This window comes from Giraffa tippelskirchi, chromosome X, assembly GCF_054371585.1.
Source record: "Giraffa tippelskirchi isolate mGirTip1 chromosome X, T2T-mGirTip1v1.2.pri, whole genome shotgun sequence".
In the NCBI taxonomy this organism is placed as follows: Eukaryota; Metazoa; Chordata; class Mammalia; order Artiodactyla; family Giraffidae; genus Giraffa; species Giraffa tippelskirchi.
The window spans coordinates 101582117-101654057 of record NC_137289.1 but is presented as its reverse complement, the minus strand read 5'-3'; the positions used below and the strand labels follow the sequence as shown (position 1 = coordinate 101654057).

The 71941-nt window shown below is 43.8% G+C and overlaps 1 protein-coding gene and 2 non-coding genes across 9 annotated transcripts; all 3 read right to left on the bottom strand.

Annotated features, from left to right (window-relative positions):
* Positions 1-26794: 26794 nt before the first annotated feature.
* Positions 26795-26866, bottom strand: TRNAC-GCA (transfer RNA cysteine (anticodon GCA)). Its single transcript has one exon. It is a non-coding gene; the product is annotated as a tRNA-Cys (tRNA).
* Positions 26867-36620: 9754 nt separating this feature from the next.
* Positions 36621-62736, bottom strand: MAGEH1 (MAGE family member H1). 7 transcript variants are annotated; one of them, XR_014075784.1, is made up of 6 exons: positions 61977-62736; positions 57423-57576; positions 57055-57184; positions 42359-42514; positions 36972-38796; positions 36621-36836 (listed from the first exon to the last, which is right to left on the bottom strand). XR_014075784.1 is itself a non-coding variant. In XM_081565511.1 (3 exons), exons 1-2 carry the CDS (start codon positions 62520-62522, stop codon positions 57458-57460), a joined length of 753 nt encoding a protein of 250 aa, XP_081421637.1. In that variant the 5' UTR covers positions 62523-62736; the 3' UTR covers positions 55728-57184; positions 57423-57457. The 7 variants fall into 7 exon arrangements, 2 of the variants coding, with proteins under 2 accessions (XP_081421637.1, XP_081421638.1); XR_014075781.1 differs by having other exon boundaries at positions 36621-38796; positions 61889-62736; XR_014075782.1 differs by lacking the exon at positions 42359-42514 and having other exon boundaries at positions 36621-38796; positions 61889-62736.
* Positions 39246-39318, bottom strand: TRNAR-ACG (transfer RNA arginine (anticodon ACG)). The gene has a single exon. It is a non-coding gene; the product is annotated as a tRNA-Arg (tRNA).
* Positions 62737-71941: the final 9205 nt, after the last annotated feature.

Below are 71941 nucleotides of genomic sequence, written 5' to 3'. Positions count from 1 at the left end.
TGATAAGGGGTTTGACTGGTGTTTGGGGGACTAGAGCCTGCCCTGGATATTGAAGAGCTCTTCCCCTTTGCTCTGTGGTTGTCACTGCTCTGTCAGGGGTGGGGTCTGCTCCCCAGTTGTTGGAGTAGATAGCCCCAGATCTATTACTTAGCCGTGTTTCTGATCTGTGGTGCAAGGTAAGTGGGATTGGAACACTCCCACTGGGAAAGAAGCCACTGAGCATTCCTCCTCTGGAGCTGTTCACCTGTGAATGTGCTTTGTTTTGTCCCCTTTTGCCCACTGTGTGGACTCACAAAACACACTGCTCTTGGTCCCACCTTAACTGTAGGTATGCTAGCAACTGGCCCTGGAGACTCTCAGGCATTGTCTTCACATTTACTAGTGCAGATCCACTGCTGTCAGGTTCCAGGGCTTCAGTAGTCATGCACCTGGACCCTCTCTGGGTGCTGTGGGGGCAGTTCAGACTCTGGCCTGGCCAAAATCCTGTTTATATGTGCCCATAAAGCCCACAGAAACTAGAACAAGATCCATCCCAGTGGCAGGAACCACTTACTGCCCTTTTGGATGTTTTGCAGGCACTGAATTTAGGAAGCCATCAGTGGAGGTGTAATTCCATGGGTTGTGCAGTTGCAAGGAGAGTTTTCAGCTCTTCTTCTCAGTCACATGGCCCCTGGGTTTCAGCTGTGGCTTCAGCCCCACCTCTGTATGTGTTCCTTCCACCAGAGTCTGCTCCAGAGTTTGGCATAGCACACGATCCCATCAAGCAGGAAGGAGCCAGGGCAGTCAGCGATTGGGGTGAGTAGGTTGCCCAGGCGGAAGGCGAGAAGAGTGTAGGAGAGCTGATAGTAGGGACACATGTTCTGGCTCTGGGGGGAGCCCTCCGTAGTGCCCATGGAGGCAGGGGCTGGCACATTAGGAGAGAGGCTGCAGTGGTGGCCCCGCCCCCTGCACATCACTGAACAATTGTGCTTCCCCTCTGCGGCGGTCTAGGTTTCCTCCATAAGCACTCCTGTTTGCACAGCTCCTCACTCCCAACCCCTCAGGCCATCTCTTCACAATCAGCAGCAGGCCCCTTTCTGGGTCCACCCTCCCAACCCCAAGTTCCAGCACCTTGTCCCCATGCTCACCAGCAGACACCCATCTCAGACTGAGGTGTGTAGGGCCATAGCACAGACCATCTGTGTACGTCTCACTGTGCTTGCCTGCAGCTAACCAGCCACTGGGCTCTCTTCCGAGCCTCCTGAAGCTCCCACTCTGTCCCAGTTGCTCTCTTCGCCAGTGAGGGGTGTCTCCCCAGATGTGAGAGCCTCTCCTTACACACAGCACCCCACCAGAGACACAGGTCCTGTCCTTCTTCCTCTCTCTTCCTTTTCCCTTATTCTTCCTTTGGTGCTATCTGGTTACCTGGGGACCCCGCTCATCCTTTCAGGTGTCCAAGTTCCTCTGCCACTGTTTAGCAGGTGTTTGATGAGAATTGCTCCATTCGTAGATATATTCTTGATGTGTTTGCAGGTGGAGATAAACTCCCCATCCTCCTACTTCTTCACCATCTTGGAAAGTCCTCCAGTATGGCCATTTTAATAATACAAAATATTCCAGTCCAAGAGCATAGGATATATTTCCACTTCGTTACATCATCTTCAACTTCCTTCATAGCAATTTAATAGCTTTCAGAGTATAGGTCATTCACGTCCCTGGATAAATTTATTCCTAGGTATTTTATTCTTTTTGATGCGATTTTAAATGGAATATTTTATGTTCTCTTTCTGATATTTTATTATTGTGTATCGAAATGCAACTGATTCCTACATATTATTAATCCCACATCCTCAATGCTACTGAATTCACATATCAGTCCTAATAGTTTGGGGTGGAGACTTTAGGGTTTTCCATAAAAAGTACCAGGCTTCCCAGGTGGTGCTAGTGGTAAAGAATCCGATGTAGGAGACATCGGAGACATGGGTTTGATCCCTGGGTCGAGAAGATTCCCTGGAATAGGAAATGACAACCCACTCCAGGATTCTTGCCTGTAAAACCCCATGGACAGAGGAGCCTGGAGGGCTACCGTCCATGGGGTTGCAAATAGTCAGACATGACTGAGCGACTGAGCCCCAGCATATGAAGTACCACAGTCCTGTGCTATGGTTTTTCCAGTAGTCATGTATGGATGTGAGAGTTGGAGCATAAACAAGGCTGAGTGCCGAAGAGTTGATGCTTTTGAACTGTGGTGTTGGAGAAGACTCTTGAGAGTCGCTTGGACTGCAAGGAGGTCAAGCCAGTCGATCCTAAAGGAAATCAGTCCTGAATATTCATCGGAAGGACTGATGCTGAAGCTGAAGCTCCAATACTTTGGCCACCTGATGTGAAGAGCTAACTCATTGGGAAAGGCCCTGATCTAGGGAAAGATAGAAGGCAAGAGGAGAAAGGGACGACAGAGGATGAGATGTTTGGATTGCATCACTGACTCAATGGACATGAGTTTGATTTGAGCAAGCTCTGCGAGATGGTGAAGGACAGGGAAGCCTGGCGTGCTGCAGTTCATGGGGTCGCAAAGGGTCGAACACGACTGAGCGACTGAACAAATGTGCAAATAATGACAGTTTTATTTCTTCCCTTCCAATTTGGATGTCTGTTATTTCTTTTCCTTTTCTGATCGCTATGACTAGGAAAATAGTAGTGGAGAGAGTGGATATTCTTGTCTTGCTCCTGAATTTATAAGAAAGACTTTCAGCTTTTCACCATTGAGTATGATGTTAGCTGTGGGTGTATATATATATATATATATATATATATATATGAATGACCTTTATTACCTTGAGCTATGTTCCATCTATACCCACGTTGGTAGAAGTTTTTATCATGAATGGATGTTGAATTTTTCTCAAATGCTTTTTCTGTACTTATGAGATGATTATGTGGTTTTTCTCCTTCCTTTTGTTAAGGTGGTGTATCACTTGATAGATTTGAGAATACTGAACCAGCCTTGCGTCTCTGGAATAAATCAACCTTTATCATGGTGTAATAGCAAGGAGAGATACAGCCTTCCTAAGTGAACAATGCAAAGAAATAGAAGAAAACAATAGAATGGGAAAGACTAGCGATCTCTTTACGAAAATTGGAGATACTAAGGGAGCACGGCAAGGACCTAACAAAAGCAGAAGAGATTAAGAAGAGGTGGAAAGAGTACACAGAAGAACTATACAAAAAAGCTCTTAATGACCCAGACAACCAAGATGGTGTGATCACTCACCTAAAGCCAGACATCCTAAAGTGTGAAGTACAGTGGGCCATAGCAAGCATTACTATGAGCAAAGCTAGTGGAGGAAGTGGAATTCCAGCTGAGCTATTTCAAATTCTAAAAGAGGATACTGATAAAGTGCTGCATTCAATATGCTAGCAAATTTGCAAAACTCAGCAGTGGCCACAGGACTGGAAAAAGTCAGTTTTCATTCCAATCTCAAAGAATGTCAATACCAAAGAATGTTCAAATTACTATACAATTGTACTCATCTCACATGCTAGCAAGATTATGCTTAAAATCCTTCAAGCTATGTTTTCCTCTAAGAGTTTTATAGTTTCTGGTCTTGCATTTAGGTCTTTAATCCATTTTGAGTTTATCTTCGTGTACGGTGTTAGGAAGTGTTCTAATTTCATTCTTTTACACGTAGCTGTCCAGTTTTCCCAGCACCACTTATTGAAGAGGCTGATACAGCCACCATGGAAGACGGTATGGAGATTCCTTAAAACACGAGGAGTAAAACCACCATATGACCCAGCAATCCCACTCCTAGGCACATACCCTGAGGAAACCAAAATTGAAAGAGACACATGTATCCCATTGTTCACTGCAGCACTATTTACAATAGCTAGAACATGGAAGCAACCTAGATGTCCATTGACAGATGAATGGATAAGGATGTTGTGGTATATATACACAATGGAATATTACTCAGCCATAAAAAGGAACACATTTGAGTCAGTTCTAATGAGGTGGATGAACCTAGAACCTATTATACAGAGTGAAGTGAGTCAGAAAGAGAAAGATAAATACCGTATTCTAACACATATATACGGAATCTAGAAAAATGGTACTGAAGAATTTATTTACGGGGCAACAATGGAGAAACAGACATGGAGAATAGACTTATGGACATGAGGAGAGGGGAGGAGAGGGTGAGATGTATGGAAAGAGTAACATGGAAACTTACATTCAGTTCAGTTCAGTCGCTCAGTCGTGTCCGACTCTGCGACCCCACGAACCGCAGCACTCCAGGCCTCCCTGTCCATCACCAACTCCCGGAGTCTACCCAAACCCATGTCCATCGAGTCGGTGATGCCATCCAGCCATCTCATCCTCTGTCGTCCCCTTCTCCTCCCGCCCCTAATCCTTCCCAACATCAGGGTCTTTTCCAATGAGTCAACTCTTCGCATGAGGTGGCCAAAGTATTGGAGTTTCAGCTTCAACATCAGTCCTTCCAATGAACACCCAGGACTGATCTCCTTTAGGATGGACTGGTTGGGTCTCCTTGCAGTCCAAGAGACTCTCAAGAGTCTTCTCCAACACCACAGTTCAAAAGCATCAATTCTTCAGCGCTCGGCTTTCTTCACCGTCCAACCCTCACATCCATACATGATTACTGGAAAAACCATAGCCTTGACTAGACTGCCATATGTTAAATAGCTAGCCAACGGGAATTTGCTGTATGGCTCAGGAAACTCAAAAAGGGGTTCTGTATCTATCTAGAGGGGTGGGATGGGGAGGGAGATGGGTACAGAATGAAGCAGGGCAAAGACTAATAGAGTTCCGCCAAGAGAACGCACTAGTCATAGCAAACACCCTCTTCCAACAACACAAGAGAAGTCCCTACACATGGACATCACCAGATGGTCGACACCGAAATCAGATTGATTATATTCTTTGCAGCCAAAGATGGAGAAGCTCTACACAGTCAGCAAAAACAAGACCGGGAGCTGACTGTGGCTCAGATCATGAACTCCTTATTGCCAAATTCAGACTGAAATTGAAGAAAGTGGAGAAAACCACTAGACCATGCAGGTATGACCTAAATCAAATCCCTTATGACTATACAGTAGAAGTGAGAAATAGATTTAAAGGACTAGATCTGGTAGACAGAATGCCTGTTGAACTATGGGTGGAGGTTTGTGACATTGTACAGGAGACAGGAATCAAGACCAGCCCCAAGAAAAAGAAATGCAGAAAAGCAAAATGGCTGTCTGACGAGGCCTTACAAATAGCTGTGAAAAGGCAGGGAGCCAAAAGCAAAGGAGAAAAGGAAAGATATACCCATTTGAATGCAGAGTTCCAAAGAATAGCAAGGAGAGATAAGAAAGCCTTCCTCACCGATCAATGCAAAGAAATAGATGAAAACCGTAGACTGGGAAAGACTAGAGATCTTTTCAAGAAAATTAGAGATACCAAGGGAACATTTCATGCAAAGATGGGCTCAATAAAGGACAGAAATGGTAGGGACCTAACAGAAGCGGAAGATATTAAGAAGAGGTGGCAAGAATACACAGAAGAATTGTACAAAAAAGTTCTTGACGACCCAGACAATCACGAAGGTGTGATCACTCACCTAGAGCCAGACATCCTGCAATGTGAAGTCAAGTGGGCCTTAGGAAGCATCACTACAAACAACGCTAGTGGAGGTGATGGAATTCCAGTTGAGCTGTTTCAAATCCTGAAAGATGACGCTGTGAAAGTGCTGCACTCAATATGCCAGCAAATTTGGAAAACTCAGCAGGGCCACAGGACTGGAAAAGGTCAGTTTTCATTCCAATCCCTAAGAAAGGCAAGGCCAAAGGATGCTCAAACTACTGCACAATTGCACTCATCTCGCACGCCAGTAAACTAATGCTCAAAATTCTCCAAGCAAGGCTTCAGCCTCATATTCCTTACTTGTCAGGCAGAGTCAACCGTAAGACAGACCCTATCGTGGTAACTGTAGCACAGGACAAGAAACATTTGGTGAAGTGAAGAGAGAGATGGCAGAGGAAAATTTATAGAAAGAAGTCTACTTAGGTGATACCTTGTGATATGCAGGGAAATGGGCTTCCAGAGAGCCCAAGCTTCCTAAGGATACCTTGGGGACCAGGAGAATATTTGGATACTGAAAAATGGGGTTAGATAGATAATTTTTTAGTTCCAACCATGTGCCTGCTCTGTACTAAATAAATTCTTTACGAATATCATTGCATTTAGCCCTCCCATCAGCCCTAGGAGAGCTATGCACAACACAAAATTCTGTTACTGGCCCAGTATTACATGTTAGTGAAACGTAGATTTGGGATGTGATTTCAGTTTAAGCCTCCTACCTAGGCCTGACACACCACATCTTGCTCATCACAAAGAAGTAGAAAATGCAGGGCAATCAGTTTAATTCTCCATCAGAGGTGGGGCAAGAAAGAAGCTTGGAATGATGTTTGCAAAGAGAATACAAATGTGTCTCTTTTTAAGCAGACCATTCCATATACAGATCAATTATGGCATGATTGAGCTCTTCACAAGGCCTCATTTATACACAAAGAGGATTTTTATACACTTATGTTAGAAATACCAACTCCTCTGGTGCATGTATAATACAATATACACCTATGATCAACTAATCTATGATGAAGGAGCCAAGAGTATTATACAATGGAGAAAAGATAGTCTCTTCAATAAATGGTGGTGGGGAAACTAGATAGCTACATATAATAGAGTGAAATTAGAATACTCCCTAACACCGTACACAAAAATAAACACAAAATAGATTAAAGACCTAAATGTAAGGCTGGATACTATAAAACTCATAGAGGAAAATATAAGAAATTCACTCTTTGACATAAATTGCATCAAGATCTTTTTTGACACACCTCCTAGAGTAGTGAAAATAAAAACAAAAATTAAAAAAAATTGAACCAAATTAAACTTAAAAGCATTTTTTGCATAACAAAGGAAACAATAAACAAATCAAAAGGAAAATTCACAGAATGGGAGGGAATATTTGCAAATGAAGTCATTGACAAGGGATTAACCTCCAAAATATACAAACAGCTCATGCAGCACAATATCAACAACAACAAAAACAATCAAAAAATGGGTGTAAGATCTAAATAGACATTTCTCCGAAGAAGGCATACAAACACATGAAGATGATGAACAAACACATGAAAAAAATGGTCAACATCACTAATTATTTGTTGTTCAGTCGCTAAGTTGTGTCTGACTCTTTGTGACCCCATGAACTGCAGCACAACAGGCTTCCCTGTCCATCACCAACTCCCAGAGCTTGCTCATGTCCATTGAGTCAGTGATGCCATCCAACCATCTCATCCTCTGTCGTCCCCTTCTTTATAGTCCAACTCTCACATCCATACATGACGACTGGAAAAACCATAGCTTTGACTAGATGGACCTTTGTTGGCAAAGTAATGTCTCTGCTTTTTAATATGCTGTCTAGGTTGGTCATAACTTTTCTTCCAAGGAGCAAGCATCTTTTCATTTCATGGCTGCAGTCACCATTTGCAGTGATTTTGGAGCCCAAGAAAATGAAGTCTGTCACTGTTGCCATTGTTTCCCCATCTATTTCCCAAGAAGTGATGGGACCAGATGCCATGATCTTCATTTTGTTAATGTTGAGTTTTAAGCCAGCTTTGTCACTCTTCTCTTTCACTTTCATCAAGAAGCCTTTTTAGTTCCTCCTTGTTTTCTGCCATTCAGTTCAGTTCAGTTCAGTTGCACAGCCGTGTCTGACTCTTTGTGAGCCCATGGGTCTACCATTAGGGTGATATTATCTGCATATCTAAGGCTGTTGTTATTTCTCCCAGAAATCTTGATTTCAGCTTGTCAGTCATCCAGCCCAGCATTTCGTATGATGTACACTGCAAGTAAGTTAAATAAGCAGGATGACAACACACAGCCTTCACGTGCTCCTTTCCCAATTTTGAACCAGTCCATTGTTCTGTGTCCAATTCTAACTGTTGCTTTTCTCATGCATACAGGTTTCTGAGGAGGCAGGTAAGGTGGTCTGGTATTCCCATCTCTTTAAGAATATTGACAGTTTATTGTGATCCACACAGTCAAATGAAGCAGAAGTAGATTTATTTTTTTTTATTCTCTTGCTTTTTTTTATGATCGAAATGATGTTTGAAATTTGATCTCTGGTTCCTCTGCCTTTTCTAAAACCAGCTTGAACATCTGGAAGTTCACGGTTCACGTATTGCTGAAGCCTTGCTTGGAGAATTTTGAGCATTAGTTTACTGGCGTGCGAGATGAGTGCAATTGTGCAGTAGTTTGAGCATCCTTTGGCCTTGCCTTTCTTAGGGATTGGAATGAAAACTGACCTTTTCCAGTCCTGTGGCCCTGCTGAGTTTTCCAAATTTGCTGGCATATTGAGTGCAGCACTTTCACAGCGTCATCTTTCAGGATTTGAAACAGCTCAACTGGAATTCCATCACCTCCACTAGCGTTGTTTGTAGTGATGCTTCCTAAGGCCCACTTGACTTCACATTGCAGGATGTCTGGCTCTAGGTGAGTGATCACACCTTCGTGATTGTCTGGGTCGTCAAGAACTTTTTTGTACAATTCTTCTGTGTATTCTTGCCACCTCTTCTTAATATCTTCCGCTTCTGTTAGGTCCCTACCATTTCTGTCCTTTATTGAGCCCATCTTTGCATGAAATGTTCCCTTGGTATCTCTAATTTTCTTGAAAAGATCTCTAGTCTTTCCCAGTCTACGGTTTTCATCTATTTCTTTGCATTGATCGGTGAGGAAGGCTTTCTTATCTCTCCTTGCTATTCTTTGGAACTCTGCATTCAAATGGGTATATCTTTCCTTTTCTCCTTTGCTTTTGGCTCCCTGTCTTTTCACAGCTATTTGTAAGGCCTCGTCAGACAGCCATTTTGCTTTTCTGCATTTCTTTTTCTTGGGGCTGGTCTTGATTCCTGTCTCCTGTACAATGTCACAAACCTCCACCCATAGTTCAACAGGCATTCTGTCTACCAGATCTAGTCCTTTAAATCTATTTCTCACTTCTACTGTATAGTCATAAGGGATTTGATTTAGGTCATACCTGCATGGTCTAGTGGTTTTCTCCACTTTCTTCAATTTCAGTCTGAATTTGGCAATAAGGAGTTCATGATCTGAGCCACAGTCAGCTCCCGGTCTTGTTTTTGCTGACTGTGTAGAGCTTCTCCATCTTTGGCTGCAAAGAATATAATCAATCTGATTTCGGTGTCGACCATCTGGTGATGTCCATGTGTAGGGACTTCTCTTGTGTTGTTGGAAGAGGGTGTTTGCTATGACTAGTGCGTTCTCTTGGCGGAACTCTATTAGTCTTTGCCCTGCTTCATTCTGTACCCATCTCCCTCCCCATCCCACCCCTCTAGATAGATACAGAACCCCTTTTTGAGTTTCCTGAGCCATACAGCAAATTCCCGTTGGCTAGCTATTTAACATATGGCAGTCTAGTCAAGGCTATGGTTTTTCCAGTAATCATGTATGGATGTGAGGGTTGGACGGTGAAGAAAGCCGAGCGCTGAAGAATTGATGCTTTTGAACTGTGGTGTTGGAGAAGACTCTTGAGAGTCTCTTGGACTGCAAGGAGACCCAACCAGTCCATCCTAAAGGAGATCAGTCCTGGGTGTTCATTGGAAGGACTGATGTTGAAGCTGAAACTCCAATACTTTGGCCACCTCATGCGAAGAGTTGACTCATTGGAAAAGACCCTGATGTTGGGAAGGATTAGGGGCGGGAGGAGAAGGGGACGACAGAGGATGAGATGGCTGGATGGCATCACCGACTCGATGGACATGGGTTTGGGTAGACTCCGGGAGTTGGTGATGGACAGGGAGGCCTGGAGTGCTGCGGTTCGTGGGGTCGCAGAGTCGGACACGACTGAGCGACTGAACTGAACTGAATGTAAGTTTCCATGTTACTCTTTCCATACATCTCACCCTCTCCTCCCCTCTCCTCATGTCCATAAGTCTATTCTCCATGTCTGTTTCTCCATTGTTGCCCCGTAAATAAATTCTTCAGTACCATTTTTCTAGATTCCGTATATATGTGTTAGAATACGGTATTTATCTTTCTCTTTCTGACTCACTTCACTCTGTATAATAGGTTCTAGGTTCATCCACCTCATTAGAACTGACTCAAATGTGTTCCTTTTTATGGCTGAGTAATATTCCATTGTGTATATATACCACAACATCCTTATCCATTCATCTGTCAATGGACATCTAGGTTGCTTCCATGTTCTAGCTATTGTAAATAGTGCTGCAGTGAACAATGGGATACATGTGTCTCTTTCAATTTTGGTTTCCTCAGGGTATGTGCCTAGGAGTGGGATTGCTGGGTCATATGGTGGTTTTACTCCTCGTGTTTTAAGGAATCTCCATACCGTCTTCCATGGTGGCTGTATCAGCCTCTTCAATAAGTGGTGCTGGGAAAACTGGACAGCTACGTGTAAAAGAATGAAATTAGAACACTTCCTAACACCGTACACGAAGATAAACTCAAAATGGATTAAAGACCTAAATGCAAGACCAGAAACTATAAAACTCTTAGAGGAAAACATAGCTTGAAGGATTTTAAGCATAATCTTGCTAGCATGTGAGATGAGTACAATTGTATAGTAATTTGAACATTCTTTGGTATTGACATTCTTTGAGATTGGAATGAAAACTGACTTTTTCCAGTCCTGTGGCCACTGCTGAGTTTTGCAAATTTGCTAGCATATTGAATGCAGCACTTTATCAGTATCCTCTTTTAGAATTTGAAATAGCTCAGCTGGAATTCCACTTCCTCCACTAGCTTTGCTCATAGTAATGCTTGCTATGGCCCACTGTACTTCACACTTTAGGATGTCTGGCTTTAGGTGAGTGATCACACCATCTTGGTTGTCTGGGTCATTAAGAGCTTTTTTGTATAGTTCTTCTGTGTACTCTTTCCACCTCTTCTTAATCTCTTCTGCTTTTGTTAGGTCCTTGCCGTGCTCCCTTAGTATCTCCAATTTTCGTAAAGAGATCGCTAGTCTTTCCCATTCTATTGTTTTCTTCTATTTCTTTGCATTGTTCACTTAGGAAGGCTGTATCTCTCCTTGCTATTACACCATGATAAAGGTTGATTTATTCCAGAGACGCAAGGCTGGTTCAGTATTCTCAAATCTATCAAGTGATACACCACCTTAACAAAAGGAAGGAGAAAAACCACATAATCATCTCATAAGTACAGAAAAAGCATTTGAGAAAAATTCAACATCCATTCATGATAAAAACTTCTACCAACGTGGGTATAGATGGAACATAGCTCAAGGTAATAAAGGTCATTCATATATATATATATATATATATATATATATACACCCACAGCTAACATCATACTCAATGGTGAAAAGCTGAAAGTCTTTCTTATAAATTCAGGAGCAAGACAAGAATATCCACTCTCTCCACTACTATTTTCCTAGTCATAGCGATCAGAAAAGGAAAAGAAATAACAGACATCCAAATTGGAAGGGAAGAAATAAAACTGTCATTATTTGCACATTTGTTCAGTCGCTCAGTCGTGTTCGACCCTTTGCGACCCCATGAACTGCAGCACGCCAGGCTTCCCTGTCCTTCACCATCTCGCAGAGCTTGCTCAAATCAAACTCATGTCCATTGAGTCAGTGATGCAATCCAAACATCTCATCCTCTGTCGTCCCTTTCTCCTCTTGCCTTCTATCTTTCCCTAGATCAGGGCCTTTCCCAATGAGTTAGCTCTTCACATCAGGTGGCCAAAGTATTGGAGCTTCAGCTTCAGCATCAGTCCTTCCGATGAATATTCAGGACTGATTTCCTTTAGGATCGACTGGCTTGACCTCCTTGCAGTCCAAGCGACTCTCAAGAGTCTTCTCCAACACCACAGTTCAAAAGCATCAACTCTTCGGCACTCAGCCTTGTTTATGCTCCAACTCTCACATCCATACATGACTACTGGAAAAACCATAGCACAGGACTGTGGTACTTCATATGCTGGGGCTCAGTCGCTCAGTCATGTCTGACTATTTGCAACCCCATGGACGGTAGCCCTCCAGGCTCCTCTGTCCATGGGGTTTTACAGGCAAGAATCCTGGAGTGGGTTGTCATTTCCTATTCCAGGGAATCTTCTCGACCCAGGGATCAAACCCATGTCTCCGATGTCTCCTACATCGGATTCTTTACCACTAGCACCACCTGGGAAGCCTGGTACTTTTTATGGAAAACCCTAAAGTCTCCACCCCAAACTATTAGGACTGATATGTGAATTCAGTAGCATTGAGGATGTGGGATTAATAATATGTAGGAATCAGTTGCATTTCGATACACAATAATAAAATATCAGAAAGAGAACATAAAATATTCCATTTAAAATCGCATCAAAAAGAATAAAATACCTAGGAATAAATTTATCCAGGGACGTGAATGACCTATACTCTGAAAGCTATTAAATTGCTATGAAGGAAGTTGAAGATGATGTAACGAAGTGGAAATATATCCTATGCTCTTGGACTGGAATATTTTGTATTATTAAAATGGCCATACTGGAGGACTTTCCAAGATGGTGAAGAAGTAGGAGGATGGGGAGTTTATCTCCACCTGCAAACACATCAAGAATATATCTACGAATGGAGCAATTCTCATCAAACACCTGCTAAACAGTGGCAGAGGAACTTGGACACCTGAAAGGATGAGCGGGGTCCCCAGGTAACCAGATAGCACCAAAGGAAGAATAAGGGAAAAGGAAGAGAGAGGAAGAAGGACAGGACCTGTGTCTCTGGTGGGGTGCTGTGTGTAAGGAGAGGCTCTCACATCTGGGGAGACACCCCTCACTGGCGAAGAGAGCAACTGGGACAGAGTGGGAGCTTCAGGAGGCTCGGAAGAGAGCCCAGTGGCTGGTTAGCTGCAGGCAAGCACAGTGAGACGTACACAGATGGTCTGTGCTATGGCCCTACACACCTCAGTCTGAGATGGGTGTCTGCTGGTGAGCATGGGGACAAGGTGCTGGAACTTGGGGTTGGGAGGGTGGACCCAGAAAGGGGCCTGCTGCTGATTGTGAAGAGATGGCCTGAGGGGTTGGGAGTGAGGAGCTGTGCAAACAGGAGTGCTTATGGAGGAAACCTAGACCGCCGCAGAGGGGAAGCACAATTGTTCAGTGATGTGCAGGGGGCGGGGCCACCACTGCAGCCTCTCTCCTAATGTGCCAGCCCCTGCCTCCATGGGCACTACGGAGGGCTCCCCCCAGAGCCAGAACATGTGTCCCTACTATCAGCTCTCCTACACTCTTCTCGCCTTCCGCCTGGGCAACCTACTCACCCCAATCGCTGACTGCCCTGGCTCCTTCCTGCTTGATGGGATCGTGTGCTATGCCAAACTCTGGAGCAGACTCTGGTGGAAGGAACACATACAGAGGTGGGGCTGAAGCCACAGCTGAAACCCAGGGGCCATGTGACTGAGAAGAAGAGCTGAAAACTCTCCTTGCAACTGCACAACCCATGGAATTACACCTCCACTGATGGCTTCCTAAATTCAGTGCCTGCAAAACATCCAAAAGGGCAGTAAGTGGTTCCTGCCACTGGGATGGATCTTGTTCTAGTTTCTGTGGGCTTTATGGGCACATATAAACAGGATTTTGGCCAGGCCAGAGTCTGAACTGCCCCCACAGCACCCAGAGAGGGTCCAGGTGCATGACTACTGAAGCCCTGGAACCTGACAGCAGTGGATCTGCACTAGTAAATGTGAAGACAATGCCTGAGAGTCTCCAGGGCCAGTTGCTAGCATACCTACAGTTAAGGTGGGACCAAGAGCAGTGTGTTTTGTGAGTCCACACAGTGGGCAAAAGGGGACAAAACAAAGCACATTCACAGGTGAACAGCTCCAGAGGAGGAATGCTCAGTGGCTTCTTTCCCAGTGGGAGTGTTCCAATCCCACTTACCTTGCACCACAGATCAGAAACACGGCTAAGTAATAGATCTGGGGCTATCTACTCCAACAACTGGGGAGCAGACCCCACCCCTGACAGAGCAGTGACAACCACAGAGCAAAGGGGAAGAGCTCTTCAATATCCAGGGCAGGCTCTAGTCCCCCAAACACCAGTCAAACCCCTTATCAAGGGGATAACAGCACACGCTTCTGGACCAACCTTACCCACCAGGGGACAGACACTAGAAGCAAGAAGAACCATGATCTTTCAGTCTGTGGAAACGAGACCACAAACAAAGTAAGTTAGACAAAGTAAGATGAAAAGAAGTAAATTGCAGACCAAGCAGCAAGATAAAAACCTACAAGAACAACTGAATGAAGAGAAGATAAGCAATCTACCTGAAAAAGAATTCAGAACAATGATAGTACAGATGATCCAAGATCTCAGAAAAAGAATGGAGGCACAGATCGAGAAGATGCAAGATGTATTTAACAAAGACCTAGAAGAACTAAAGAATAAGCAAACAGAGATAAACAATACAGTAACTAAAATGAAAAATACACTAGAAGGAATCAATAACAGAATAACTGAGACAGATAAATGGACTGCTGAGCTGGAAGACAGAAAGGTGGAAATCACTGCCATGGAACAGAATAAAGAAAAAAGAATGAAAAGAAATGAGGACAGTCTCAGAGACCTATGGAACAACTTTAAACCCACAGACATTTGAATTACAGGAGCCCCAGAAGAAGAAGCGAAAGGGAAAGGGCCTGAGACAATATTTGAAGAGATTATAGTTGCAAACTTCCCTAACATGGGAAAAGGAATAGTCGCCCATGTCCAGGAGGCACATGGAGTCCCATACAGGATAAACCCAAGGAGGAACATGCTGAGAAATATATTAATCAAACTAATAAACATTAAATACAGATAAAAAATATTTAAAAGCAACAATAACAACAACAACAACAACAAAACATACAACAGACTCCCTATAAGGTTATCAGCTTATTTTTTCAGCAGAAACTCTGCAGGCCAGAAGGGAGTGGCAGGATATATTTGAAGTGATGAAGGGGGAAAACCTACAGCCAAGGATACTCTACCCAGCAAGGCTCTCACACAGATTTGACAGAGAAATCAAAAGCTTTACAGACAAGCTAAAGCTAAATGAATTCAGCACCAGATTCAAACTAGCTTTACAACAAATGCTAAAGGAACTTCTCTAGGCATGAGAAAAACTAAGGCCACAAATAGAAACAAGAAAATCACAAATGGGAAAGCTCACTGGTAAAGGCAAACATACACTAACAGCAGGAAATCATTCATACACAAATATGATATCAAAACCAACAACCATGAGAAGAGGAGAGTACAAATACAGGAAATGGGAATTGCATTTGAAATTAAGAGACCAGCAACTTAGAACAACCTTGTATATATAAAGCCTACAATATCAAAACATCATGGGAAATGCAAACCAAAAAATTACAATAAATACACTCACAAAAAGAGAAAAAGCAACCCAAGATCATCAGAACACAACAGAACAGAACAAAAGAGAAAGGGAAGAAAAAAGACCTATATAAATAACCCCCGAATAAGAAAATGGCAATAGGAACATGCATATCAGTAATTACCTGAAGTGCAAATAGATTAAATGCTCCAACCAAAAGACATAGACTGGCCGAATTGATACAAAAACAAGACTCACACATATACTGTCTACAAGAGAACCACCTCAGACCTAGGGAAACATACAGATTTAAAGTGAGGGGGTGGAAAAAGATTCTCTATGCAAATGGAAATCAAAAGGAAGCCACAGTAGCAATACTCATATCAGACAAAATAGATTTTAAAATAAAGGCTGTTACAAGAGATAAGGAAGGACACCACATAATGTTCAAGGGCTCAATCCAAGAAGATATAACAATTGTAAATATATATGCACCCAGCATAGGAGTACTTCAGTTCATAAGGCAAATACAATAACCATAAAACAGACACTGACACAATAAGAGTGGGGAACTTTAACACCTCACTAACACCAATGGACAGCTCTCCCAGACAGAAAATTAGTAAGGAAACACAAGCCTTACTTGACACATTAGCCTAGACAGATTTAATTGATACTGATAGGACATTCCATCTGAAGCAGCAGAATACACCTTTTTCTCAAGTGCACACAAAACATTCTTCAGGATAGAGAATCTTGGGCCACAAATCAAGCCTTGGTAAATTTAAGAAAATTAAAATAATATCAAATATCTGTTCTGACCACAGTGCTTTGAGATTAGAAATCAAGTATAGGGAAAAAACTATAAAAAACAGAAACACATGAAAGCTAAACAATGTGTTACTAAATAACCAATGGATCAGTGAAGAAATTGAAGAGGAAATCAAAAAGTACCTAGAGACAAATGACAATGAAAATACGATGATCCAAAACCTATGGGATATAGCAAAAGCAGTGCTGAGAAGGAAGTATGTAGCAATATAATCTACCTCAAGAAACAGAAAGTCTCAATAAGCACCTAACCTTACACTTAAAGCAACTAGAGAAAAAAGAACAAACAAAACCCAAAGTTGGTAGTAGGAAATAAATCATACAGATCAGAGCAGAAATAAATGAAGTATAGATGAGAATAGCCAAGATCAATGAAAGTAAAAGCAGACACCTTGAGAAGATAAACAAAATTGATACATCTTTAGCCAGACTCATCAAGAAAAAAAAAAAAAAAAGGGAGAGAGAGAGGACCCAAATCAATAAAATTAGAAATGAAAAAGGAGAAGTTAAAATGGACAGCACAGAAATAGAAAAGATCATAAGAGACCACCACAAGCAGCTATACACCAATAAAATGGACCTCCTAGAAGAAATTGACAAATTCGTACAAAGGTACAAACTTCCAAGGCTGAAACAGGAATAAATAGAAAATATGAACAGATTAACCATGAGTATTGAAATTGAAACTGCGATTAAAAGTCCTCCAACAAACCGAAGTCCAGGACCAGATGGCTTCACAGGTGAATTATATCAAACATTTAGAGAAGAGTTAACACCTACCCTTCTGAAACTCTTCCACAAAACTGCAGAGGAAGGAACACTACTATGCTCATTCTGTGAGGCCACTATCACTTTAATACCAAAAACAGAAAAAGATGATCATACACAAAATAATTACTGGCCAATGTCAATGATGAACATAAATGCAAAAATCGTCAATGAGCTGAATCCATCAATCGTAACTGAATCCGGCAACGCATTAAAAGGATCACACACCATGATCAAGTGGTATTCATCCCAGAGATGCAACAATTCTTCAATATGTGCAAATCAATTAATGTGACACACCATATTAGGAAACTGAAGAATAAAAAACATACTATCATCTCAATACAGGCTAAAAAAGCTTTTGATAAAGTTCAACACTGATTTACGATAAAAACTCTCCAGAAATGGGGCATAGAGGGAACCTATCTCAACATAATAATACCATATATGACAAACCCACAGCAAGCATTATTCTCAATGGTGAAAAAACTGAAAGCATTTCCTCTAGGATCAGGAGCAAGACATGGATGTCCACTCTGGCCGCTACTCTTCAGCATAGTTTTGGAAGTCCTGGCCACGACAATCAGAGAAGAAAAAGAAATAAAAGGAATCCAAATTCGAAAAGAAGAAGTAAAACAGTCACTGTTTCCAGATGACATGTTATGTAATACATAGAAAATCCTAAAGAGGCCACTAGAAAACTATTAGAGCTAATCAATGAATTTAGTAAAGTTGCAGAATACAAAGTTAATACACAGAAATCACTTGCATTCCCACACACTCACAACAAAACATCAGAAAGAGAAATTAAGGGGGAAAATCTCATATACCGTTGCAACAAAAAGAATAAAATACATAATATAAACCTACCTAAAGAAGTAAAGGATCTATATACAGAAAACTATAACATACTGATGAAAGAAACAAAAAACAACACAAACAGATGGAGACATATACCATGTTCTTGGATTGGAAAAATCAATATTGTAAAAATGACCCAAAGCAACCTAGAGATTCAATGCAACCCCTATCAAATAAGAAAGTTTTATAAAATCTTGGTAGGATTCAATAGGATTGTTTGAAACTACATTGTTCAAATCAAAGTTGCTGTGACTTGATGTATTTCTTGACATACTGTAAAAAGTACAATCGCTGGTAAGATGTGACAGAGTCAGCTCTACACCATAAGGAATCAACACATCTGTGAGCAGACTTTCACTTGTATTCATCTACCTTTTTGTCACAGTCTCTGAATCCGGATATGTAACTTTTCTCAGCTTCATAGAGAGATTAAGGTAAGGAAATGATAATATCTATTGGTTCAGTGTTATATGCCCTTGGTATTTCAGCAGCCTCAGTTTTCAAATGGACACCAGTGGCTTTTTTATAAGTCTTTGGATTCCTTTCACGTCCCCCTTTTCCACCATGCCTGACACGAAATTCTATTCTACATTTTGTGTACTATGTTCAGTTTTGGTCTTGTATTTCTGTAATCCAGCTTCCACATGTAATTAAAAAAAATACAATAAGCCTTCATTGGGGTCATGAAGGCATTAGTATTGTAATTAATGTCAACTTTGTTATTTGATTCTTAGAAAACATGATCCCCGTATATACAATACTAAAAATTAAACTAGCACACTCTCAATTCAAATAACAGTTGATGTACATTCAAGGTATAAACAGACTGTTAGTACTCAGGATTACAACATGGGCCACTTGCACAATTCCTTCATATAAGATATTTTAGTTATTTTCTTCTGTTTGTCATTACTATCAACAATGCAAAGAATATACGTGTACCAGATCATTTCCACCTCGGTGTGCCTAAAACTGGAACAAATACCTGGAAGTTTATTTGAAAGCTGCTCCCCGGGTGTCTACTGAATTCCAGGCTGGGGCCTCACGCCCACTCAAGTTGTCTCACACAGTGATGCAACAACCCATGACAACCCCAAATCATGGCTGTCAATATCAATAGTCAGGGGATAAAAGAGCCACAGCAACTGGTTCGGTACAGTTCAGTCATTCAGTCATGCTCAACTCTTTGCGACCCCATAGAATGCCGCACGCCAGGCTTCCCTGTCCATCACCAAATCCCAGAGCTTGTTCAATTTTTTCTATGGAAATATAAATTTAAACGTGTACGGTTTAGTTCATTTTACGGCAGCAATAAAATAAAAATTGAGCCTCCTAGAGTTTTTAAAACTAACAATGTATCTTAGAAAGCAATCCACAACACAACGTAAAGAACTACAAAGTTGCAGTCGCGCAGTTGTGTAGGATGAATAAGCGTCGAGACCTAATGCACAGGATGACTATAGTTAATGATGTACTGCATGGAATACTGAAAAATTTTAAGACAGTAGCTTTCATGTGCTCTCTTCATACAAACAAAAATGGTAAATGTGTGAGGGGATGATACGTTAATTAGTTTCGGTGTAGTAATCATTTCAATATGTATATACGCATTCCATATGTATTTCATATCTTTTTGCCTTTTCATACTGTTATTGGGTTCTCAAGGCAAGAATGCTGAAGCGGTTTGCCATTCCCTTCTCCAGTGGACCATGCTTTGTTAGAACTCTCCACCACGATGCGTGCATCTTGGGTGGCCCTGCACGACATGGCTCATAGTTTCTTTGAGCTACACAAGGCTGTGATCCATGTGATCACATTTTGGTTAGTTTTCTGTGAATGTGGTTTTCATTCTGCAGCCCATGAGACTGAAGTTGCTGATTCTTCTGTCTGCCCTCTGATGGATGAGGATAAGAGCTTGTACAAGCTTCCTGATGGGAGGGACTGACTGTGGGGAAAACTGAGTCTTAACTCTGGTGGGCAGGGCCATGCTCAGTAAATCTTTAGTTCAATTTTCCGCCGATGAGTGGGGCTGCGCTCCCTCCCTGTAGTTAGGCCTGAGGTGGCCCAGTCCTAGAGTCTGCACCCTCTATGGTAGGGCTATAGGCTCTGTGGTAGGGCTATGGCGACCTCCTTCAAGAGGACTTATCCCAACACACTGCGCCTCCCAGGACTGCTGCTGCCAGTGCCCCTGACCCCGCAGCAGGCCACTGTCGACCCACGCCTCCACTGGAGACTCCCAAACACTCCCAGGCAAGTCTGGCTCAGTCTCTTGTGGGGTCACTGATCCTTTCCCCTGGGTCCTGGTAATGCACAAGGTTTTGTTTGTACCCGCCAAGAGTCTGTTTCCCCAGTCCTCTGGAAGTTCTGTAATCAAATCCCTCTGACCTTCAAAGTCAGATTCCCTGGGGATTCTCAGTCCCATTGCCAGATCCCCAGGTAGGGAAGTCAATTGTGGGGCCTAGAATCTTCGCAACGGTATGAGAACTTCTTTGGTATAATTGTTCTCCAGTTTGAGGATCACCCACCTGGTGGCTCTATGGTAGGGCTCATGGTGACCTCCTCCAAGAGGACGTATGCCACATGTTGTGCCTCCCACGACTGCTGCTGCCAGTATCCTAGTCCCCGTGGCGGGCCACTGCTGACCTACACCTCCACAGGAGAAGCTCAAACACTCACAGGCAGGTCTGCCTCAGTCTCCTGTGTGGATCAGTGCTTCTTTCTCTGGGTCCTGGTGCACATAAGGTGTGTGTGTGTGTGTGTGTGTGTGTGTGTGTGTGTGTGTGTGTGTGTGTGTGTGTGTGTGTCTGTGTGTCTGTGTCTGTGTCTGTGTCTGTGTCTGTGTACGTGCCCTCTAAGAGTCTCTGGAAGTTATGGGGTTTGATAATAACATGATTGCGCCCCTCCTACCATCTTGATGCAGCTTCTCCTTTGTTCTTGGATGTGGGGTATCTTTTTCGGTGGGTACCAACATCCTCCTGCTGATGGTTGTTCAGCGGCTGTTTGCAAATTTGGTGTTCTCCCAGAAGAAGATGAGCACACATCCTTCTATTGCACCACCTTGGACATCTTAGACCACGAACAGGATAAAAAGACACAAAGATATGACACTGAAAGATGAGCCCCTCAGGTCCGTAGGTGTCCAATATGCTACTGGGAAGAGTGCAAAAATAGCTCCAGGAAGAATGAAGAGGCTGAGCCAAGGCAGAAATGACACCCAGTAGTAGATGTATATGGTGGTGAAAGTAAAGTCTGATGCTGTAAAGAGCAACATTGCACAGGAACCTGGAATGATAGGTCCATAAATCAAGGTAAATTGGAAGTGGTCAAACAGGAGATGGCAAGAGTGAACATCGACGTCTTAGGAATCAGTGAGCTAAAATGGACAGAAATCGGCGAATTTACTTCAGATGGCCATTATATCTACTACTGTGTGCGAGAATCCCATAGAAGAAATGGAGTAGCCCTCATAGTCACCAAAAGAGTCCAAAATGCAGTACTTTGGTGCAATCTCAAAAACAACAGAATGATCTCGGTTCATTTCCAAGGCAAGCCATTCAAAATCACAGTAATCCAAGTCTATGCCCCATCCACTAATGCAAAAAAGCTGAAGTCGAATGGTCCTGTGAAGATGTACAAGGCCTTCTAGAACTAACACCAAAAAAATATGTCCTCTTAATCATAGGGGCCTGGAATGCAAAAGTAGGAAGACAAGAGATACCAGTAATAACAGGCAAGTTTGGCCTTGGAGTACAAATTGCAAGTGGGAAAAGGCTAACAGAGTTTTGCTAAGAGAACGTGCTGATCATAACAAAGGCCGTCTCCCAACAACACAAGAGATGAATCTACACATGGACATCCCGGGATGGTCAATACCGAAATCAGAATGATTATATTCTTTGCAGCCGAAGATGGAGAGGCTCTATACAGTCAGCAAAAACAAGACCTGGAGCTGACTGTGGCTCAGATTACGAACTCTTTATTGCAAAATTCAGGCTCAAATTGCAGAAAGTAGGGAAAAACCACTAGACCATTCAAGCACGACCTAAATCAAATCCCTACTGATTACACAGTGGAGGTGACAAACACATTCAACAGTTAGATCTGGCCGAGAGAGTTTCTGAAGAACTATGGACAGAAGTTTGTAACACTGTACAGGAGGCAGTGACCAGAACCATCCCCACGAAAAAGAAATGCAAGAACAGTTGTCTGAACAGATAAGACAAATAGCTGAGAAAAGAAGATGAATGAAAGGCAGAGAGAAAGGGAAAGATATACTGAAGTGAATGCAGAGTTCCAAAGAAGAGCAAGAAGAGGTAAGAAAGCCTTCTTAAGTGAACAATGCAAAGAAATAGAGGAAAACGATAGAATGAAAAAGACTAGGGATCTTTTCAAGAAAATTGGAGATACCAAGGGAACATTGCATGCAAATTGGACACAATAAAGGGCAGAAATGGAATGGACCTAACAGAAGCAGAAGATATTAACAAGAGATGGCAAGAATACACAGAACAACTGTACAAAAAAGGTCTTAACGACCCGAATAGCCACGATGGTGTGGTCACTCACCTAGAGCCAGACATCCTGGAGTGTGAAGTCAAGTGGACCTTAGGAAGCATCAGTTCAGTTCAGATCAGTTCAGTTGCTAAGTCGTGTCCAACTCGTTGCAATCCCATGGGCTGCAGCATGCCAGGCTTCCCTGTCCATCACAAAATCCCTGAGGTTACTCAAACTCATGCCCATCGAGTCGGTGATGCCATCCAGCCATCTCATCCTCTGTCATCCCCTTCTCCTCCTGCCTTCAATCTTTCCCAGCATCAGGGTCCTTTCAAATGAGTCAGTTCTTCGCATCCAGACCTCCTTACCTGCAGCCCGAGAAACCTGTGTGCAGGTCAAGACGCAACAATTAGAACCGAGCATGGAACAAAGGACAGGTTCCAAATTGGGAAAGGAGTAGGTCAAGGCTGTATAATGTCACCTGGCTTATTTAAATTATGTACAGAGTACATCATGCAAAATGCCAGGCTGGATGGAACACAAGCTAGAATCAAGAAATAGGAGAAATATCCATAACCCCAGACAGGCAGGTGACATCACCCTGAGGGCAGAAGTTGAAGAGGAACTAAAGAGCCTCTTGATGAAGGTGAAAGAGGAGAGTGAAAAAGCTGGCTTAAAACTCAACATGCAGAAAAACAAAGATCATGGCATCCGGTCCCATCACTTCATGGCAAACAGAGGGGGAAAAAAATGGAAACAGTGACAGACTATTTTACTGGGAGCCAAAATCACGGCGGATGGTGACTGCATACATGAAATTAAATGACTGATTGCTCCTTGGAAGAAGAGCTATGACAAACCTAGACAGCATATTATAAAGCAGAAGCATCACTTTGCTGACAAAAGCCTGTATAGTCAAAGCTATGGTTTTTCCAGTAGTCACGTACAGTTGTGAGAGTTGGACCATACAGAAGACTGAGTCCAGAGAATTGATGCTTTCGAACTGTGGTGCGGAAGAAGACTCTTGAGAGTCCCTTGGACAGCAAGGAGATCAAACCAGCCAATCCTAAAGGAAATCAACCCTGAATATTCATTGGAAGGACTGTTGCTGGAGCTGAAGCTCCAATACTTTGGCCACCAGATGCAAAGAGCTGACTCATCGGAAAAGACCCTGATTCTGGGAAAGAATGAGGGCATGAAGTGAAGGGTGCTACTGAGGATGAGATGGTTGGATAGCATTGGCAACTCAATGAACATAAATTTTAGCAAACTCTGGGAGATAGTGAAGGACAGGGAAGCCTGGCGCAGCCTGCAGCCCCTGCTGCAGTCCATGGGGTCACAAAGAGTTGGGCATGACTGAGGTACTGAGCAACAAATATATAACCTCAAACCATCATGTACTACACTTCAAATACATTCAACACTTATTTAACAATCATTCTTTAAAAATTGCACTTTGCTGATTATTGTTTTAAAAATGAACATAAAAGGGTTGTCTTATATTTCAATGGTTGCATAATGTTAATGACTTGATTACTCTGAGTTGCTTTATGGAAAATATTTTGGTTATGTTCTTCTGTTTGTCATTACAATCAATGATGCAAAGAATATACCTGTACAAGATCTTTTCCACCTCTCTGTGCCTAACGCTGGAACAAATACCTGGAAGTTTATTTGTAAGTTGCTCCCTGGGTGTCTGCTGAATGTCAGGCTGGGGCCTCACACACACTCAAGTTGTCTCACACAGTGACGCAACAACACATGGCCCATTATTGTGGATCCCAAATCATGCTTGTCAATATCAACAGTCAGGGGATAAAAGAGCCACAGCGACTAGGGAAGGCTGTAATTCATTCGACAGTAAAAGCACTGTTGCTTTCAGCCACAATGGGGGGGGGGTGTCTCCATGCAAGTTCTGTACTTCTCCCCCAACCTTCTGTGTCCATCTGTGAAACCTGAGGTTTTCCGTGTCCCAGGGAGACGTTTTCCGGGACACAGGGATTTTGGCACTAAAACCGGGATAGTCCTGGGCCGATGGTCACTTCTCAACTGTCTCAACCAAAGAACTTTGTAAAATTTTACTTAAAATGTGAAATTCGGAAGGAACACCATCTGAATCAACTTACCAAACTATACTGTCTGTGCCTGAGAGAACAGAGTTAATGAGAAAATGCTCAGATGAACATGTATTGCAATTTGAAAAGGTGTTACCAGTGTAATGCCTGGAATTCTAGCCCACCTGACAGATAATGTCCCAGATATTTTCCTCTGGTGATAAGTCATCTCTGGCTGGTGCACAAAAAGATGTAAGTGTTCCCAATATTTTCCAATAAACTTCATGTTTACCACCTTACTTCACCTAGCCAGCAGAGTGAATTGACATTCTGAAACTCGACACTGAGATGCTGAAAAGAGGACGAATACTTGGACCTCGAGAGGCTACATATACGGTGATTGAGCTGCCCAAGAGTTTAGAAGTCATATCGAGTAACGTCTTCTATACACTTTAATAGATATTGGTTGTTAAGCTACAACTTCCATCATGTGTCAATGCTTTTATCATAAAGAGTTTATTGGGGGACAAAAATGAATATACTTATGGTTTTCACTTTTACAATGATGTATGCATTGGTGTAAATGACCATACCATTTGTACATTATTTTGAATATCATTTCTGCATGTAAGTGGTCTCAGGTTTCTTTCCCATGCAGGCCTTCCTTTAGAGAAAGAAGAGGTTCTGAAAATAAGGATGGATTCTCTTCAGCTGTCAGTCACTTCCCTGATTCTTCATTAGGATTTATCCTATTGCAGCTCTGTTTCCAACCATCTTGAGTACCCCAGAAGGAGGGGTTGGCCCACTGTGTATGAGCTGGATGGTAAAAAGGGAAAGTGACCTACAGTGGTAGGTGGTGACCCTAGACCACCTTCTTTTCCTCTTCTCCTGCCAACCCCCACCTCACACGTTGCCAGCGATCGAGAGACTTGAGGCTCCTTCCGTCTGCCACGAGTCAATCAGACCTATGGAGATCAAATGCTGTGGATTTTCAAGGTCAGGTCTGATTACATCTATTTTTGCTTCTTTGGAAACTGAAACTTGACTAATGCATGGGCAAATGTGATTGAATTTTCACATCTTTATGAGGACTGATATACCTATATTTGCAAAGCAAAATAAAGTCAAGTCAAAAAAAAAAACACACAACGAAACAAAACAGGTCATACTATACTGTAACGATCCTATTTATAATAGTATGATTTCAGTCGTCTAAAATACACACATGCACAGAATGTAAGAGGGGAGGAAATATATTACAATATAAACAGTGGGAATTTATGGTGATAGCATTCAACTCTCTTTCCTCTTTCTTTGTTTCCACAAGCTGTTGTCACGCATCTATATATATTGTCATGATGGAGAGATTGCAGCCCCCTGTCTCAGGGTAATGAACACCTGGGGACAGAGGATACCCTAGGCAGAAGTTCCTAAAGAGTGCAAGATTCCTTTGCTATATTGCAGCTGCTTTGCAGATGGTGCTGAGTTTGGTTAGGAAGTGTGCCCTTGGTTCTGACCCCTAGAAACCTCTTTGCACCTTAATTATTTTCTCTACCAAGCTTACATACTGTATATGAGAGAGTTAATAAGTCCTATCACCTGGTTTCTTTTAGGTAAGAAAGTTTCAAGCACACCACCCTCAGCATCCTTACCAAAGGCACATATTATTATGTACCTAATTTGTTTATATATCCTTCAACAAGAACAAAAAAAAAGTGATTTTTTAAAAATAAGGTACGCCTGAGAAATCAGGAAGACATCGCCTTTTATTCAAAGTTCTTTCTCTGGGTAAATAAACATTGTTTCAGATTGCAGAGCCATTTCCAGCACTGTTTGTTTGAGATTGGTTTATAATCTGCAAGAATCTACAGTTGGCATGACGGTCCATGAATTTTTGACTGGTATTTCACAGACGTTTTTCCTATTTCACTTGCTATGCTTCTCTTGAGTGTGAGTATTTGTTTCTTTCTTTTTTTTCCTGTTCCTCATCTCTTGCCCCCACATTACCCTCAGTAATTCAAGCATTTCACTTTTTAATTTTAGCTTTTTATTATAGAACATTTCAAACACATAAAAGCAGAAAGAATAGTACAATGCATTCCATGTGCCCATTAAGTTCATAGTCATCAATTTCAACAATCATTAACTTTCTTCAATCCTTTGTTTCATCTATTCCCCACCACACTTCAACATTTTTTTTTCTGGAGTACTGTGAAACAAAGTGTAGACATCAGTTCGTTTCATCCAGAAAAGTGAAAGTGAAAGTGAAGTCGCTCAGTCGTGTCCGACTCTTTGCGACCCCATGGACTGTAGGCTACCAGGGTCCTCCGTCCATGGGATTCTCCAGGCAAGAATACTGGAGTGGGTTGCCATTTCCTTCTCCAGGGGATCTTCCCAACCCAGGGATCGAACCCGGGTCTCCCGCTTTGCAGGCAGACGCTTTACCATCTGAGCCACCAGGGAAGCCCTATTTCATCCAGAAATCCACTTTAATAGGTAAGGGCCAGTTTTAACATAACCATGACACAATACCGTACCCAAGAAAATGACCAAGTTTGCCTTAACATCATCTACTACCTGATAGCTTTTCCATCTCCCTCGTTGTCTCACAAATGTATTTCTACAGTTTATTTGAGCAAATCGGAATCCCCAAAACTCCACACCTTACATGTGGTTGATATGTCACTTAGAGTCCTTTAATATACTACATTTCCCCTCATCTTTTCTATGCCATTTATTTGCAGAAGAAAACATAATCTGCTCATTTCTTGCCAGGGCTGGAAAAACAGAGGGGCCCTGATTTAGAAGCCTGGTTAGGGCACAATGACAGTCACGGTTTACCTGGTCCTTGTGTCAGAGGGTTGGGTCTGGACAGATCTTCCTTCTTTTTTCTATTTAAAAAAATTTTGCTTTTACAACGAAAATAGAAGCAAAGACCCTTTATCAGATTATGTGACTTGGTTTTTATTGTCATTGTGGAATGGCTAAATACTCTACATTCCATTCACAGGAATTAGGGCTCATCTCTCCATGTCAGTTTTTGACCCACATACAACACTCCAGTCCAGGGAACTGTGTCTAAGTTACATTCGCTCCCTCGTTTTAGTGTACCTGAAGAACTGCAGTGAATCTTGGCAGGATTCCTTGGAAAGTTTGTTCTCCTCTTCCCAAGAGGAAAGAATCTTAAACATGTCCCCACATATTCCCAGGAAACAAAGGCCCCTTGGACCCAGTCCATTCAGATCTTACTAGGTTCTCCGGGGAACAGTAGTAGAAATTGGACACTAGTGTGTCAACTACCGTCTTCACCTTTGGGGCCCCCTGCCATCTCCTCTTTGTTTTCTATTCAAGAGAGCAGCAGTCCCACCTGACACTTCTCATCTAAATAGGCTCACTAGCGGTGGCAGAAGCCAAGAGTAGTCTGTGTGATGGTATCACCATCCGTCGCTTTCAGTACTGGCTGCTTTCCAAAAGCAAACCTGTATATGGGGATATATTTGAAATCATAAATGTAAGTATTTGCCATTATGTTTACAGTAAGTATTTTACCTAGTAGCAGTCACAATGGCCCTGGGATGGGGGAAAGTGTCTATGTCCCCTTGAGAAGAAGGATGCCATGATATGAGAGTTAGGTCAGTGACTCTTGAATAGAAGAAATAAAAAATAGTGTTTCCTACTCAGAAGTGTGGGAAGGGGAGAGAGAGAGATTGGGTGGGAGGAGGGGAGAGGAGAGAGAGAGAAGAAAATCAGTTAGATGTGCGTGTCCTGACACGTTCCGAAAAATCCTGTAAGTAATGACGTTAGATAGATGGGAAAGCTGGGTACAGAGGTGGCATGTGCCAACAGCACTGGGCGCATTACGATGATCGGCAGATGAAAGATTTTCCGCAGCCTGTGAAGACACTTCATTCAGAGTGGATAGCGAGAGAACAGACCTATGTCTGCACTCCTGAACCTTCCTCGGCTCCCATTTGCTTTAGAAGAGATCAAGAATATCTCACCAGTGTCATGGAAGGGTGCAGGAGGCAGTTGCATGTTTGTTGCTGAGCACAGCAGAGTCCCTCTCATGGGGAAGAAGGGATATCAGAGCACGTTGGTCTACAAAGTGGGGTGTGTGCACACATACGAGGTGGCTAAGAAGAGCTATTGAGGTGTCCAGAAGGAAACGTTAGAAAATCTAAGCATATAAAAATCACGTATTTTTCAATTTATAATATTAGTGTATGTTTTATGATGAGTGTTGCGTACTAATATGGTGTCAACGGTATGTAACTTGTAAATTGATATACACATATTGGAGGTATGTGCTCAAAATCTTTTATTACTGGTGCGTGTATTAGATTCTCAGGCTACTGTAGCAAGTTACCGTGAACGGTTGGTGAGAACATCAGGAATATGCATTTTCTCACATTTCTGGAGGCTAGAAGTCTGAAGCAAGGTATTGGCAGGGCCAAGCTCCCTCTGAAGGTTCCAGGGCAGGGTCCTTCCTTGCCCCTCTCTACCCTCTGGTGGTTGCAGCAATCCTTGGTGTTCCTTGGCTAGTGGACATTTCACTTCACTCCAGTCTCTGCCTTTGTCTCCACATGGCATGCTCCTCCATGTGAGTCTCTATTTTTTATGAAGACAAGAGTCATACTCAATTTAGGGTCCACCCTAATCCAGTATGGCTTCAGTTTAACTAGTTACATCTGCAAAGGCCCTTCTTCTAAGTAGAGTCACGTTCTTAGGCTCTGGATAGACATAAATCTTTGGGGGCACACTATTCATCTGAGTCAGTGTGAAATGAAAAATGATTAGAGACTATTGTTTCAGCAATTATTACACTGGGCACCCTCACTGGAGGCACAACTTTAAGTTGACACCAAATCTCAGGGGGATCCATATGTCTAGCAAGAGAGAAGTCCAACAAGAAACCAGTGTTCATGTTGCATAGGCACGTAAACGGAATCCAAAAGCAGCACTCAAACTCTGGGTAACTCTGTACTGCCCCATGACACAGCTTAAGTGGAATCATTTCCACCAGTCGCCAGATATCATTTTATAGAGGAGATAAGTAGAATTTAGTCTTGACTCAGTAAGTGCTGAAATGAAGCAGCCAAACTGGAAGAGACTGAAGAATCTTTAATCGTGAAATGTAAGTGGCCATCCCACTGGAGTGTGTACTCAAAAAGCAGGATTATTTGTGGGAAACAAAGCTGTCATTTTGTCTTTGCACAACGGAGCATACCGTATTAAAATTTTTTTATTCTTTTAACAGATAGCCCGCGAAAATGGGCCTCCCTCTTAATTTATGGTGTCTATATCCCTCTAGCGGTTTCACGCTTCACCTAAAAATTGGCACCTCCCATATTATATGCATTTTGAACCAGTGCACAGGTGCCATTTAATAGGGACCTTGCATGGCTCTGCATAAGCTACCTAGCTTCTCTGAGTCCCAGTCATCTCATCTGGAAAATGGGGGATTATAAACCCTATTCCAGAGGGTTGTCCTGAGGGTGAAAATTATATAATACAAATATAAATACATACCTAGAACATAAGAGATTCTCACTTACTATAAGCTGTAGCTATGGATTACATTCCTTTCCCATTCAGGAATCTGTCCCAGGATCAGGGAGAGAATCCTGTACCACCTTCGGGGCATCCTAGCAACTCTCCTGGCTGTGCTACTGCACAATTTACCCTTAGCTTAATGTTTCATCACACGTGCCCCCTAAACTTTGGTGATCTTCATACTTTAAAATAATACCTCACTCGTCTTCATTTAAAGACGAGTGAGGCAATATTCTGCCGTTGACTGATTTCCCTGTGGGAGCACTTCATTAACTTAAACATTTGCATCATCACTATCATTGACATCTTTTTCACTAGCTGTTCAAGAATATCCATTCACTCACATATCTAATATTTTTTGACCATTTATTATGCCTGAGGTACTGTTCTAAGAACCTGGGATACAGCAGTGAACTAAGCAAGCAAACAAACAAACAAACAAAATCCTGATCCCATCCTAGTAAAATAATGATGAGAGGATTGACCTGTGGACAGTCCCTCTGGTCATAGACTCTGCAGTGATTTCCAGAGAAATCAGATAGGAAAGATGCTGTGGCCAGCGCAGAAGGTTGGGATTGAAAGTGGTCAACGCACAGTTTGGGAAAAAGGAAGTAGAGACAGAATTAAAAGTTTTAAAAATGGGACCGGGGAACTCAAGACCTCCTGGATCAAGAGCGCTGTTCCTCGGAGCCACATCACTTTTACTTAGTGTCTTGGCACACAGAAAGTATCTGTTGTGCTATGATAAAATCAGCCTCCTGTGTCCCCGGTCATGTTTCTCATTTTACTGATTACTTTCAGCTATCTTTGTTATTTTCTTGTACAAGAGGTACAAGAAAGCTATCTTTGTTATTTTCTTGTACAAGTGGTACCACCCAGCTGGAGGTCATAGACCTGCATACACTTCACGAAAACATCTTGGTGTGTGAACAAGCAGCATTCTGAACTTGCGCTGACCTGACGTTGCAAGGTCCGTACTATGCTTTTCCTTAGCTTAGCAGGGCATGACGACCCCAACTAATCAACCCGATGTACTTTTGTTTCGATTATGCTGTATTGCTATATCTTGCTTTTATTCTTTTCCCATGGTGTTTTTCTCACGGCTTAGCCAGAGCAACAGGTGGCTGATTATTAACCCCTGCATTTCCCCCTTTTTGTTTTTGTAGCAGACAATATGTCAATCTCGTGACTTCTTTCTTCTTTAGTTCTCAGAGGGCTTTTCGTGTGCATCTGAGGACTAAACAGAAGATTATAGTGAAACAACAGCAAAACATAGCTAGTGTTCCAATGAGACCACCTCCCACACCTTTGATCCACTCGAGAGGATTCAGTGAGTTAAGGCCCTCTGCTATCCCTTGAAGTGTATCTGTACCTGGTAATAGTCTAAGAGAAGCATGCTTCATGTCAATGATTCTTGCTTGTAGCTTTTTAATATCCAGAGTAAGGTTATCAGCCATATGGCCCTGCAAGTGCCGTCTAACATCTTCCCAGGTGTGTTCAGATTGGTTATATTCCTGGGGGGTTACACAGAAAGTAGTAATATTCCAGTCACAGTTTAAATGTATTTGTAATTTAAGATTTTGTACTTCTCCTCAGAGTAGCACTGTGTTTTCTAAATCCGCCAACCTGTTGTTAATCTCCTCATCTATATGGGTTTGGGCTCCCCAAGCGGAACTGGCATTTTTATGCCACTCCTGCACAAAAGTGGTGGTTTGTACCACCTGTTGGAGAGCTACTCCTGCCCCTGCCGCTGTGGTGGTGATGGCAATAATGCCCATTATGGCGGCAATAAGGAGCCCAATAAAACATTTGGATCTTTTCAAAATAGAACTTAGTAGCGTGAGCAAAGTATGCATGTCCGGGGAGAGTTCCCAAGGCCTATTTTGAGTTACTGGCAGCCAAACTCCTAAACGTCTGCGTAAAATCACATGGGAATGGTTAGAGTTGAATAATGAACTGTTCAAGCAGGTATATAGTTTGCAATCCTGGCAAGTTACGTTCCTTTCTGTCTCATTAATAGTTATAGTGCCAATCATAATCACATATGGATGCCTAACACAAGCTTGAGTATAAAATGTCCAATTTGTTGATGTATTGAATGACAGAGTATAATTTGTGGAATGAGAATAATTTCCATCCCAAATTTGATATTTTTTCAGGCTTTAGGCCAACTTCCGTGTTTCTGTTTGAGCCCCACCTAATTTGACCTGTGGCTGTGGCAGAGACATGCCACTGCCTTGCCAGATAATGGGATATTCTGAATGTGCAGTAATATTAGTGTGATTGTATACAGACACATGCCAGTGCAACTTCTTATAAGGATTGCAGGATGAGTTATGGTGTGAGCAATTAGAGACTGCATACCCCTTAGGGGACCAGTTCCAGACAATTCCATAGGAACCATTAGGTAAGATAATCCCTCAATCCCGCGACAATTATCCCAGTGTATTTGATCTTGTCGGTCGGCCCATATGCGTCTGCTCTCACACAAGGGTCTATCTGGCTTGATTAGATTATTTTGATCAGTCTCTTGATATACAAAGCTCAATCCAGAAAGTAAATGCAGCTGAGACTTAGTGTGATTTCTATTCAAAGAATTTACAGAAAGTCAAGCCTGCATTGACAGATTAAAACAGCCCTGGTCAGCACCCAGGCAAACAGGCCAAGTGTCAAAACCCAAAGTGCTATTGAAGGGGATCCTCTCTTCCTTTTTATGAATGGGCAAACGCTTGTCTTCTGGACCAGGGATCCAGGAGGCGTCATTAACATAAACAGGGATAGACACGTCACCCTAATTAACAGGTCTTAGCAGTGGGGGATTAGGTACAAAAGCCTAATAGGTATAATTCTTTGCTTCTGCCGGGCCAGGGGTATACTCACTGCAATGGTTATCATGGCAAACATAGCCATGGTCAGGTTCCCTGGAGTCACTGTTTCTGCTCGGTTTTACTCTACGAGCTGGAATCCACACAGGTTCTAGACCTTCTCCTGGAGAGAGACAAGCAAACCCTCTTCCCCATGTAATTAACTCCCCCGGTGACCAAGCATTTGTTGGTGGATCTTGCCACCACATCACAGGCTTAGTTGTATTTGTGGATGTATCCTGAAAATGTCACTCAGCTACAGTGTCCATAGTTTGTGCCAAAATATTCAAAAAAATTGAGAGTAAATAAAGCTTTATTCAATATTGTTTGTTGTCCTATGGCATCTCCCCCTTTTTGTTTTTGTATCATATGTTTAAGTGATTGATTAGCCCTCTCCATTATGGCCTGTCCTTGTGGATTATAGGGAATGCCAGTAGAATGTTTTATAGACCGAATTTTAAGAAATTGTTGGAATGCTTTACTGGTATAAGCAAGGTCGTTATCAGTCTTTATAGCTTTGGGTAGTTTTATAACAGCAAAACAAGCATATAAATGTCTTTGTACATGTTTTGTAATCTCACCGGATTCAGTAGTGGTCCATATAAATTGAGAGAATGTATCAATAGTCACAGGTACATAAGAGAGCTTACCAAAGGAAGATATATGAGTTACATCCACTATAACTATGGATTTTATGTGGAACTGTATATCATCAGTGTCTCAGTCACACATTTGGTAATGAAGGGGACAACATCTTTTGAAGCAGGCAATATAGAAAACAATATAGCTAGCAGTAATAGTAAAATCATAAGTAAGAACTTAAGTCAAGAACTTCCATTAGGTATAGCCCAGTAACATCTCCAGGTCATCTGACTCAGTTTGTTAAATGACTATAGCCTGTTGTTAATCTCCTGGTTGTAGATCTTGAAGCATCTGATCTTCATTCAAAGACTGTTGACTGAGATAAGCTTTAGAAAAAAACTCAGAGTGTCCTTTTTAATGAGGGACCTTTCTAATTTAACTTAATGAATGTCCTTTTTAATTTAACTTAATAGAGCCTCTTAGCAATGTAACATAACCACAAGGAACTATCTAAGAAGTGAGTCTTAGTAAATCCATGCCTTAATTAACAAAACTAGAACTAAAGATTCAGTGAAACATATTAGATGTCATAGGCCTGACATCAGTTGGGTGGATATTTCTTTTAGAGCTCCCCCGTATACTCTGAGATTTCTGTCTATGTCTGGAGACAGTCTTTTTTACCTCGATGAGGCTTTCAGAACCCAAACGTCTCCAATTTTTGGAGGGACGAGGCAGAGAGAAAAGAAAAATGTTTTAATTTTACCCACAGGGGTAAATCACTAAATTGTTTTAAACCATCAGTGACTTGAGGAGAAGAGCTTTTTTATATCTGAAAACAAAGATTGGAAGCCAGTAATATGTCAGACAAAAAGTCATGAAAATTGTAGTCATATTTAGCAGTCTGTTCAATCTCATGTAACCAATCCCTTTGTTTTGTGGTCCTTGCCTGACAACAAAGGACATCAGTGAAAGTGATAGTCTCCAAGAAGCTCATGAAGTTTTGCCAGTGTCTGTGTGACCTGTCCATCAAAGTGGGTGCCCTGATCACTGGAGATCACAGAAAATGCATTTTAAGCATTTATTTTTCACTGTGAGATATTAACCCTGCAGCCAGGAAAGGCTTTATCCTATCAAATAAAAGTGAGGTTTGTCAGGGAGCCGGGAAAAGACAAGCGGCCGTCTTGGATTTCCCATAGCCCTGACTGTTTGGTTTATAGCCATTATTTATCCATTTTAAATTTCCCGATGAGGGGTTAATTTTGCAGAAGCAGAATGAGCTTTGTCTATGTGTGTCATAGTCTCCATAGATCATTGTGAAATACCACTCATTCGTTTCATCAAATTAACAAAAGATTTTAAAAGCAAGTATGAATCACCTAAAGACAAATTTACATAGTCTGTTATCAAAAGCCATATTCCAAGAAAACTGTTCTTTTAACAGGAAGAGAAAACCAAATTCCAGATTGGTACCAGCTTATATTCACTGTGAAACAACAGCTATTTACTTAGTCAAAGCAACGATAAGACTTCAAAGGCAGTTTAATGTCTTAAGAAACTTGTACCACGCACAAAGCTCTTTTTTCACTTGTCATAAACCTTTGTTTTACATTTTCTGTAGTCATCACTTCATTTATCTATTTAGAAAATAGCCACCAATAAGTTTAGATTTACTTTCTTTTTTTCTTAATACACTGTAATTTCATTTCTCATATCTTTTTTATTAAAAACATAAATCTTACTTTCCTTAAGCAACCATGAACTGTCTTTTATATTAACGTTTTGTAGATTGGTGAACATAAGTACCAGTTTTAATTTTTAAAAACTTTTTTTTTATATATATAGAGAGAGAACATCTCAGGATGGCACCAAATATATTTATTAATAGTCCAAAATCTCTTTAATTTCTCTGTTAGTGTTCAGTAATTAATGTTTCAAAATCTTATTTTATTTGGAAATGACCTAGCTATTTAATAAGCTTTTATCATTTAGTTTAGTACATCCCTAGAAATTTAAGTTACCCCAATCCTCAGAGATTATTTTAGATAGACATTTCTAAAATATAATTATTTTTAATAGAGTTTATCTAAAAGTCTTCATCTCATTTATATATGTATATATATATATATGTATATATTTTTTAAAGTTCTTTCACTCAAGTTACTTTCCTTGTTGACAAATTTAGCTTACATTAAATCTAGGTACAATAAAAGTATTACACAATGTTGATGACTGAAGACATGTCTTAATTAGATTAGCAAACACACATTAATGTTAGATATTTAATGTTGGATATTTTTCAGTTCATGTGAACCTGAAACTAAATAGAGCTCATTTATAAATTAAGCTCATATTATCCAAAAACAAAGACACACACTGAGACACAGATAAATTTAGACAGACAGAGATCTCATAGTTTTCCGCTTGAAATTTAAAGTGTCTCTTTGCCCCTTCTTTTTCTTCCTTGGTTTGAGTTCTACCAATTTGTTCATGGCTGGAGTCCCAGATAGAGTGGGCTGTGTATTCCAAGGACATGATAAGAGTTAACCTCAGGCTTTTTTTCCCCAGGCCTGTTTTGGTTTCTCAGGCAGAATTAGAGCTCCCAAAAAGTATTTTAACAAGCTAAATTTTTCTTAATTGCATGTGCAAGAAGAACCGGTTTTGCAATTTGAAAAAAGATTTTATTTTAACCAGTTTTCTCTGCAGTCTAAAGAATATCATGGCCATTCAGTGTCAAAAATGTCATCTCTCTTTTTTGTAGTCATAGTTTCATAGCTAAAAATTAAACCAGGAAATGTTCTAATTGGCTCTGATGACAGGGGTAGCCAGACTGTTCAGATGTTGTCCCAGCAGGGATTGTCTCTCTGGGGAGCTGAGGTCTTCTCTTGAAGTAAAGAAAGCCTGTCCTTTAACCTCTATTTTCTCCCAGGCTCTTACGCAGTATCGCCTCACCTGTTTTATAGCCTGATCTTCCATAAGCACTCCATCTTGAATTCTCCCCCAATTTCCACTGCCTCGCAATTGATCTAAAGAGGTGGGGATCTGCCTGGCTTGGTTATGGGCCACCAAAATCAAATGGGAACCCTCAGCTAGTCCCTGCACTATTCCCAAGTTAAAAGGAGAATTTACTCCATAGTTCTCAACAGCTTGCTTAAGTTCCTTTAGTATTTTGAAGGGAATCTCGTAAGGCGAGTGCAGAGAAAAAGAGAGCAAGCCGGGCAGTCAGGCAAGAAAAGGGAAATTTATTAGAGGGAACAGAGGGGATGACTGGCCCTTAAGGAGAGCCAGCATCCTCCCTTTCTGGGGTATCTTTCTTATACCCCACCAATGAAAAGTTCTCTGAAGGGATGGTTCGTTTTTAGCCTGTAGTTGAGTCCTGTGGTCACATAGCCGGAGGTCTGGAATCTAGTGGTCTTGCAGCTTTGAGAAGATAGGCGCTAGTAAGAAGACAGAATGTTATTTGGGCAATTTGGTCAGTCTCAAGGATCACTGTGATTTTATTCTTTGTTTGCAAGGTCAACATAATGAGTCGTCTTAACAATGAGACCCCATGTGAGCCCTATCATTCCAACCTTTTTGATTTAGGATAAGGGCTGAAGGTCAATCTTCTGTAACTGCTTCCCGTGGGACAAGGGCACTGTGGGGGTAAGAAGAAAAGTCTGGAACGTGGGTCGAGGGGATTTGTGTGGGGTCGAAGATTTTGATAATCTGAGTGAGTTAGAGGTAGCTCGTGGATAGTTCGGTTGGTGAAGGCTTGTAAGGGTCCCGAAGAAATTTTGAAAAAAGACGCATGAAACATGGGCCAAAAGTTAGAATGAGGGTACGTAGAACGAGAGGGCCTGGAAAAGATAGGACCCAGGGCATCCAATTCCAATTGCTTAACCAGTTTTCCCATGAATTACTGAGGTGTTGACGTAGTCTCGAGGCCCTGTTTGTCAGATTTCTTGCTGCTTCCTTTACAACGCCCGATTTATTGGTGTAGAAGCAGCAGGCTTCCTCCAAAAATAGGGATAGGCCTCCTTTTTCTGCTGTGAGGAGGTCTAATCCTCTTCTGTTTTGGAGGACCACGGCTGCCAGGGAATCTAGCTGGTTTTGGATAGTGATAAGGCTGTTAGCTATTTCTTCTAGGCTGCCAGTGAGGTCTTTAGAAAGGCTTTGATGGTAATTTAAAGAGGTTGTGAGTCCTGCAGTCCCTGTCCCAATCCCAGCCACTATTCCTAAACTGATTAACAGAGGAATGAATTGAATTGCCTGTCTGGGTCGGTTATGAGTTAGTGGGATAGGAAGGGTCTGATCGTTAGGAGCAGTACAAATATCTGAGGCCAGATACCTGGGGGCAGACATATCTGGGGCCAGGTATGGGGGAATAGTTCCTAGTTGAGGGTAAGAATTGCTCATAGAGTTTTGTCTGGAAAAACAGAAAGGAGCCTGTTGTAGACGAACGTCAGAGGTGGTGCGTCCTCCTATAGCTGGTCTTTTATGAGTAGAAGTGAGATCTGTAAGGAGGGAGGTCAGTATCTTGTCGGGATTGTGAATTTGATTAACTGAATATAAATAATGCATGATAAAAAGAGAGATTCTCCTCTATATGTGTGATAAAGAGAAGTGTTTATGTGAGTCCATTTATCTGTGGAAATGGGGAGTGCCGATCCTCCAGGCGAGGGGATGGATAAGCAAATCCAACAATCACTGGCCAAGGTCAGGTTTGAGGTATTGAGTAAATGATGGGTCAAATTTAGAGTTCCGAATAGGTAGGCGAGTTTGGGGGCAGGATGAGTTATAGGCAGGATATTAATGTGAAGTTTGGACTGTAAAAGAAGAGGGAGTAAGAGTAAAATCACGATGTGACGTCTCATGTCTAAGGGGAGAAAATGATAAAAATAAGAATCCAGATGTAGAAATCAGTCTGGGTTGGTGTGAACTCTATGAAATCTCCCTGGAGTCAAAGATTGGTTATAAAGTCAAGGAGTGAAGGGAGATCAATAACAGTGTTGTTTCCAGGAAAGGTAAGGGCTTGTGTTACTGTGTGAAGGAAAGTAGATAATGAATTCATCTAGATGATCACAGTAAGAGGAGGGCCACGCCCCCCAAAACAAGAACTATGGAGAAGTAGGTAAAACAGAGGGAAAGCTTTTGAATGATAGTCCACTCAGGGGGAGACACAGAGTAAAGTCCTATTGTGAATAGGGTAAGTAGGGGAAATCCCAGTCCAATTAGTAACCAATACATCTGTTTTTGTTTTACTTATCAATATTTGTTTTTGGCTGTTCTGTTTCTTCAGGAATTCAATCCAGTCGAAGCCTGGAGGGTCCCAGAACAGTGCTGGTGTAGCGAGGAGCGTCTGAGTGGGGAATGTTTCTTGGCAGAGATGAAGAGTCTCCTCAGGCCCGCTTTAATCTAGAGACATGAAACCAAGAGGAATGACCTGCTAGTTTAGCATCTGTTGTTATGGTTAGAATGACCTCAAACGGACCAGTCCACTGAGGCTGGAGATCCTTATGGTGTAAGGTTTTAAGCAGGACTCGATCCCCAGGTTATGAGTGTTAAGTCAGCTGAATTCGTTTGATGAGGCTTCGGGAGAGAGAGCGATCTGTATGTTCTCTCATGAGGTGTCTAATAAGGTTAAGGGTGGGAAGATAATCTCCCAGCAAGGGGCTGGCAGTAGGGAACTGACCCAAGAGCAAAGGGCGTCCATACGTGAGTTCAAAGGTGAAAGTGAAGTGAAGTCGCTCAGTCGCGTCCGACTCTTTGCGACCCCGTGGACTGTAGCCTACTAGGCTCCTCCGTCCGTGGGATTTTCGAGGCAAGAATGCTGGAGTGGGTTGCCATTTCCTTCTCCAGGGGATCTTCCCGGCCCAGGGATCGAACCCAGGTCTCCTGCATCGTAGGCAGACGCTTTACCGTCTGAGCCACCGGGGAAATGTTCAAAAGGACTGAGGAAAGACGGGGCCCCTGGAGTAGCCCTAATGTGAGCCAAAGCCATGGGAAGGAGTTCGGTCCACGGCCTTTGCAGTTCTAGAGAGAGTTTGGTTAGGTGTGTTTTGAGAATACAGTTTGCCTTTTCTACTTTTCCCAAGGATTGGGGTCTGTATGGAATATGTAGTTTCCAGGTTATGCCAAGGGATGGGCTACCTGTTAAGTGATTTGGGAGATAAAAGCTGGCCCATTGTCCATTATCGGATTGGAGAGAGAGTGGGAGGGCAAAGCGAGGGATGATTTCTCCTGTGAGAAACTGTGTTACCTCTGAGGCAATTTCTGATCTCATAGGGAAAGCCTCAATCCACCCTGAAAAAGTGTCTACTAGAGTGAGCATGAGTTTTATTTTTCGTGTTGGAGGCATGTGAGTGAAGTCAATTTGCCAGTACTCTCATGGGATATGTCCTCGAGCCTGACGTGTTGGGAATGAGGGGATAGGCTTTAGGGCTCCCTGCGGTGAGACTGAGGAGCAGATAATGCAAGAGTGAGTGGTTTGTTGTAGGAGGGAAAGAAGGTTAGGATAGGTGATATGAGGTCTTAAGAGATGATAAAGAGGTTTAGTGCCTACGTGTAGGGCTTAATGAATGTCTGTAAGAATCTGTGTGGCCTGAGATTGGGGAAGGACATGGTGGCCCTGTTTTTGTAACCAGTCTCCTTGTGGTTGTGCTCCCTCTTGTAGCAATCGTGTTTTTTCTTTGGGGAGGTAAAGCGGCTTTATGTTGGGGATTACTATAAGTTGTTGAGCTGGTGATCAGAGCGAGGCTTGTTTTGCTTCTGTCTGCGGCATCATTGCCCCGTGAAATGGGGTCTGAGGCCACCTGGTGACCTCGGCAATGTATGATGTCTACTTCAATTGGCATGTTAGCCGCTTTTAAAAGTTGGAGTATAAGTGGGGCATTAGTTATGGGAGAGCCTTTAGTAGATAGGAGCCCTCGTTCCTTCCAAATGGCAGCATGTGAGTGGACGATGTGAAAAGTATATTTAGAATCAGTGTATATGTTTGCTCTCTTGTTAGCTGCGAGGGTAAGGGCTCTAGTTAGTGCAATAAGGTCTGCCTTTTGGGAAGAGGTTCCCGAGGGGCGAGGTTGGGATTCAATAATTTCAGTGTCAGAGACAATTGCATATCCAGCTACGTTTTTTCCTTCTGATGTCATGGAGGAGCCGCCATCAATATACCAAGTAAAGTCAGGATTATTTAAAGGGGTTGAGGAAATGTGGGAGAAATGGGGCATCAGGTCTTCTAATGCCTCTTTGCAAGTATGGATGGGGGGCTCAGAAGAATTAGGGATAAGGGTGGCAGGGTTGAGAGTAGGACAGCATTCAAAGAAGAACTCGGGAGATTTGAGAAGGGTGACATGAATTAGTTGGATGCGTGAAGGAGATAGAAGGGTCATGGATTTGTGAGAAAGTAAGTCCTTAAAGTCGTGTGGTGAACAAATGACAGTGGGTGCTCCAAAAGTAAGTTTTTTACTTTCCTAAGCGAGGAGTACAGCTGCTGCCAGAGCACGTAGGCAGGCTGGCAACCCTTAAATTGTGGTGTCTAATTGCTTTGATGGATAAGCGACAGGGGTGAAGGAGGGGCCCTGATTTTGTCCCAAAACTCCTAGGGCAATTTTGTGTCTCTCAGTGATGTAGAGTACAAAGGGGCGAGAAAGGTCAGGAAGTGTTAGAGCTGGGGCTGAGAGAATGGCTTGCTTAAGGGTGTTAAAGGCTGAACAGATATTTGATTTTAGCTCTAGGGGTTCTGAAAGATCTCCTGGGGTGGCTTGATATAGGGGTTGCACCAAGAGAGCAAAATTAGGAATCCAGAGGCATGGATATCCAGCTAACCCCAAGAAGGACAGGATCTCTGTTTTTGATGTAGGGTGTGGTCGGGTGGGTATAAAGGACTTTCTCCCAGTAGTAATATACCCTTTTGTTGGTGTTAAAAGGACTCTGAGATAGGTGACTCTAGGAAGAGAGAGCTGAACTTTGGTGGGAGATACTTGTTAGCCTCGATCAGCTAGAAAATTGAGTTGTTTAGCGTGCTGTTGAGAGTGTGTAAGCGAAGGACTACACAAAGAAGGAGATCATCCACATATTGGAGGACAGTACTCAGAGTAAGGTCAAGAGAGGTTAGGTCTGATGCTAGAGCTTGGCCAGAGACATGAGGGCTATCACGAAAGCCTTGTGGGAGGACTGTCCATGTCAGCTCTTGGGAGTGATGGTTGTCTGGATCAGTCCAGGTAAAGGCAAAGGGGTCTTGAGAGTCTGGGTGTAAAGGATAGCAAAGAAGGCGTTTTTGAGGTCTGGAACAGTGAAGTGGGTAGTGGAAGAGGGAATGAGAGAGAGAAGAGTATAGGGATTTGGAACTACTGGGTGTATGGGGATAACAGCCGCATCGATAAGTCTCAGGTCCTGGACCAGGCGATAGGAGCCATTTGGGTTTTTGACAGGTAGGATAGGGGTGTTATAGGAGAGTGAGTTGGGCACAAGAGGCCCTGACATAGGAGTTTAGTGACGATAGGCTTTAACCCTTGTTGATGTTTTTGGGAGATGGGGTATTGTGGTTGACTGGGAAATTTAGAGGGGTCTTTGAGATGGATATGAATTGGAGCATGGTGAGAGGCAACAAATGGGTTCTCTGTATCCCAAACTATGGGGTTTATGGATGAGGAGGGCAATGGGGTGGGGGAAGAGGAGGTGGGGTTGAGGAGCAGTAGCCAGGCTAGATCAGAGGGTGGGCTTGGGATAGTAATAGAGGCTTTGAATTTTGAGAGAAGGTCTCTCCCAAGGATAGGAGTGGGGCATTTGGGGAGTATGAGAAAAGAATGGGAGAATGGGGTATTTTGAAGTGTGCAAGGCAGAGGCTCGGTTATTCGTGGTGTAGATATTAAACCGTCAACCCCCATAACAGAGACCCGAGAGACCTTGGTTTTTCCAGAGTAGGCAGGAATAGCAGAGTAAGTAGCCCCCGTGTACATGAGAAAGGAGATCGGCTTACCTGCCACTGTAAGAGTTACCCCAGTCTCCGTAGAGGTGATGAGAGTGGGGGCCTGGGGCCCCACCTTCAGTCTTCAGCGGCAGGTCCAAGGAGGCTGGGCAGAGCTGGGTCAGAGGACTCCTGCTCAGGACCAGGAGGGGATGTCCGTCCGGATCCCTAGAGGGGGATTTGGGCAGTCGACCTTCCAATGTCCCTTTATGCCACAGGTGGAACATGGACCTGGAGGGGGCCTTGACTTTAAGCATGAGCGGGCCCAGTGGCCTTCTTTGCTGCATTTGAAGCAGGGCCCAGGAGGCTTCCTTTCTTTGTTGGTTGATGGAGGCTTGGAGCCAGGTAAGGCAGTGGCTAAAAGGTGGTATTTGGCCTGATCTCGTTGGGCCTTCTCTAGCTTTGCCTCTTCTTCCCGATTATTGAAAATCTTAAAGGCTATGTGTAAAAGGTCTCATTGAGGGGTTTGAGGGTCTTCTTCTGCCTTTTTTGGTTTCTTTCAGATATCTGGGGATGACTGGGAGATAAAATTGGTGTTAAAGACAATGGTGCCCTCTGCTGAAGCGGGGTCTAATTTTGTCTAATTTTGTAGGGCTTCCGTTAACCTGGCTAGAAATTGTGCCGGGTTTTCGTCTAGTCTTTGAGTTATTTCCCAGAGCTCATCGAAGTTGACAGCTTTATGCCCTGCCTTTTGAAGGCAAGCAACCATATGATTATGGGCTGCTTGTCCAGGTCTCTCTGCCTGATAATCCCAGCTGGGATCACGTGGGGGGACAGCCATTGCCCCTAGGGGCTTAGTGTTCTCTGTCCTGTGTATCTCATCAGCATGCATCTGAGAGGCTTGCCATACTCGAGTGGAGGAAAGTATGATGTAAATATCATGCCAGGTTAAGTCATAAGACTGGGTAAGGTGCTTGAATTCTTTTAGATAATTATCAGGGTCTGAGGAGAAGGAGCCAAGATGCTTTTCAGCCTGAGACAGATCGGTGAGGGAGAATGGGACATGAACCCGAATAATGCCTTCTGCTCCAGCTACTGCCCATAAAGGGAGGAGTGGAGCAGGGAAAGGAGCAGGGTCCTGCGGTGAAGTTTCCTGTTTTAAAGTTGTTGGGGACTGGGTACGGGGAGGGGATCTAGGGAGGCCGGGGTAAAGCCTTGGGACCCTCGGGGTAGAGGGTGGGTCTGAGGTCTCAGATCTTGCCTCTGGCACAGGCAGGGGAGAGGGGTTGGGAGCTGCGCGGTGGCAGTGGCCTGCACTTGAGAAGCGGGGGGGGGGGGGGGGGGGGGGACGTAAGGTGGAGGTTGTGGAACTGGATCTGGAGCGGCTGCAATGGGATTGGGAGCGATAGGGGGTGGGCTGTGCTCGGAAGGGTCAAAGGAAGAAGAAGAAAAGTCTGAGCAGGGATCAGGAGACATTGTATTAGGAGGATGTGGCCCAGAGGGGGCTAAGAGTATTTGAGAAGTAGAACAGGATTCACAGAGGGAGGGTCGAGAGCGAAGAGCGAAGAAAGCCTGAACATAAGGGATTTCTAACCACTTGCCCTTTAGGCAGCAGAAGTTACTGCGGTCCCGTAGAGTATTATAATTGAGAGTTCCGTTTTCTGGCCATCATGACCTATTATCAAGTCTGTATTGTGGCCAGACAGTGTTAGAATAGTAAATAAGTCTTTTTGGCCTTATCTCCCCTTGGAAGCTCAAGTCTTTTAGGTTTCAGAGAAGGCATCCTAGAGGAGTAGATTTTGAGGGCTGGGATTGAGAATTTCCCATTGCGGCCGAATAGGGAGGTTAGATAAGGGCGAGAGACAGTGAGGAGAAAGGTCCGAGAGAAAAGGCATCCCCGGTCTCAGGTCTTTCTCAGAGAGTAATAATAGTCTGCTTTGAAATGGGGGTCCCCTATTTCAAAGTCAGACGGGGCACAAGGCCGAGGGCCCGAGGGCTGTGGGGACGTGGGGATCTTCCTGCCTAGCGCTAGGACTTGGAAACTAGGAGAGAGAGAGAGAGAAAGAGAGAGAGAGAGAGAGAGAGGATCCGAGGGAATGGGATTTCACTCACCCTTGTAACCAATGGATAAAATGTGGGCCAGTGTGTGGATGTCAGTCCAGCAAGGCAAGTGGAGAGTCCCGTCCCGGAGCTCGCCTCAGTTTCTCAGCAAGATCCAAGGGAGGGGACCACTGGAGGTGGGCTCGTGAGAGGAGCCCACCCAGTTGCGGTGGATCTTCCCTCCCAGGTTTCAGCACCAGAATGTAAGGGGAGTGCAGAGAAAAAGAGAGCAAGCCGGGCAGTCAGGCAAGAAAAGGGAAATTTACTAGAGGGGAAAAGAGAGGGTGACTGGCCCTTGAGGAGAACCAGCGTCCTCCCTTTCTGACGGGGTCTTTCTTATACCCCGCCAATGAAAAATTCTCTGAAGGGATGGTTAATTTTTAGCCTGTAGTTGAGTCCTGTGGTCACATAGCCGGAGGTCTGAAATCTGGTGGTCTCACAGCTTTGAGAAGATAGGGTGCCAGTGAGAAAACAGAATGTCATTTGGGCAATTTGGTCAGTCTCAAGGATCACTGTGATTTTATTCTTTGTCTGCGAGGTCAACATAATGAGCCATCTTAACAGTGAGACCCCATGTAGGCCCTAGCAAATCTGTTTGTGTACAGCCTCATACACCCCATTAGGATTATTAGGATCTGCCCCAGGAGCTATCTGTTCATGTATTGTCACTGGAAATGTCATAGTCATAGCCTCCAAGTCACCCTCCTGTCCAGCCCGCCAAATACCTTTCTGGAGGGGTGACAGAACTGATGTCTCTCATAAGGAAGGAAAAGCTTGAGCCCCTCCAGTGGTTAAGACAGGAGGGAGAGGAAGAGGAGGCAGAGGAAATTCGTCTTTCCTAAACAAAGACGCACTTTAAGAGCCTCCTGCATTTTTTTGCTCTACCCCCTCGGGCTCTGCATAGTCAGGTCCTCCCTTTGATGGGGTTTCACATTCATCTTCACTCCCTTCTGAGTTTCCCGGGTCTAAAACGGATTTTATCAGTGCCCAAGTTGACCAGATAGATACAGGCAAAGAAGTTTCTCTAATTCACTATCTACCTTCTCCCATGTTCCTAAATCTCAAGTACCAAGAGAAGGGAACCATGAGCAACGTTTCTCAACGGTTTGTAAAAGCTCCAATAGGTGGCCCTCACTTATATTTGTTCCCCTCGCTTTTAAAAGCTGCCTTAAGAGGCATATATATGGCCGGTATTGTTCCGAGCTTTCTGAATCTCCCATGCTTAACCCCGGTTTCAGTGCCTGAGAGAGTGTTACTTACCGCAAAGGGGGATTTTCAGAGGCCTCACTCCACTCTACCTCAGGACCCTGTGCCAATATTTCAACTTCAGCTTCGCTCTCTCAGCGGTCCTTCACTTTCAAGCCCACTTTGGGCACCACTTGCTGAGACCAGCACAGCAGGTAGGGATCGAAAGTGGTTAACACACAGTTTGGGAAAAAGGAACTAGAGACAGAATTAAAGTTTTAAAAATGGGACCAGGGGACTCAAGATTTCTTGGATCAAGAGCCCTGTTCCTTGGAGCCACATCACTTTTATTTAGTGTCTCAGCACACAGAAAGTATCTGTTGTGCTACGATAAAATCAGCCTCCTGTGTCCCTGGTCACGTCTCCCATTTTACTGATTACTTTGAGCTATCTTTGTTATTTTCTTGTACAAGGGATATCACCCAGCTGCAGGTCAGAGACCCGCAGACACTTTGGGAAAACATCTTGGTGTGTGAACAAGCAGCGTTCTGAACTTGCGCTGACCTGGCGTTCCAAGGTCCACACTGTGCTTTTCCTTAGCTTAGCAGGGCGTGAGGATCCCAGCTAATCAACCCGATGTACTTTTGTTTCGATTATGCTGTATTGCTATATTTTGCTTTTATTCTTTTCCCATGGTGTTTTTCTCACGGCTTAGCCAGAGAAACAGGCGGCTGATTATTAACCCCTGCAGAAAGACAAGCTTTTTTCCCCTCCTTGGTGGGAATGTGACCAGCTTCCTAGTACACTCTCTTATCTATTCTTATATTTAGCAATGATAAGAATAATAATATCTGCTCAGCTCCCCCTCACCCCACACTTTACAGAGCAGTTGCACACGCTGCACCTCATTTACTGTACCTCATTTTGTTGAGTAGGTGTTATCTTTGTTACACCCATATTACAGTGGATGCAGTTGATGATGTTGAGACTCAAAGAAATGAAAGGCTTTGTGCACAGTTACACAGCTCAGTGAAAGTGAGGAAGCCAATCCTTCTGATTCCAAACCCCATTCTTCTCCCGTGGGTGGAAGTAGTACAAGCAGCCCCAACCCATAAGGATTGAGAAATTGGATGATCATAAACTGGAGTGCACAGGGCAAAGTGTGTGTGTGTGTGTGTGTGTGTGTGTGTGTGTGTATGTGTATGTGTTTTCACCGGAAGAGAGTGTTTATCAAGGGATGAAAGACAATTGCCTTAGTGCAATTAGTGATGTTTCTGTAGCCCTGTGGGTTGCTACCCACAGCCAAGCAATTAGCACCAAATCTGATGGCCTGCTGGTTGACTCTCATGTCCTCCACCACAATGTCTGACCCACCTGAGGCTTACTCTCGCTGTCCCGAGATCTCAGTGGCAGCAAGGTGCACACTCTTAATCACGTGGGACAGGAAAACATAGCCATTTCCTACCTATATCCTTATTAAGAGATGAACACCCTCTACAGAGCTGGGGTGGGGTTGGGCATAGATACGGAGAAGGAGCTCAGCCGGCAAAGCCAGTCCAGACTTCACTTCTCTGCCTTAAGAGAGAAACGACAGCACAGCAGCTGGCTTTGCATCCACCATTTGGTGTCCAAAAGCCACAAACATGACTTTTGGCTGGTGATTCGTCTTTACAGTACACAATGGTGGTACAGTGGAACGGGAAAGTTACCTGGCGTGGTAAAAACGATGCATCCCACCAGTTCTCCCATGGCTTTCTCATCTCCACTTTGGTGCCAACTGCACTTGTGGAACTGTGTCCAGCCCGCACGTGGCAGCACAGAAGCTGATGTGGATAGACTGTGGGCTACATTGACGAAAACTCTAGCACAGAGGTCTAATTGGGGTCCTGCCCAAGGTACAGCTTCTTCCACTCTCCTGGCATGTCCACTTCCGGCAATTCTCTTAAAACTGATAATTCAGAGGCATTTTTTTTTTCTGCCTCAGAATTAGAAGAGAAGGTTCTGATTGGAAGCCTGGCTGAAGAGTTTTTGGCATCATGGTTTTCCTGGTGCTTGGGACCTGGTGCTAGCGTCTGGCCCGCATGGCCTCACTCCCAGCTGCTGGAGTTCTGTACCTTGCCCTGTGAGATTCTTCCGAGAGATGGCAGTGGGCTTTGAGGGTATCAGCCACGTGGTGAGGAGAAGGAGGAGCCATTTCTCCTCTACAGGCAGTATGAGCTAGATGACCAGGGCCCTGTTTTGAGGCCCTCTGCTGTTGATGATCTTCAGAAGTTTTCACACAATGTATTTCTTAGCTATATGAAGCACAAGCTGGGGTCAAGATTGCCAGGAGAACTGTCAATAACCTCAGATAGGCAGATGACATCACCCTTATGGCAGAAAGCGAAGAGGAACTAAAGAGCTGCTTGACAAAAGTGAAAGAAGAGACTGAAAAAGCTGCCTTAAAACTCAACGTTCAAAAAACTAAGATCATGGCATCCAGTCCCATCACTTCATGGCAAATGGATGGGGAAACAATGGAAACAGTGACAGACTTTATTATTTGGGGCTCCAAAATCACTGCAGATGGTGACTGCAGCCATGAAATTAAAAGACACTTGCTCCTTGGAAGAAAAGCCATGACCAACCTAGACAGCATATTTAAAAGCAGAGACATTGCTTTGCTGACAAAGGTCCGTCTCGTCAAAGCTATGGTTTTTCCAGTAGACATGTATGTATGCAAGAGTTGGACCATAAAGAAAGCTTAGCACCGCAAAACTGATGATTTTGAACCGTGATGTTGGAGAAGACTCTTGAGAGACCCTTGGACTGCAAGGAGATCAAACCAGTCAGTCATAAAGAAAATCAACCCTGAATATCCATTGGAAGGACTGACGGCAAAGCTGAAGCTCCAATCCTTTGGCCACCTGATGCAAAGGGCCAACTCATTAGAAAAGACCCTGATGCTGGGAACGATTGAAGGCAGGAGGAGAAGGGGATGACAGAGGATGAGATGGTTGGATAGCATCAAGACTTGATGGACATGAGTTTGAGCAAGCTCTGGGCGTGGTGATGGACAGGGAAGCCTGGCGTGCTGCAGTCCACGAGAATCTAACACATAGATTCTCATAGATTCTCAGGCTACTGTAACAAGTTACCGCAAACAGTTGGTGAGAACATCAGGAATATGCTTATCCTCACATTTCTGGAGGCTAGAAGCCTGAAGCAAGGTATTGGCAGGGCCAAACTCCCTCTGAAGGCTCCAGGGCAGGGTCCTTCCTTGCCTCTTTCTACCCTCTGGTAGTTGCAGCAATCCTTGGTGTTCCTTGGCTAGTGGACATTTCACAGATGAGAATATAGTGTATAGAATTTGTAGCGACAGTTCTATAAATGTTTGAAAGTGGAAATCACAATAAAATATCTGGCCATAAGTGGAAAAAAATAAGACAAAATACTATATATATAGTCTTCCTACGGTCACTAAGCTTGTTGAAAAAACATTGACATTTTCAATGGTTTTGCTTCTTTACTGCCAACTATAGAAAAAAAGTAAAGGCTAAATAATGAGGACACCTTGTCCATTTATGGACCACCAGTTACGGGTGAGGCACCAACGTAGGATCTGGGGATCCACCCCGTCTTGTCAAAGCTAGGGTTTTCCAGTAGTCATATATGGATGTGAGAGTTGGACCATAAGGAAAGCTGAGTGCCAAAGAATTGATGCTTTTGAACTGTGGTGTTGGAGAAGACTCTTGAGAGTCCCTTGGACTGCAAGGAGATCAAACCAGTCAATCGTAAAGGAAATCAACCCTGAATATTCATTGGAAAGACTGATGCTGAAGCTGAAGCTCCAATACTTTGGCCACCGGATGTGAAGATCTGACTCATCGGAAAAGACCCTGATGCCGGGAAAGATGGAAGGCAGGAGGAGAAGGGGATGACAGAGGATGAGATGGCTGGATGGCATCACCGACTCGATGGACATGAGTTTGAGCAAGCTCTGGGAGTTGGTGATGGACAGGGAAGCCTGGCATGCTGCAGTCCACGGGGTCACAAAAAGTTGGACACGACTGACCGACTGAACTAACTGATTTCTTTCTTAGTTATAGATCCCAAGCCTCATACCAAAGGTCAGCATGCCTCAGTCCATGACTGAGGTTTTCTCAGGGACTCAGTCTGATTTTATGGAGCTAGAGGGAGGAAGGGGGGGTGCGGGTGATCCCTTGGGGGTTCTGAGGAAAACTTCACTGTGTTGGGAGCTCGGGGTCACGGGGTAAGATTGGCCAGCCTTCCCTCATCACTCTTCTTTTTCTTCCCAGACAACTATCTTTTGCATTGCCTGATGATCTCCCATTCCCTGATCTGACATATGGGTTGTTTGTACTCCTTCAGCACTCCTTGCACAGCGCACTCTGTCTTCTTTTAGGGGGCGGAATTCTTGAGATGAATATTTGAAGAGAACAGCAGATATACCTGCTTTCTGCTCACAGCTACGTTCCTAGAGGGTCATGCCAGAGGGAAGGGCAGCCTCACAGCAGGGAGAGGAAGGAAGCAGGGAAAAGGGAACAGAAGGAGCTGAGAAACAGGCTACCATGTCTCTGGCCTTTGAAGCTATCCAGGCTGGGTATCAGGAACTGGATTCTTCTGTGCCCCAGCGCTCCAGAGAGGGTGTAAGTGCCACCTCCTCATGGTAATGGATGCTCAGGGCCTGGAAAAGTGTCTCCCACCCTCAGCTTTCCCACCTTAACATTTTTGTGGGTGATGATGATGATAATGATGATGATGATGATGATGTGTGTGTGTGTGTGTAAGACAGAGAGCGAGAGGATGTTTGTGTGCATAAATGTGTTTGTAGCGTGAAAGAACATATGCCTGTGTGTGTGACTGAAGATCAGATGGTTGGATGGCATCATCGACTCAAAGGACGTGAGTTCGAGCAAACTCCGGGAGATAGTGAAGGACTTGGAAGTGCTGAAGCCCATGGGGTTGCAAAGTGTCGGACACGACTGAGCGACTGAAACAGCAACAGTGTGTGTGCTTGTGCGTGTTTGAGAGATAAAAAGAGAGACACACACAGAGAGAAAGACACACACACACACTCGCGTGCATGCTAAGTCACTTCAGTTGTGTCTGACTCTGTGGGACCTTATAGACTGTAGCCTGCCAGACTCCTCTGTCCATGGGGATTCTCCAGGCAAGAATACTGGAGTGGGTTGCCATGCCCTCCTCCAGGGGATCTTCCCCACCCACACAGAAACTGAAAGCCTGTTAGATCATTAGCTTCACATCTGTGTACTCTAGGCCTGGGGAGACTGAAGAACCAGACTTAGAAATGCATCTTTAACCTTTCTTCTTTGTCAAAGTTTGGGTACTTTTGGTATATATAACTTGCTTCTGCTTCGTGTGTGTGTGTGTGTGCGCATGCGCGCGTGCGCCCACATATGTGTGTGTTTGTCTTACTGAGTATACTTTCTTTTGGTAATGTGTGTTAGTTGCTAGGTATCTGCACATGTGTACATTTCTGGGTGTCATATCCCCCTGCCCAGAGATTTTCTCTCTCCCTGTGTGGATATATACATGCGAGGGAGGGAGATTGGGACTACAAGTTGCCTATGTATTTTTAGATAAACTTGTGGGCATTGAAGTGTATGCAGTTTGCTTCTGGACTGTACATATGGTGATTGGGCCATGTGTACCAGTGTGTACACCTGGGTGTGTGTTTGCCTGCCTGAGAATGTAAGCACACTCTCAGACGTGATGATTTGGTTGACGTCCCATCTAGGAGAGTGTGGACACATGTGAGGCCGCTGGCTGTGGGTATGGGGGTATGTGTGTGCACTTTTCAGGCGTGGTTGATGTCCTTATCTATGACTTGGGAGGCAAGGTGGAGTTGTCACCTGCTGAAAGGAAGAAATATTTACTTGATCAATTTTGGGGCTCAGAACATGCCTGTCAGAACCTGGTCAACGAGCAGAGGATGTGACCTGGGGCTGCTGAAACAGAAAGAGATAGCCGAAAGGTCGGGAGGGCCAGAGGAACATATAGAAATAGGAGTAGTCAGAGAGGCTACCAGTACTAGGAGCACAGAGCAATCGTGTCAGGAGCAAACTTGAGGGTACTAGAACAGCCCATGGTATGCTGGCTTCTGTGAGCTGCCTTGGGGAATGAGGTGAGAGGGACAGCCCAGGTGAAATATCATTCATGGGCAGTAGACAACAGGAAGATGTTCTGAAGCCAAGGTACAGAGGAGCATGGTGGGAGAGTGGGCCCTAACAGAGAGCAGAGAAGGAAACAGTTTCTGAGGAAAAGGAGAACGCCCCACCCCCATCCCCCTCCCCGCCTACCTCCAAAAGGCTGGGCTCTTCTGCCACCTTCCACTCACCTCAACCTGAGGGTCAAACCTTCATGGACTAGCCTAAGCCAAGCCCTGGAGTCTGTGTGACTGAGAGGTTCACCAGCCAATGGTGATATGTGTATCAACTTTGATGATCAGCCTTGGGACAAAGAGCAGTTCTATCTATCTAATGTTTGTACGGTCTTATTTTACTTATTGTTTTGTCTTTCCTTTTGCTCCTTAGTACAAGGCAAGGCAAAAGGAGGCAAATAATAACTCTGTCCCATATGACCTGAGAAGCGAGGTGATTCCTCCACAACAAGGGTGGGGAGACCAGAGTTCAGAAATGGCCAGCTCCTCTGAACTGCCCTGGGTGCACAGTGAGGGGCAGCTGTGATCAATGTCCTCCCCCGAACTAGGCAGCTCTTCTTCAGTAATGCTGAATATGTATATTCATGAGAATACAAGTCGTGTGTGTGTGTGTGCATGCGCACGTGCACGCGTGTGCACACGCATGCTGAAAACTGCCCAGATGAGGGTTTTAGAGCTTGCAACTGCCTGGCGCATTGTTTCAGAGACTGGGGACTTGTTTGCTGATGACCTTGCTTGATTGGCAGGAGGGAGATGAGGGGGACTGGTATTCTGAGAGGGGAAGTGTGGGTTTGGTAGAGTTGGTTCAGAGTCCACATTCACGTGCAGGGCTGGGGCTCAGGACACGTCATGCATCCCCACTCAGAATGCAGCTTGGCCCTGGCACCTGGGTCCTGGCAACTGGGTGAACTGCTTGAGGAAAATCTCAAGGATCATCATCTTACTTGGAGGCTTCTATGAAGCTCTCTCAGTGAACTTCAAGATTGCTCATTGGAGACTATAGTGAACAGATAGGTCTTGATAGCATCTTGCATCACCCTTTCAAGACTTCCAACACAACACCTGTGGGAATCTTCGCCATGGTGGCTGATGAGGTCACTAGTGATAACAGTGGGGGCTCTGCGTCACAGTAGTCATTTGTATCAATACACAGAAAACTTCATGTTTATAAATAAAACTTCATGTTTATACAAATGTGCATGTGTGTGTAACGTTAAGAATGTACACCTATATATAGCTGTTATTATAATTTTTATCATATTCACTATCATTATCAGCTTCCTGACTAATGCACTGAAAGGATACTCACAAATGTTAGCACAGGCAACGTCTGGATGGTAGAACTGAGGCTCAATATTTCCCCAAAGCTTCATACTCTTACGGCTTGCAGAAATGTGTGCAATGAGCATAAAGCTTTCCCACAATCATAAAATACAAAAGGCTACAAAGTAAGTTTGATCCTTCCTTGACCATCAAGGCCCATCAGAAGTCTTGACCACTGCGTTGTCTTCATTTTGAACTCCTGGGCTGCTTCTTGTGCACACTACACTCGTGACACTTCCATAAGCAATCGAATCCTTTGATTTTTTTTCTTCTTTTTACTTGCAGCTTCTTGTTATTTAATCTCTCTCATGGCAAGAACTGTATTTTTATTAATAATAATTCCTTTGCAGTAGAAACCACTGATTGAATGTCTCTGATGGGCCGGGCACTGTGCCAGAGCAGAAAGGATGAAACCGCAGCCGTGGACATTTGCTGCTTCGCCAAAGTGTGTTAATGATTTGCAGTAAGTATGTAATTTGACCGTACATGTTTAGAAAGTTCTATAGCATATGGTGAGAGTCTCTTTGATGTTTAAAATAAGTGGGGTTTGGTTTTTTGTGTGTCTTGGCCATTTTCCTTCTTTCTATTAATTCATTGTCCTTGTGTTATACAAACGTATTGATCCGAGAATTACTGACTTGGGAAAAGACAAATACTCATCCTGCATCACAGATAGTTTGAGAAGCAGCGGTCTGGGGACTTTGTGAAGATCAGCTGATTTATTTTCCACAGCATGTCTATGAAGCAGGAGGCATTATGCCTGGTATGGTGATGTACGTGGAGGCGGACACAAGTTAGATGACTTCAGCTAGGTCCCCAAGCTATTGTGTGAGACACCACAGGTTTGGGACCAGCATGTTTTCACTCAACTTGCATAGTTTATCTCAACTGCTGCTGCTCCATTGGTGCCTGACACTTATTTATCTTATCCGGACTTCAGAAGTACCGATCACACAATCCTGGCAGCTACCCTCCACCTTATAGCATCTTATGGACAATGCTGCTTCTGGACCAGCTCCACGTCAGCCTTTATTACAGTCGTTGCAGCAGGCCTGGGAGCATCTTGGAGGAGCTAGCCTCTGCAAAGAGGGACATAGTTTCAAGCATGTAAACTAAAGCACTGTTTGAAGGGAAAACAGAGTAGAAGGATACTAAATATCCATTTGCAGAAGAGCAGGCGCCTAAAGGCCTTGATCGCCTTTTCTGGGTCAGGGCTACTGGAGAGGGTAGAAAGTGGGTCTGTGCCTTAGAGGAGTACCTCAATAAAATAAGCCTCCCTCCGCATCTGTGTCCCCTGTGGCCCCAGTGCCCTCTCTTCTTCCATTGTTCCTTTCTTCTCATGGAATCTGAGCTCATTCTCACAGGCTCAGATTAGCCTTAAGAATATTCTCTTCCTGGGATAGGCCTGGACCGTGTGACCTGAGACCCAGTCCTGTGAAAGCTTTATCTAGCCTCAGGTTTACCCTGCAGATGGGGCTCCACCTCACAGAGAAGCTCATTCCCAGGGGCCATATCATATGGGATCTTTTGCCAGACAGATTTTGTAGGGAGTGGACATCAGAATGAAGCTGACTGGAGGAAGCCCCATGGAAAACAAAGAAACCGTGAGCCTGCACACGTGTGTGTGCGTGCATGCGTGCGTCCGTCCGTGTGTGTGTGTGTGTGTGTGTGTGTGTCTGTCTGCTTTCCAAGAGTCTAAAGTATAGTGTCCCAAATGGCACAGTGGACAGAGTATGATCAGAGTTGTTAATGTCCCCAGGAAGTTACTGTCCTGGCTTGGACTGACAACAGCTTTCAGGTCGTAAGGATGCACTAAGAGTCAAGGAGAGGGCAGCTCTGAGGTTCTGGGATGTCTGTTCCACTTGGGGCTGGACCAGCCTTCAGAGGAGGGGTCTGTTTTAAGCAAGTCAAGATCACAGGGCTTCTGCCACTCAGCCTCAGACTTGGAACAGAACTCCATTGCTGAAGTAGCAGTGTCATACAAGAAACTAAGGCTGATGCTCTGACATATGTGGCTACTGTGTGGTCATTTGAAGCTGCGGTGGTTCACTGGGGGAGCTTGTTACCAGTGTAAGGGGCAGCAAGAGTAACTCCACACTGAGACTTGTCAGTAGGTCTGAGCCTATGGTTATAAGACTGTCTTGAGAGTCAGATTGTTTGGGCTCAAAACTTTACTCTTCCCATCATTTGCTAACTGCTCTTGGCCAGTCCACCTGACCAACTTACATAGCGCATCTCTAACTTGTAAAATGGGGATCACGATGTAACCTCCATTAGTGAATTGTTTGGAGTATTAGAAGTTATTGAGGTGCTCTGAAGTGCACCTAGCACATAATAGATGCTCAACACACATGGAGGTTCAACAAATAGGCGGGTACCTGACCTCAGCTAGAGGAGTTCAGGCAGGCCAGAAAGCCTTGCTGACCTCTACCCGACCCAGTAACGATATCATTCGCAACTCCTTGTGCGTGCTCTAGCCCTCCTCTTTAGGCAAGGGCCATGTAATCCCCTGCCTGTTCAAAGTTACTGTTCCAACAACCCTCTCTGCCTTCCCTGTGCTGTTGATTTCACTCCTCTCTGCAATGCTACTTCTTCCATCTGAAGTAAATCTTCTCATGACTCTCTCTTACTCCACCAGATGCTGCCCAATTTCTTTGTTCCCCTTTGCAGCAAAACTCCTTTCAAGACTTGTCTATACTCACTGACTCCCCCACCTTCCATTCTCTTAAGCCTGTCCAAAGCAGATTTTATCTTCCACTTCTCCCTGAAGCTGCCCTCATCAAGGTTACCAGGGACTTCTGAACTGCTAATTTCAATGGTCAATTTTCCTCTGATTTCACCTGGCATCAGCATTTTGAGCATAGCTGACCACCGGCTCTCCCTCGATACGCTTTGCTTCACATGGCTCCCAGGACGCTACACTCTCAGTGTGTAGTGCAGCTGGCCACTTCTCACTCACACTCCTCACTGGTGCCTCCTTGCCTCCTCTTCTCCCTGATCCCTTTATGCCACAGGTCTCTGTCCATGATCTTCTTCTCTTCTGTACATACTCTCACCCCTTAGCCAATCTCAAACAGTCTCATGGCTTTCTAATTCCATATATACAGCTTATACACAACCTTTCAGACACACTCCTGACCTCTGTGCAACTGAATTCTGTGCAACTTCCTACTCAACCCACATGAGTGTCAAAGAGACATCTTAATTCAATATGTCCAGAACTGAATTCTTGATATCCTCCCTCTCCTATAAAGCCTGTTCCAACTAGGGCATCCCTTGTATCAGTTGGCCACCACACCATTCTACTAGCTGCCTGGGCAAAAAACTCTCGAGTCAGCCTCAACTCCTCTCTGACACTTGGCATCTAAACCATCAGGAGTTCTGTTAGATTAGTCTCATAAAGTATCCAGAAAGTGAATGGTTCTCATCATGTCTACTGTTACAAGGATGATCCAAACCACCACCACCATCTCCAGTCTGACTTATAGCAATAGCTTCCTACCTGGTCTCTCTGCTCCCACCCTTGCCTGTTTTCTCTCTATTCTCAACATAGTAAGTAATCAAACTGATCCTTTCAGAAGGTGATTCAGATTGTGCTACTCCTCTGCTCAATCCCTTACTGCCTCCCGCCTCCTGTCCCCCTCACATTTCACTGCAAACAAGAGCCTAGTTCCTTACAATGGCCTACTAGGCCCTACATAATGTGCGATTTGGTTCATCTCTCTGACCTTATCTTCAATTCTTGCCCTTTATGCTCACTCCACACCAACCACACTGGCCTCTCCATCCTTCCTCCAAAATGCTAGGTGCTCCCAGGACCTGTGCTGACTGGTCCTTCTGCTTGAACAATACTTCTCCAAACCCTGGATTGCTCCAGAGTTATTCTTATACAGCTTTGGCTGAGCTGAGACTCTCTTTTGTGCAAGTGTCCTCACACAGATTTGCAAAGAAATTCCATTAGCTCTTTGATGCTTACCGGTTTCATGGCCTGCAAGGCCTAGAGTAACCTGGGAACCAGTCTCAGTACATCTTCATACAAATCATCTTTCTCCACTGCCTCCACGGCTCCAAAATCATTTCCTTCAGAAAGCTGGATTTCTATGCTTCTGCCAAATGAAAGAGACAAGAGGGGTCCTGACTGCTTCCCATCTCACGAGCGTGAATGTGAGCCCCGGCAGAATCTGCACCTGTCTTTCACCGTGACTGTGGTCTGCTGTGCACCTGACTGATGAGGCCAGGGCCACAACACTGGGCCCAAGGAGAATGTCCTCCAGAGACAGCCTGTTTTTTTGTTTTATTTTATTTTACTTATTTATTTATTTTTTTGCATGGGCAGATACTCACTGCTTGCTGTGTCTACTCCGGGCACTCTAGTCTGCTCAAGTTAAGAAGTCCTCCTGGTCTATTTTCCCTTTCAGGTTGGAAACAGCATCAGTGAGCAATGTTGCAGGCCAAGAAAGGATGCTGCTTGGTTGGTCCACTGTGTGACAGCCAGGACCTAGGATTCAAGGATTTATGGAGTGTTCAGTGTGGCGAAGGTTATGAGCAATGTGTTGTGCCAGGGAAGACACAATTGTTTTGGATGAAAATACTCATTCTACACATAGCAATGCCTCAAAGATACCTGGCAGTTGGGGCCACAACAAATGAGAATAAATGGGCGCTCCCAGCTACTCCCCAAATGGCTTCTTAAACTTACTTTCCTGTGCCTCCTCACTCTACTCCAGCATGATCCTTCTCACTTTTACCCTGGGTTGTGGTGAAGTCTGAAGACAAAAAGACTTCCCCAAGGCTGGGTGGAGCCCCAGGTGTCCTGGTGATGATTCAGTCTGTCTGCCATTTTCATGTAACAGTCTGGGCTTTAGACTGGGCCCATGCTGGGTCATCTACAGGGCAGTCACTGACCAACCAGGTGACCCTAGCAACTTGCTTCTGGGAACTGATCCCAAGTTTCTTCTTCCGTACACTTGTCCTAGTGGCACCTACCTTGCCAGACTGTTGCAAAAGTTAGAGACAATGTATGAAAACAGCAAAGTTCCTGGCACAATTTAGGCACTCAGGAAATGACAACTGCCCCTCTTGCCATGCATGGAGGACTTCTGGGCTCTTTACCCGTGAGTTCCCTAAACAGCTAGATTTTCCTAGGACCCAGAAATTCAATCCACTTCAGAGGCATCTTGGCAGCTGAAAGTGCAGCTTCTCCACTCACTTTGTGGAGACTCCACTGGGGTGGGGCAAGCTTAGGTTGCTGATTTATGAACACAAAGCAAGAGCTCCCAGCCTGTGTCCTATCTGGATACTACTGCTCAAAGCTGAAAGAATTCACATAACTGAAAGAATGAGTAGTCTCTTTTGCTCACCACCTTCCAGAGGCCCCTTTCCCTGCCTCTCCCTCAGCCCTGTCATTCATTTCACAGCCAACAGAAATCCTGCCCTTGTTCAGTGTTCACCTGAGCAAATGCAGATTAACTCTTTGCAGTACCAATGTAGTGTGTTGGGAGTGGGGAGGAGTGGGGGACTCACTAAACTTCCAGGCCAAGGCGGGGACTGAGCCTGGGCCATTTGTTGCTCCCTTACTGGGCTGGGGAAGGTCACCCATTCCTTGGCGCAGCCCCAGGGAGCCTCCTACCCTAGACCTTTCAGGATTTCAGCAATCATATCTCTTATAGTACAGCTTGTGGTGTACTCCCACTCTTTTCTCCCTTTATCCTGGGCACTGCTGGTTCCCTGACTGAATTCAGCATCTTGGCCCGTGCTTGCAAGCAGCCATTTTAGACAACTGGATGATTATTCCCACCAGGGCCAAAGAAAACCTGGACTCAGACAGGTTTTGGAAGGACACTATTTCTTTCCCTGAGTGAGCTGGCACTTCCTGCAAAACGGGGATGGTGCTGGTGTCACTGACCTGACAGAAATAATGTGTGGCAAGCCCCCAGTACAAAGGAGATGCTCAACAAATCTTTGCCCTGCAGGTTTTCCCACTTACTAGTTGACTAACCTGGAGCTGACTGACTTCTGAGTCCCTTCCTGTAAAAGGGGGAAGGTTTAAGTCAGCTTTGCCGCCCAAAGCATTTGAGGCTACAGTTGGGGTTACTGAGGACTGTCCCACTGAGTTCACGTGTTTCTTTTGAAGACAGTGACTTTGTGAGCACATTGGCAGGCAGAGAAGGACAGCAGGGTGGCCTATAGGGAAACACTCTGGATTTGCTGGGAGTGGAGAGGGGGTCTTGTCTAGCATCTCTCACTTGCCATCTCTGTGGTTCTAGACCGGAAAGTCAGTCAGCAATCTGAACCTCAGGTTTACACCTTGTCTACCTCTTGAGCCACTATGGACAAATATGGCCCCTCCAGGCCCCAAAACATGCCTTTTGATCTTCTGCAGCCCAAGTGCCTGTCACACTGCCTGAATCGTAGAGGTTCCCACTATGTTCTCGTTTGCTGAATGACTTTGGAGCTGCTGAGGGGTCATGCTTCTTACTTTTGTCTTTGCCGGGAGGCTGATGCCAGCAGTCTGTGGGTCCCTAGGCCTTTCCCAGAAAGTCATTTGCTAGCTTACCCTGGCCCCAGTGACTTTACCTTGCACACAGGTGGAAGCAGGGTAAGTCTGCCTGAGGCAAAGAAAGAAGAAGTGCCCTGGCCACTCTTTTGTGTGTGACAGCTGCTCCCTCTGAGACCCAGGAGGCTAGGTGAGGCACTCTTTCTTAGCGCTCCCTATTAGGGGACTTAGTTCTTACTGTGTTTAGCTCTCTGGGTAGTGTGGTTGTCCCTGGGGGTGGCCAGACCTTCTTATGCATGTAGCTGATTTGAATATGAGGGATGACTCCCACCTCTCCAGATGTGCTGCAGGGCAAGGCAGAGGTTTCAGAAGCCCCCAGTGATAGAATGGATGGGAAGAGCTTTGAACTCCTTAGCACACTGAGGAAAGAAAGTGTGAAAGCTCCGGAGGTGGAAAGAAACCTGATACCACAAGACTTCCTACACCATGGGCCACCATGCCAGGTAGCCCTCTGGACTTAATACACTGGCTCAAGGAGAGAATCAAAGTGCTAACTTTGCCCTACTGCTCCCCTCCTCTGCCAACACACACAAACACACACACACACACACACACACACACACACACACACACACACACACACACTTTTAAAACAACTTGTGCACCTTAACAAGACAGCTCCTCAGAGAGGTACCAGTTTACCTTTCAGAGAGCCCACAGATCGACTCTTTTCTTCGGTTTTTAGAAGCTCTGCTTTTAAGAAGCTTTTTTCTTTTAATTGTTTCAGGATTGTTATTATTATTAACCATTTTTTCCTCATTAAAATTAGTCATAACTCCCACTCTTTGGGAATCTAGCCCCTCCTCCTCTCTTCCCCATCTCATTCCTTTTTCTCCACTTTCCCCATGACATGACCCTAGTAAGAATCTGTGCTCATTTGCTCAGTCATATCTGAGTCTTTGCGACCCCATGGACTGTAGCCTGCCAGGCTCCTCTGTCCATGGGATTCTCTAGGCAAGAATACTGGAGTGGGTAGCCATTCCCTTCTCCAGGGGATCTTCTCCACCCATGGACTGAACCCAGGTCTCCTGCATTGCCAGCAGATTCTTTGTGGTCTGAGCCACTGGGGAAAGAATTTGTTTCTTCCCCAATGTTCATGCTGCCTTTAGTGCCTCAATATTTACTCCTTTCCTCATCTCCAATATTACTTTCAGACCTCAAGTTTTCACTAACCAAGAATTTTCTGACAGTCCCATCTTTTTAATTACTGTAGTACCATACAATGTCCTTTTGCCTGCAACCACCCCTTTCCCCTCTGCCCTCCTCTCAAACTGATTTAAATGCATTTTCTATTTCCACAGCACCCTGTGATGTGTCCTTGCCTTTGCCATTGCCCCTTCCCCCAAGCTGGGTTAAGTTTCAAAAAATACCTAATACACAGTCTTTTCATAGTATGCTCTAATGCCTCCTTCAGACTCCCCCAAACTTATTTAAGCATCTCTTGGATTTTCATATCACCCTATGATGCCCTCTTTCCTGTCCCACCCTCCAATATAGGTCACATAAACTTTTCTGCATTTTCATGGTACACCATGCTCACTCCCTATTACAGCGTTTACCACACTTTCAGTTTACATATTTGTCTCTCTCACATAATCTAGAACATTCTTTAGAACTGAGAGCCGCGCCTCATGAGTATCCCCAGAACCTACATTGGTGCCTCACCCATAACTCGTGGTCAATAAATGGACAAAGTGTCCTCATCACTAAGCTTTTATTTTTTTCTATATTCTGCAGTAACTATACAAAATCAAGATGGTTGTCTGTATTCTTTACACAACAGGAGACACAGAGGTTTCAGAAAGGTAGGACATAAAATAATTCTCTCATTCTTCTCTCACAATTTACTGGTTATATCATCACTTTTAAGAGCAGCCTATTTCAATGTAGAAAATGTGTGCCCGATCATAGAATATAATGGATAGGCTTCATTTTAAAACGTTAGCAAAACTGTTATACTAAATCTCAATGACAGGAAATAAAGGAAAATATGTTTTCTTCAATCATATTTTAAAACATTGTGATCTTAATCAACATTGTATTAAACTGAATAAAATTTACAATGTCTAAAGTAAACGTTCTGTTTTTCAAACAATTTTATGATCACAAGTACGAAATACAGTGCCCCCCTTCCCATTATATTCAACTCAGGACCCAAATGATCTACCTCTTGGGGAGTACCTTTGAAGCTCTTTCCAAACCCCCTCATGGGTGTGCAGCATATTTCCCTAAGGGGTAGAATAACCTCTCGCACCTGAATTGAGGATAGCCTCAACTTCTGCATCATCATCAGAATCCCAATCGTAATTACATGGCCAGTCCTTGGAGCATCGGTTACGCACCCTTGCCACAAAGTGCATGACTTTCAGCTTGCTTGATTCCACGTGTGCTCTAGGTCCCCAGAAGAACTCGTACTCCACGGGGCTGCTACGGGGCACCGGCTTATAAATCAGGTACCCTCTGCGCACAAACTCTTCTGTAACGACCTTCTTTGGATCTCCAAAGACGCTGTGCTGCTGGCCAGGCTGCATCCCCAACTTTCCTAGCACTTTCCAGACCAGGGCCTCCTTGGCGCTGTTGCCCATGATGAAGATGAGGGCTAATATAGACATCAGGAGACTTTTCTTGGTGCCTTGAAAGTTGCTCCGGGCTACCGAGGGCTTCTGCGCTTGAGCAGTGCTCAAGGATTTCTCAGGAGTAGTGGAGGTCTCCTCTGGAGTGCTTGGGTCGTCCTCTGGGCAGCTAAGATCGTCCTCCGGGGTGCTCGAGACTACAGAGATGGCCATCGGGGTCTCAGAGGTTTCTGAGGCCCGAATCTTACGACTGTTGCGGTTCTCCTCTGCGGCCCTTGCGTTACGGCGACGCCGGCTCTTTCGTCCCCGCGGCATGTCTTCTACTAAGGGCACGGAGTCTATAGCAATCCTAGAGTAAGATGCCTCCAGAAAGCAGCTATCTCTACTTTAAAGGGGGGCAGCCGCTAAAGCCACCAGCATCAGTAGTGTCTTTGTAACGACAAGCGAGAGGTTCTCAGCAAATAAGCTAACACCCACGTAAGCCGACTTGCTGGACAACCGCCCCCAGCGCTCGCCCCAGCAGCAAAGCACGAGAATGCAAAGCTGAATTGACTCCGCCTAACCTGCCACGCAATCTCCAAACTCGAAAAGGAAGTGGGCGGATCTTTCAGGCAGACTTCCGCTGTCAGATAGAAGAACGGACAAGCCAAGGCAGGGGTGGGACTAAGGCAGCAAAGATGGTTTGGGATTGGGGAGGGCGAGAAACAAATAGATTAGTGTTCCTTCATTTTTCAGTCTTGTACAAAATTGGCTGGCAGGTCTTGGGAAAGAGTGTGTATCTACTCCATTCTCAGGCTGAGGGTGTATATGAGACTGTGGGAGGCGCATGAGTGTATTCTTGGAAGGAATCAGCTAGTCCCAGCTCTTCTTTCCTGTCTTGTAAAGTGTCTATAGTTACAGGTGCAGAGCCTTTAAAGTGTTATATATTCACGAGATTATTAAGCAGGGCACTGACAGAATCAGACTTGCATTTGTACAGCCACAAAGGAGCAGACAATTTTCTGGCAGGTCATTTAGGAAGTATTTAGAATAAGAAGCAAGAGAGAATGAAAGTGAGCCTGAAGGTGGTTGCCATGGGGATGGAAAGACAGAAAGACATTTTAAGGGTGATTATTGACAGGCTTTAGAGACTGATTGGATGAAAGTGGTGAATAGGGAGTGGGTGGTGGAGTGCAGGTTGGCTCCAAGCTTTCTTTGCTCCCGTCTACCTGAATGACCTGAATACTTGACTTATTTTTCTTCTTTCTTTCATTCTGTTATCCAAATATAATTCAAAACATACTCTAAATTTTATCCGTTTCAGGTCACTGAAGCTGTGGCTCACTGTTTCCTCTGCATGAATTGCCCTTTCTCTCATCTCCCAACTACCTAAATTCCAACTGCTTGCTCAGAGGCCTCTTCCTCCATGAAGCTCCTCTTCATCTGTGCAAAAGAGTAATGAACCAGTTTTTGCTCTGTATACCAAGCACTCTGTACCTTACTTATGTCTTTCCAAGGATATTATTTTGCACAAGTCACTTGACTTCTCTGAGCCTCCATTTCCTCATCTATAAATTGAGTTAATTAAAGTTCCAGTGGTCTCATAGGATTGTGAAAATTAAATGAGATAATAAACACAAAGCACTTATCACACAAAAAGCACAGCCCTTGTCTCCCTGAAGGTGTTTCAAGCAGTGTGTGAGAGCACAATTTAATAAATAAATGAACATTGAAGATACACGACAAGGAAGATTTTGGCCATGTTTTCACCTGAACTTTTTAAAAGGAAATGAATACTTATAACTGTTTGGCTGGAAGAGATTAAATGTTTGCTTGACAGGATTTCAGATTGTAATTGCAATGCTGGAAGGGACCTTAACTCTCCCCCTGATGTGCCCTAGCCCTTGATAGAGTTGGTGGAATAGGATATGACTTCGCCGAGTAAATAAGTTCAGGAGTGGGAAAGTGTCTCCCCTTAAGAAAGCAGAATTGCCAACTGCATCTCCCCCATCAAGGTCCAGTCCTCTGTACCTGTGTAGAAAGGGAATGCCTGGTATTGAAGAACAAGCATTGAACCCAGACATGGGAATGTGAGTTCTGGCCCAGCACCTGTCACTTACAAGCTTCAAGAGTTTACCTAACATCTGTGTTCTGTGACTTATCCTCTGAACAAGCAGGAAAGGTAATCACTCTTGCTTTGGATTTGAGGCTTCTTGTCAGACTCTCTGCAAATCCAATAGCATATACGGGTGACCCTGAGTTAGAGCAGCTTCCTCTGAGTTCAGTTGTTTCTTTGTATGTTTTCTATTCATTTGTTTTGTGTTTGCAATTTGTCAATCTGTGTGACCAGAGTATTACGAAACCACCCATACTGTTTCAAATAGCTTCTCCATTCTGATGTGCTTGTTGTTCAGTCACTCAGTCATGTCTAACTCTTTGCTACCCCATGGACTGCAGCACGCCAGGCTTCCCTGACCTTTACTAATTAATTCCCAGAGTTTGCTCAAATTCATGTCCACTGAGTTGATGATTCCATCCAACCATTTCATCCTCTGTTGCCCACTTCTCCTGCTCTCAATCTTTCCCAGCATCAGAGCCTTTTCCAATGAGTCAGCTCTTCACATCAAATGGCCAAAATATTGGAGCTTCAGCATCAGTCCTTATAATGAATATTCAGGGTTGATTTCCTTTAGGATGGACTGGTTGGATCTCCTTGCAGTCTAAGGGACTCTCAAGAGTCTTCTCCAACACCACAGTTCAAAAGCATCAATTCTTTGGTGCTCACAATTCTTTATGGTCCAACTCTCACATTCCTACATCATTACTGGAAAAAAAAACATAGCTTTGACTATACAGACTTTGTCAGCAAAGTGATGTCTTTGCTTTTTAATACACTATGTTTGTCATAGCTTTTAGTTGAAGGAGCAAGCAACTTTTAAAATCACAGTCCACAGTGATTTTGGAGCTCAAGAAAAAGTCTGTAACTATTTCCATTTTTTCCCCCTCTCTTTGTCATGCAGTGATGGGACCAGATGCCATGATCTTAGTTTTTTGAATATTGAATTTTAAGGCAGCTTTTCAAATTTTTATTCATTTTTAATTGAAGGATAATTGCTTTACAGAATTGCCTTGGTTTCTACCAAACGTCAACACGAATCAGCCATAGGTTTACCCATGTCCCCTCCTACTCTCCTCTTTCACCTTCATCAAGAGGCTCTTTATTTCCTCTTTGCTTTCTGCCTTTAGGGTGGTGTCATATGCATATCTGAGGTTACTTATATTTCTCCATTCTGATGGAAATACAATCCAGCAAATTTATTTTCTTCCAAGAGTCACTTTGTAACTCAACTTTTCTTTATACCCAGAGCCTACCAAGACCTCCTCTTGGTGAATGCTCTCCATAAACCATTTTAAGGCAATATGTGCTTGATGTTGCATTGCCTTCTGCCCACCAACCAGCTGACTGTGAGGGGGTACCATTTCACTGTCACTATTCAGCTTAGTGAAACTTTGCTTCAACCTGCAACAAGGCAAGGCAACTCTGCACAGCTCTTGGGTAAATCAGAGCCTATGCTTAAGCAGAGCACAACCTCGTGCTGCAGCTCTTAACAGCTTTCCTAAAAGGAAGAGTCTTTAGGTTGTGAGCTACTCTCAGTGTTCCCAAAGGCTTAGCAGAAATCATGTTTATGTAAGACATACCACAGAGGTTATTAGTCAAGAAGCACAGTGTTTTTAATAGCAAGAATATTGTCAGGCATGATATTAACAGGAGGAAATCATAAAACCATGCCTTGGGACATTGTGGACCCCAGGTCTGTCTGGAGTAAGTAGCACATGACAAAAGCAGAGCAGTGACTTGTGAGGGCCTGAGAAGTACAAAGACAGGAGGGAGACTAACATTGCTGTGGTAAGCTATGTGCCTAAACTATCTCCAAACTGGAATCTTTATAGCAACTTTCAAATACCAGTGAAGCTAGAGAGAGATTAATTCTCCTGTTGAATGTCAGTATTGGGGCTCACACTTTCAGATTTCTAAGTTCCACCTGCTGCCAATAGCATACCTCACAGCTGCTCCAATTGAATGCACATTTGGTGGTGCAAGGAGGCTTAACATGAAAGGAAGTGTTCTTGATCCCTTGGGATAGGAACAGAAGGGAAAGAGATGAGAAAAGGGACAGATGTGTGAAAGGTCAAGGCAAGGATCCTTACTCACCTTGCTAGGTTTTCTATACTTGGCTTCACCTCTTCCAAGCTGTGTCAAGTCCAGCACATTATTTAACCTTCATAGGCCTCAGTTTCTCCGTCTGTGAACAAGCATATCACGGTGGTATTGTGAAGATTAAAGGGAAATAGCTCATGCAAGATGAGGTAGGCTGATAATTTCCCCCTAGTTCTCAAAGATGTCCACATCCCTATCCCCAGAATCTGTGAATACGCTACCTTGTATGGAGAAAGGGAATTTTGCAGGTGTGATTAAGTTCAGGAACTTTAGAGGAGTTTATCCGGGACTCAAGGTAAATACAGAGTCCTTACAGAAGGCGGATAGCAGGGTAGATTCAGTAAAAGACATAAGGATGGAAGCAGAGATCAAAGAGTAGAGAAGATGCTACATTCCTGGCCTTGTAGATGGAGGAAGAGTGTATGAGCTAAGGAATGTAGGAGGCCTCTAGAAGCTGGAGCAGACAAGAAAATGGATTCTCCCCTAGAGCCCCTAGGAGGAACATGGACCTGCAGGCACATTTTAGATTTCTGACTCCCAAAACTCTAAAATAATAAATTTGATTGCCTTAAGCCATTAAATTTGTAGTACTTTGTTACATCAGCAAAAGTAAACTAATGCATAAGGCATATGTGTACCTCACTCCTCAGGAGTGCCTAATGAATAAGAACTATGATTACTGTTCAGGTGAATTTATATTATTGCCATGTTTTCAGTGAAAGTATTGGGAGGGACTAGAGAGGGTTACAATACTGGAGTGGATACTTTGGCAGTAATTCTTGTGGGTGTCAATGAACCCTGTTCTTCCCTGGGGTTTTCTAGTAACCATCCTATTCCAGACATTGTCTTGGCTGTAGCCTAAGTTTCCTTAGGCATTGCTCTCACCTGGGTAGACATCGCCATAGTCATGACCTGGTTGTAAGTGCTGGGGGTTGGATAGAGATGGAAATTGCAGGGGTCATCCACACCACTCCTAAGCTCTAACTAATCATCTTTCAGTTGCTTGTAGGCCCTGCTCCAATTCTTGCAAGCACCTCCCAAGGGCAGAGAGGGCACATGGGCCAGTTTCTTCATTTACAATAACCGTTGAACAGACTGCGGGTCACTGCTACTTGAACAAGTGAGTCTGACCCCATCTGATAGCTCTCTTTCAGGGACTCCTCACTATTTCTAGTCTGTTGAAGAAAAATTTATCTTAATCATTTCACAGTGTAAGTGTGGACTTATTTTACAATTTCTCAGAATTGGGGTTTGTCAGGAAGTCTATAACCTGTGAATCATACCGTTATGAAACAAAAGCCATGTGGTTACTTTTGAGGATTATTTGCTGGGTTTGAGAATAGAAATTTTTACTGCAAATTAATCACAAACATAGGGATAAGAATAATATTAATATTACAAACATCTGCATAACCAAGGCCCTGCTATGCAGATATAAAAATTAAGCCCTACCTTAGTCTCATTTTTACATTGCATGCATGCTAATTTGCTTCAGTCATGTCTGACTCTTTGTGACCCAATGGACTGTAGCCCACTAGGCTCTTCTGTCCATGGAATTCCCCAGGCAGGAATCCTGGGGTGGTTTGACATCTCTCCTCCTGGGATCTTCCCAACCCAGGGATCAAATCAGTGTCTCTTATGTCCTCTGCTTTGGCAGGCGAGTTCTTCACCTCTGGCACCACCTGGAAAGCCTCAAACCTTCATTTTACCTCTTCCCAGACTGACACCACTCTCTCCTTCTTTACTGGGGTTTGCTATCATGAATTCAGTAACTGTTATGTCCAGGTCGATTTGTACATATTTGCTACCTATTTCTCTGTTATTATACATTATATAGGAATTTTTAGAATGTTTTTGCAAGTTGGCAAATGTAGCTCGAGGTCCTTTTCATGTTTGTATACTATATCTGTCAGTATTTGCAATTTATCTTTCTCTTGATGATCCAGACTTTTGCAGTTTCCATTGTTTTTCCAGGAAAATAAAAACAAACAAACAAAAAAAGCAGAGCTCTTATAAGTCTTTCTGTACCTGTCCTCTAAGAACACAGCACAGATCTCTAGGGTCACAATTTAAGAGTGGACTTACTGGGTGTATCTGCATGGATGTGTTTCGATAGACCACAAGATTTTCTGCTCCATTTCATTTATTATAAAAAATAGATCCTTCTATATACAATTTTCACTTCATTCTTTTTCCTAATCAGCAATAATATTTACTTGACTCATACCTGTAATTCTTTCATTATAATGACTGAATGACGTCCCTTGCAGTAATTTTATCATAATCTCTTCAGTCATCCATCTGTTGTCCTGGTACACTGTGTCTCCTAGTTATTCGCCCCCTCTGCAAACAATGCTGCAATAACAATTGAATCACTTGTGTACTGGTATTTTGTTTAAAAGAGTGGTAAATCCAATTGAGTATGAGAGCCAATTTTATGTTCAGGATTTTTGATAAATGATTAAAATCTTACCTCTACTTCAGTCGAAATCAAGGTGATTTACCACTTCCTCTGAATCTTAAACAGGAAACAAAGATGTGCCTGATTAAATAATTCTATGATGTATAAGGGTGGTTGGTTATCCCAAAGTCACTAAATGGGATAGCACTGAAACATTTCCAGTGAGGGACTGGTCAGTTCAGATTCAGTGATTTAGCAAAGCTTCTTTGGCTGCAGTGTGGAGAATAGACTCTGAGGGAGATGGGAGTGGTGGATGGAAGACCACATTAGAGGCTGTTGCTTTCATCTCGGCTAATGATATTGGTACTTGAAAAAGAGGGTTGGCAGTGAAGATGGAGAGAAGGGAATGAATATCAGAGTTATTTGAAGACCAAATCAGCAAGTCTTGGAGATTGCTTGGATCTGGTTAGTGAGGGGAATAAACAGGTTAAAAGGCCTCCCAGTCTTCTGATTTGGGTAAGTGATGATATTAGAGATGCAGGAGGAGAAGCAGATTGGCTGTCTTGCTCTTCTCTTAGGTGCCTTGATCTTTTAGGAAAAGAAGGGAAGGACTTTGTTAGCTTTAGTAGGATCAATGGATTTCAGATGGCTGCAGAAACCTCACTATTGCTCAGCCTCTCCCAGCACACTGGTAATTGTGGGAAGACTAGATATCATCCATGGGATTTGTGCCTTGGAGAAAATTCTCTTGGTTTTCCCTGGTGGCTCAGTCGGTAAAGAATCCACCTGCAATGTGGGAGACCTGGGTTTGATCCCTGGGTTGGGAAAATCCCCCAGAGAAGGGAACAGCTACCCACTCCAGTATTCTGGCTTGGAGCATTCCATGACTGTATAGTCCATGGGGTTGCCAAGAGTCAGACACGACTGAGTGGCTTTCACTTTATACATGGCTTCCCTGATAGCTCAGTTGGTAAAGAATCTGCCTGGAGACCCAGGTTTAGTTCCTGGGTTGGGAAGATCCGCTTGAGAAGTGAAAGGCTACTCACTCCAGTATTCTAGCCTAGAGAATTCCATGGACTGTATAGTCCATGGGGTCGCAAAGAGTCGGACATAACTGAACGACTTTCACTTCACTTTAAGCAAGGATAAGTCCATACTGGCTTTCCTACACTTTTCTCCAAATCACAATTCCTCCTGCCCAAAACCCAAAGTGCATGTGTTAGTTGACTCATATCATCACAGGAGTGATGGTGCTGCCTAAAATTCTTCCTGAGGTTCTATGAGGTCTACAGTGTGCCTATTCACCTCGTGACATCAGTGGTAGTCTGAACAAAAGGTGCCAAGTATCACACCCATGAAATCAGTCTGTGTGCTCTTGTGAACCCTAGGTGAATGCCACTGGTAGACTTTAGGGTGCCTCTTTGGCTACTCCTGGATATACCCAAACATTTTCCTATTGGGAACTCCCCGCTTTGGGCTTTCTGTTTAAGGGTGGGAATGACTCTGAGGGATAGATGGAGTATCTGCCTGTGAAAAATAACCTAAGTACGCAGTCACATTAAAATTCCCCCAGATAGTAACTGAAATGTCACTATTCTTAGGCAATTAACAACTACTGCATTTATTTTCTCAGCATATATCATAGATCCAGCATATTATTATTCATAATATTGACATTGTGAATAATAATATGCTGGATCTAAGATATAGTATTCTTGCCTGGGAAATCCTATGGACAGAGAAGCCTGGCAGTCTATGGTCCAGGGAGTCACAAAGAGTCAGATGTGACTGAGCGACTGAGCACAATTACAAATAACTTCCTTCTGCTATTTTTATTGTACATCATCTCAAAATTAAAATTAATCATTCAGTCTCGTTAGGAGAGGGGTCCCCAGCCTCCAGGATCTAATGCCTAATGACCTGAGGTGGAGTTGATGTGATAATAATAGAAATAAAGTGTACAATAAATGTAATGTGCTTGAATTATCCTGAATCCAACACCCTTGCCCCCACCGTCCATGGAAAATTTGTCTTCCATGAAACTGGTCCTTGGTGCCAGAAAGGTTGTGGAGTGCTGCATTAAGATGCCCAACATAGATATGAGGCATCTGAGGTATCTGAGGGCTGATATCAAATCCCTGACAGGTGATGGAGTCAGGACTTTTGACCCACTTCCCTGATCCCACTGATATTTTCATTTTCTCCTCAGAGTCATTAAATGAGGTTGTTTCTGCTACCACACCTTTACAGGGTTTCTTATTGAGATTTATGTAGAAAGAGAATGCTGCATTCTCTGACTTTATGCCACCTCCCTTCTCCTTATCCAACTTTATCTTGCATGTAGACATAGGAAATTCCTCTGGAGGGTGGGTCCCCACTCATTTTTAACCACCAGACTAAACTCTTCAGATGTTGCATCTGGCTTCTTGCTGGCTCAGTGGGGCCTGGTAGTCCATAGAAAGCCCTCAAAAAGTGAGACTTGATGTACCAAATGAATGAATGAAAGAATGTATAATGAGATAACTTGCCTTCCTACCTCAGCATTTCTAGCTGGAGCCATACTGTGCTTGACATTCAGATCCCGGATTGTCTAGATCTTGAGCTTGTCCTGGCCAGGGAGGGGCAGACCTGCTGGACTCAGCCTCCAGTGTGTATGCACACCTGTGTGCACACAGGCCTGTAGTTGTCCATCCATTTACAGATGCACACTCACTGTGCTGTTTCCATTTCTGTGTAGAGTTTCCAAGATTGGTCCCTCTGGTTTAAGTCATCAACTTAGTACCCATCTGGTCAGGACTTGACATACATTGTCTCATTTAATCCTCAGGACTTTCTTTAAAGTTGAGCACTGCCATTTACGTCTTATAGATGTGGAAGACTGACTTGTATGCTCCTTACATAGGTAAGAAGCATGGATAAAGAGGAAGAATGGGAGTAGGGTATCTGTAATAATTGTGATCATTTCTTGAACAGCTTCTCTGTGCCAGCCATTTTGGATACTTTGTTTCACTTAATACCCACAGTAACCCTATAATGTAGTTACTATTATGCCCATAATTCTGCAGATGAGGCATGCTAGACATAACAGGAGTATATGACTTACTCAACATCAGAGTTAAATTGTCTGCTCTCAGG

What these genes read in the sequence shown, in the direction of transcription:
- MAGEH1 (XM_081565511.1), bottom strand. Translation starts at nt 62,522, where the DNA reads ATGCCGCGGGGACGAAAGAGCCGGCGTCGCCGTAACGCAAGGGCCGCA. An exon ending in TGAGGCTATCCTCAATTCAG is followed by an intron (nt 57,577 to 61,888) that starts GTGCGAGAGGTT and finishes CTTGAATCCTAG; the next exon opens with GTCCTGGCTGTCACACAGTG.